The sequence below is a fragment of the Convolutriloba macropyga genome, chromosome 13 (genome assembly GCF_964194025.1).
Source record: "Convolutriloba macropyga chromosome 13, txConMacr16.3, whole genome shotgun sequence".
Classification (NCBI taxonomy): domain Eukaryota; kingdom Metazoa; phylum Xenacoelomorpha; order Acoela; family Convolutidae; genus Convolutriloba; species Convolutriloba macropyga.
Window position 1 is genome coordinate 21,417,519 of NC_134480.1, and position 72,089 is coordinate 21,489,607.

Consider the following 72,089-nt stretch of genomic DNA (forward strand, 5'->3'; position numbering starts at 1 on the left):
TTGTAATTTTTTTCTGTAAATCCTCGTAGGGTACTAGTGCAGCTGGCAGTATTCCCTTGGATAGCACTCCAATGCTTGTAATAAATATGTTTCTCTGTTCCGTCAAATATAGTGTTTGTACTTGTAACTTGCTGTGCATAGCATTGAGGGTCCATGATGCGTTGTTAATTGCACTTTGGGCGCAAAAGGCACACATAAAAACATCAGACCTTCGATGATCACAGGCTTGGGTTTGTTCTATTTCTTCCATTGTTTTTTGAAGCACCTCCAGGTTTGTTTGCAGAATCTCAAATTTATCCTCTGAGTAGTTTAGCACTTTTCGTGCGTCTTCATGAAACTTCAAACTACCTCTGGCCATCGCTTGAATAGATTCTCTTTCTTCGTTGTGCAGGTGAACCATTCTTGATTCCAAATAGTGCAATTGTCCTTCCAATTGTTCCATCTTTCGCTTAGAACTTTCGCACAGACAAAAAATTGAGAGTAGTCTACAGCCTGCTTTTTCCAGTAAGGGTTCTAAAGTTATGGCCATCGCAGCTGCCATTGCAGACAGCAGTGGTGATCGTCTCTGTCGCTGAAGAGTGATAGAGTGAGGTTTACAAAAGATGCTACTTCTTTGACAAGCTTTGTCATCTCTTTCTCTGCTCTTTCGTATTCTATCTGAATAGAGAAGATTATTCTGTCAAAGTGGTGCTGTAAAGGTGCGCTTATTTCTGGGTCGTTGCAAAACTGGGAGCTCTTCCATGTTTTCTGTTCCAATTGCTGAAGTATTGAAGAGAAATTATAAATTGGTCGGGATCCACGTTCAACAGCTTTGGAAGTGGGACTGCGATATCCACAGTCAGATATGAGTCGGTCAGTAAAACTGGAGTTTGAGGTTGAAAGAGAACTTGCGCAGTAGTTCGTGCACTCTCCGCTGTTTGCTGTCGCACCGCAAGTATTAATATAAATATCAGAAAGTTGTACCTCTAAACATTATTGTGGTTAATTACTGTGCTAAACCTAGATAGCTTTTTTTCTGTATTAGAAAGAGCGCTACATTCTCTAATAATTCCCCCCCAAATTTGCTCAAATTTATTTGAGCTAATTAACTTTTTTCAAAATACCGGTGATATATTAAATTGCAAGATAGTTTTTTTGGTGCTATTTAAATCTGTTTTACGATCGTCCCCATCTTTAATAAAAATTTCGGCTCATCTTTTGATCTTTACAATTTTTTTAGGCAAAGCTATATAGAGAAACTTAACCAAGTTTCTTTTTTATTTTTTTATTTCTTAAACACACACACACATATGTGTATATATATATATATATATATATATATATATATATATTTACACATATATACATATATACATAAATATATATATATATATATATATATATATATATATATATATATATATGTATATATATATACATATATCTACATTTATATACATATTCTTCTTTTTATTCGTCGTCGATTCCGAATCGTTTTGGGTACTTCAATGCGCGTATTTTTCGTGTTTTAGCGATGGAGTTTACTGTTTCGTCAGTTTTGGTTCCCAAAAGTTCTGCAAAGGTTTTTGGTTTGCACATTTCCCTCTTGGCGCTTGCAGGTGTTGACTGTGTTTCACTGAGGTCCGTCAAGACAATTTTTGGCTTGTGTGGTCGTTGGGGCAGTGGTGTATAGTCAGTCTCTTTGGCTGGGGTTACAAAAGGGGTCTGGTTCTCTTGTGTTTTGTCTTGCTCCGGAGTGATTGGTTCTGCTGGTATGTTAGTCTTAGTGGGCCTTTTAGTTGAATGTTCTCGCTCTGCAAAGAGATCGTAGAAAAATTCTTCATCCTCGTCCATCCATTTGAAGGGACTCTCTTGTTTGGGTCGTCTTGATGTAATTTCTGAGGTGAAAGTTTTATTGTTTTCTTCAATGTGAACTTCCTGGTCGTACATATTTTGGCGGCAGGGCCATTTCTCCTGATGAGATGATCTTGTTTCCATTCTGGGTAACCCGTCTTCCTCCTTCACAGGCTTCAATCGATTGTAGTGGACTCTCTGCCATTTCTTGGAGTTTGTGTCTTTTGAGATTTTATAGTTGAATTCTGAGGTCCTTTCGATGATGTTATATAGTCGATGATGTTATATAGTCCACGTTATATGTTATATAGTTCGATGATGTTATATAACATCATACCACTATATAACATCACATATAGTGGTATGATGTTATATACCAGGGAAGAAAAAACTTCATTGATTTTGCTTTTTGGGGTGCGAAAAGCCAAACTCTCTCCTGGCTTTAGTTCCTCTCCAAAGACGTTTTTCTGTAACAAATCTTTTTGTCTTCCTTGTCTGTAGCCAAGTGTCTCTCTGGCATTCATATGTGCTTCCCTGAACTGTTCATTGAGCCATCTGGTGAATTTGTAGTTGGCAATTTCGTGACCAGGTGCTTTCGGGAGTAGCAGGCCAATGGGGTATTTGCATTCTTGTCCAAAAAAAGTGAGAATGGAGTCTGTCATGTTGTTTTGTGTACAGTCGTATTATAGACGAAGTTGAGATAGGGAATCATTTGATCCCAGCTACTTGGATTGTTTGCACAGTGTTTGGAAATAACAGCCGCAACAACTCTGTTGTGACGTTCTACCATGCCATTTCCCTGCGGGTGATATGCAGATGTTCTTGTCTTCTCTATTCCAAAAATTTTGCACACTTCTAGTAGTAGTTCGCTGCAGAAGTTTGCTCCTTGATTGGTGTGAAGGCAATCAGGTGCTCCAAACGTCAAAACCCAGTTCTCCACAATTGCTCTAGCAACATCTTCGGCCGTAGTTCTTTCTAAGGGAACGCACACCACGTATTTCGTGAAATAGTCTGTCAATACGAGTATGTATTTTGCACCGCTTGCCTTAGCTCGGGTAACAGGTCCCAGGATATCTGCTGCCACTTTGCTGAATCAGATCCCAACGTTGATTGTCTGGAGAGGGGCTATTTTTTTCTTTCCAGCGGTACTTCGTGCTTGACACAGGGTACAGTTCTCACATTTTCGTTCAATGTCTTTTCTCATATTTGGCCACCAAAACCTCTGTCTTGCCCTGTCCAAGGTCTTTTGAAAAGCAAAATGGCCTCCACTGAGTTTTGAATCGTGAAGTTGTTCCAAAACTGTCTCTCTGAGTCCCTGCGGTACTACAAGTTGTTTTAGGGTTGTATTGCTTCCTTCCACATGCCACTTCCTGTACAGCACGCCATCAGTCAGTTCCATCTGGTCCCAGAGACCCCAAATCGCTACTGCGTCTTCTTGTGCTATTGCGTTCGCCTTCTTGATTTTTAAGTCTCTCAGCGGATTTTGATCTGGATGTTTCTCAGCGTTTGCCCATTGCAAGATGAGACGTAAGCAGGTATCGTTTCTTTGTGCCAGCCTAAGTGCATTTACGTCTTCTTGAAATTGGATACTCATTGGTTCGTTCGCGTCCTCGGCTGTAACAAAGTTAACTCTTCCGAGTGCGTCTTCCAAAGAGTTAGTTGATGGGCAACTTCCAAACATAACCAGTCTCTCAGCTTCAGTTAGCTCAGGTGTGATGCTACACTGTCTTGACAGTCCATCTGCATTCCCGTGCTTGTCTCCTGGTCTATGTACTACTTGAAAATCGAATTCTTGCAGTCTTTGAAGCATCCTGAATATCATTCCGGCATTATTTTGTCTATATAACCACTGTAGCGATGCATGATCTGTTCTGAGCATAAATTGAGTTCCCCAAACGTAAGGCTTAAACCATTTCATCGCTTGAATGACTGCTGATGCTTCTCTTTTTGTTGTTAAGTGACGACATTCTGCTGGCGTCAAAACTCTGCTAGCGAAAGCCACTGGGTATTCTACTCCATCAACAATATTTGAGAGTACTGCCCCTAGACTGTTGTCAATTGCATCAGTGTCCACGATAAGAGGAGAGTTGTAGTCCGGATGCTTGAAAATTGAGATATCAATCAAAGCCTCTTTCAGTTTATCGAACGCATTATGGCATTCAGGGTTCCATGTGAAACGGCTGTTCTTTTTTGTTATCTGGTGAAGAAGAGGTTTCGGTATCCCAGCAAAGTCTTTGATAAAACGTCTGTAGAAACTGCAAAATCCAATAAAAAATCTCACTTCGGTAACGTTTTCTGGTCGTTTCAGTCCCGTACTGCAATGAGCTCGTTTTCATCTGGTGCAATTCCTTCTGGGCTCAGTTTGTATCCTAGATAGGTTACGGGTTTTTGAAAGAGGCGACATTTCTTGGGTTTGAGTTTAAGATTGGCCTGGCGAAGAGCGTGAAAAACGAGACGCATGTGTTTTTCGTGCTCCTCCACATTCCTACTAAAAACCAGAACGTCGTCCAAGAAGATGAGGACAAACGAGAAGAGATATATATTGAAGATGCATGTCATAAGTCGCTGGAAGGTTCCCGGTGCAATGCAAAGTCCAAATGGGTCCACCATCGGGAATGACGAACGCAGTTTTTGGTATAGCACTCTCAGCTAATGGGACTTGCCAATATCCAGAAGCTGGGTCGAGACTTGAGAAAATTGTTGCTCCGTGAAGATGATCCAGTATTTGGTCAATTCGCGGAAGGGGAAAAGCGTCTTTATTTGTTACTACATTTAGTCGCCTGAAGTCTGTGCACATTCGGTTGCTCCCATCCTTCTTGGTAACGAGAACGATTGGTGCACTGTACGGGCTGTTTGATGGTCGGATAATGTTTCGTGCCACCATGTCCTCAATCTCCTTCTTAACCACAGTGATCTTTCCAGGTGCAAGTCTATGGGGTGCAAACTTGATGGGCAGCGTATCACCTATGTCAGTTTCATGCAGAACCAAGTGTGTCTGTCCAAGTTCGTTTTCGTTCATTGCAAACACATCTCTGAACTCTCGTAGCAGTGTTCTTCTGTCGTCTCGTTGTTGGTTAATGTCTGGAATTGCTAAAGATCAAATCTGTTCTAACTCTTCATCGCATGATAGGGTTAGGTTTGTTTCTGCAGTTACCCCGTGCTGTGTTTCTCCCGTTGTTTCGATTTGATCATGACCGGATTCTGCTTCCGTCTCACAAAGATGTACGTGCCCGGGGAAGTTTATAGGCAAATTGCAAATTTACAACATTGCTTTCTTTCTCCATCATCAGCTGCTTAGAATGGAAGTCGATTGATACTTTATTCTCCTCCATCACCTGGCTTCCAAGTATCTAAGGCACGTCTGTGTTTGGGGTCACCAAGAGATCGGCTTTCACTTTAAACCCGGTGTCGAACGTTATTTCGCCAGTGAAAACGCCAAGTATTTCGAAAGGATCATTGGTGGCCGAAAGAACTTGTTCTCGGAATGGTCTGAGTTCGGAATGCTGTTCGTACTGTGAGTAAGCTTTTTCTGATAGAATGTTCACATTGCTCCCTGTATCCTCTAGCGCTTTTTGTTTTCGTTCGTCAAGATCAACCATCACGTAGACTGTAGGTCCAAAGACTACTTCGGCTTGAACTTTGTTGATACTGCTCACTTGCTCTGAGTTCGTTCTCTGTAAAATGCTTTTTACGATCGGTTGTCTTTCGGTGTTCAAGTTTGCGGATATACCCGGTTGTATTATTCCTTTCTGTGGACACTGATTTGACAAGTGCCCAAACTCGCGGCAATTATAGCACTGCATCGCAGACGTTCTGGGTTGAAAGCTTTCCGGTCTTCCCTGACTTCTACTCTGAAATCTGGGTTGACTTGATTCGGATAGAAATCTTGTTCGGGTCTCAAGAATCTTCTCCATGATCTGTGTATGTCGCTCTTGCTGCTCTAGCATCTTATTGAATCTTCTGGTCTGAAACTCGATCATTTGATTGAAACCCGATGACAGACCGGTGTTAAGTTCTCTAAGGTCAGCTGTTACTGACTCATCATGATCTTGTTCACCCTTTGTCCATCTCATATGTCCGTTTCTTCGTCCTCGCAGTCGGCTGGATTCCGCTTCACTGATTTCGTCTAGAGCAATGGCCCGTTTTGTAGCTGCATTGAAGTTTCCCGGTTATTTCTTCAGGAGTGTATATCTGATTTCGCTGTCCAACAGTCCGTCCATAAAGGCATCTTTGTTAGCTTCCTGTCGTCCCGCAACATCAAGATGAGCCTTAGCTGCCTCTCCTAACTTACGAACTCGCCTTGAGAACTCTTGGATTGACTCTGATTCCAATTGCTGAAGATTTTTGAATTCGGTTCCGGCACTCCTTGCGTTCGGAAAGTCGCCGTTTCTGTTGTTAAGAGCGTTCAGAACTCTCGCTATGGTCGGGGAAGGTTGTCCTTGCACTTGTTGAAAGTAATGATTGGGGAGATTGTAATACTCATCTAACGCATAACTGTTCAAACACGTGGGTAGGACCTCGCGTTGTCTCTGGTCATCCCAATTATTGGCATTTGACATGGATTCGAAGTGTCGAATCCATCTTTCGAAACTCTCGAAGTCGCGGCTAGGGTATCGGAGGGGGGTGAAATGGTGTCGTGCTACGACTATTTGCTGCTGATTGTTCGCCTGCTTCTGTTGTTGCTATTGCTGGTTGTTTGGTGCGTTGTTCATTTTTGGTAATTGAAGTAATTTTCGATGTAAAACCAAATGAGACGGAAAAAAATATATAGATGACTTTTACCTTTGGAATGTATTCCAAAAATCTAATTCATCGGTTCTCTCAAATTCTAATTTTTCGTTTTTTTTTGTTAAATGCAAAACCGCCTTCTAATCAGAAGAATCCCTCTGTGGTCACCAATATAGAATCTGAATATTTAGGGTGCAGGCTTTACCCTATTCGCAATTCCACAACTGTTCCTAGAATCTATCTTTAGCGAAAACTACTGGACTGGATAGTAACTTCACAAACCTTCTACTCTTAACTAGACTAAAGGGTTATACCAGGCCCTCCGTTCAAGTCCTAAAGAAGGTATTTTCAGGCGCTATAGAACTGTAGTCAAATTCAATAATAATGATGATATTAGAATATGTTTGTAATGCCTCTCTATGTTATATGATATTTTAGCTTCTAAGAAGTGTCTTACCAATTGCAATAAATTGGTGACTCTAAGATTGAGAATTATACCAGGTCCTCAATTCACTTTCCAATTAATCGATCAACCAATATACTTAAAACAATTAGTAGATGAGCTCGTCGGTGTTCACTCCACAACCCAACCAGACGAGTATTAACCAACTTGATAGAACGTTAAGACATTGCCCATCAGGTACTTCAGGTTACTGCAGACCTTTTTAATTGTCTACTTGGTGCACCATGCCATACTACATGAGTTAACTTAACCAGCCAAGCCTTCTACGAGCAGGCAGGCCTACCCTCAGAGTGGCTTCTTTATGCGGTCTCCTACCAGGAGCTTGGCCGATTAATACTCTCAGAAATCAATCGTCTTGATGTTGTCCGGGATTCGATGCTGAACTCCAGTTCGTTAACCTAACTTAACCTAATTATTGATTGGTTGATCACTATTTTACTAGTCACCAAACTAATTTAAACCCAATAAATTGAAGCTAGATTGAGTATGAGTTCAGATCCTTAGAGATGTATTGTGAAATTACTAAAGTTGTACAGTTACGCTGTTGACTAACAGAAAACAGAAAGAAACGATTAAGTCTTACCCAGTCCTAATTATTACAGGCTATGGTTCCTTCAGAACAACTAGTTACAAATGCCTATGTGTGCCAAGTATCGAAGATTTTAGCAAATACCTACTAGATAACAGTTTAAGCTCTACTAAGTTATAAGAAAAGGTCTAAGAAAAGAAAGTAGTTGAAAATTTGCTAAATTAATTTAACGAAAAGTATAGTTACCACAGTATACTAGTTCAAACAATTATTACAATTTTCAGTACCACGACAGAGAATTGTTAACTCACTCGTCTAAAAAAATTTACCCCGCAATTTGGGTTATCACGACAATATAATTATTTTCAGACTGATTTTGGTTACAAAAATTGGCTAATATTGAGCCGTATATATACTACTTATCTATGTTTGTTTATGATAGCTTAGTCCTACTTTTACCAAATGTTCCGAATCTTTGTGTGAAATATAACTTTTTGGGAAAAGTTTTCAGAAGGTCATTCATGACTTTGATAACCTAGGCCCCTAATTTGGGTTTCTAATCCAAAATTACGTGGGTGAGAATTTTGGTGTTCATTCTATGATATAATCTTTATCAGAGTCAATATTTACTTATTCAACCGTTCTCATCAGTTTAAATTTCTTGACCATTATTATCTTTGTACAATTTCAAATTTAGAATTCGCTTTTGTGTTGGGAATAATTCAAGGTCAGTATTGATTTGGTTCTTTTCCGAAAAACGCTTAAGTTTAACTTTTCATTCATACATCCCACCCATCAGGACTAAACTATTCTCCTGAATAGTACAACTTAGTATAACGTAAAAATATATAAGAGCACCATCACCATATGTTGGTACGACAGTTTTTTTTAATCAGCGTTTGTCTCCTCATTTTGTATTCTCTCAACAAAGTTTAATCTCTCTTCAAACTGCATGTCAGTTCCGATATCTCGTTGATCATCGTTCAAAAAAATTGTGAATATGTTTTGTAGTGTTTTTGGACTTATAACACTTCTTTGCTGCCCAGACAGCCAAAAGGACAAATGCAAGGCACCATAGGGAGAAACCAAGCAGACCAGCCAGCTCTTTAAATGTATGCAGTGTTGACCCATGGCAAAAGGATTTGAAGTTGTTTTCCTCAGAAAGTTGTTGATGGATTGCGTCTACCATCTCACTGACTAATTCAGGCTTGACATTAAGCGTAGGAACATCCTTGAGTGCCGATCTGAGCTTATGCAACATCAAATTCCGACTCTCTTCGGTAGGAGTGACCGCTGGAATGCTCGGGATGTTGAAAGCGGTATCCAGTAGTTCGGGAGTTGTGATTGTTGTTATTAGTCCACTGTGTTGAAGACAATATGCTGGATCGGGCAACATGACCAGTCCATTCATCGGGTGAACCAGTTTTCAATCGCAGGGGGGATGTACTAGGCAACTTTTACAGGCTAGTACACGGTTTGAAAACTTTCTGCCCCCACTGTACGTTATGTTATAAAGAAATTGTTGATCGTCTGCCGCGTTGAGGAGGTACATAGAGTTCCCAAGGTAGATTGCTGTCGGTAAAATTGACAATTCGGTTACTTCACGTGTGCAAGTCTTCAAAGCAGCTACCTCGTGATTGTATAGGAGTTAAGTCAAAGAGAGTTGATCTTGCGCGCTCACCAACGCTACTGGCTTGGTGCAAAGTATCAGCAATTGTGTCCTCAAACCAGACAGATATTCCTCACTCTTCATTTCGGCATAGCTTTCTTCTCGCCTTGATACGATCAAAGAGTTCCTTTCTAACTTTAGAGTTGCGGCGTCGTTGTGTTCCTGATTGGTTTTGGCAGAGGGATTGCTTTATAGGCATCGTGAATTGTTTCACCACTATACTGGCACCTCCATTGTGACTAACAGTCCGTGTGGATTCGAAAATACATTTCTCACTGAGGGCAGGCTGTAAAGTAAACTTGAATGGTCGTATGGTATAGAATACTTTTTATCTCACAGCTTCAGAGTTGGTTATCTTAAAAGATTCTTGCTAGTAGTCTAATGGCTATCTTGCACGATTCTCTTATGAAAATGGTTGTATTGCGAGATTTTGCATGACCATGCATCATTTTGCAAAACATTGCAGGATCATTGCTAGATAGTGGAACATAGCCATACGACATCCACCGATGTAGTTGAAATTTTCAAATGCAACTAAAAAACTTCCCCCTGCAAAGTTTCCCTGTTTATTCATTAAAGTTACTCCCAATAAACTTCAATTCACATGAGATTTATACTGGACTAAATAGGACAACAATGAACTGGGGCTGCTCATTGTTCGTTTTATTAGAAAATATCTCTTATAGCAAAAATTACATGGCCTATAAGGGAACCTGTACCAAACTGCAATTGCAAACAATTTCTGGAAAATTATAAAATCGAGTCTTACCTGTAATATATGTATACTCGCCTTCTCGACTGGTGACGACTGTGTTAGAGGCGGAGGACACCGGTAAAGGCAAACGGGTGTTTAGCAGAATGCAATCAAAAACAGGCATTTTTCAAATAAATGCTTATCAGAGTTTTAAGAAAGGCTGTTTATCCGTGCAACCACTCCCTATCCCCCTCCCCCGTCACAGATAGGGTTGCAGCTACCCGATCCCATACCATACAGGATCAGGAAAAACAATTGATTTAGTTTGAATGATTGAAATTGCTCAACTTGATTTGAAGCAATCAGATTGCTTGAATAACCCTAATTTAAGCGTTCTGTTGTGATTATCAATTTTGCTTATTCGGAGTTCCGCCCGATCAGCTTATTATTGGCTAAAAATGCAAAGATTTAACTATTAATTGAGAAGCCCTAGTTATCGACGACTTCGAAATTTGCAAAAACCTTCGAAATATAGTAATCAACTATTGCAGATAGTTTAAAAAGAATTTTAACTGAGAATTTTTAAATTAACACACAAAATATTAGAAGCAAGCGTGAATAAAATCAATCGAAAGACTAAATCAGTCAGAAATTTTGCCTTAAAATAGACATGCGCACAATTACAATAATCGCTTAAAACTTCGTTCGAGAGCAATTTTTTAACCGGTATATATCAAGTTCCATCACAGTAGGAAAACACAGTTGATATAGTGCATCAGCATTTTCTCAGCGCCATAACAATACACCTGGCCAGGGTGGTGTTGTCCAAATACGATTCGACAATTATTGTTGCGAGGGTATCATCCCACACCTTAACTTCACGGTCTGGACCATACTTTCTGTAGCGCTATTTGGAATCATAAGTGCGTTATGATGAATCATGATAACACATAAATGAATCATACGTCTCAATACGTGTGACTAAAATGCGCAAATTCCAATCAAAAGCGCGTTATGTCAAACCATAAGTCCACAAAAACAAAATAAATCGATTCATAATCTGATTCAACCTGGCTCAAAGTCCCGTTGCATTAAAAGCTCACGGAGAAAGATACCACAGGTAACTTATCAAAATGAGATGGCAATTAACACACGCAACAATAAAAAAGTCATGCCTTCAAATTAAAAAACTCGACTTTGTCTATTAAGGCGAGAAAATTGGTATTTAGAAACTGCAATTATGTACGCAGCATTATTGGTATTTATTGAAATTTTGAAGACTTATACCGAACTAAAACAGATTAAAATAGCCGGCATATTGCCAGAAAATAGCCGCAATAGATTCGTAGATCGGCAGTCTAAAAAACAGTAAAAGAGACAGACCCAAAAAATTCGTCTTCTCATTGAAGGCTGATCTGTTATATTTTGATTAAAAATCTGTATAAGTTATTGCTGCCTCTATTAGCTGATCTCAAATAACCTTCATTTAGAGTGACACACGCCCATTTGACCTTATCTCTTTGAATTAAAGTAAATAAAAGTCAATTTCAAAGTCAGGAAGTCATTTCTGAGAGTGAGCTAAGTCAAGTGTAACCAAAAATTTAATCACGAGCATGAACAAAAAAACTCGCTCCACTAAGAGCGAAAAATGGCGTCATACATTCAATTCAGTTGAAATTGCATGAACGAATGAACAAAAAGTGGCTTTGACGTCATATGGTCGTAACAAAAATCATGACGACGAAATAAAAAAACATAGCAGGACAAGTCCTGGCGTACATTTCAAAGAATTTTCATTGACTAAACAGAAAACTAGAGAGAGAACGGACTATGAATGGATTGGGAAAACTATTTAGAAATAAATCCGATCCAATGAATCGAATAAACAGTAAAAATCGAAGTGAAATTGCCGCATGTGAACAAAAAACCACTAGCCAAAAAGCGAATTTTTGTTCAAACACTGTTTTCTCACTCTACTTTAAAATTACAGCGAAAAAGATTCAAACCACTGCACTTCCTGTTTCGGCGTGACCAAAATCACTACTCCAATTTGACTTCAAAAATCATGAAAATGTGTGAACAGATCTTAAAAAAAAGACAGCGCCCCAATACAATTCAAATTCTTTGAATTGTAAAAAGTCTTTGAATTGTAAAAAACCAAGAGAAGGCCAATAATAGCCCCAGCTAACGCTGTGCGGCTATTAAAAAACTTTTGTCTTTCTTGGTTTGACATTTAATCGGTTATCTTTAAGAAATTACATAGCAATTTCTCAGTTACCTCTTTCAGTAGCTCTAGTTGAAAATGTGACAAAAAGGTTAAATCATAATGAGACTGTCATACATCATCAATTAATTTAGTGCACTAAATTTATTATACGATGTACTTATTTTATTTTAGTGTACTTATTCCTGAAGGGCATGTATAGAAGTCGAGTGTAGTTCATTGTTATTTCATGCGCTAGTCTGTTACCTTAATTCCCGCATCGGGAAAATTGTTGTTCATGTTTGTTGTGACTTCTGAGATATCATTTTACTTTCCGTATCACTCTATTAGTTTTTGCACTTCGCGAACAGTTGCATAATTAACTTATTCTTCGCTAGTCGTCTTTAATAGTCAAGTAAACTAGACAAGTATTTATAAATTGTGCTAAGCGCACCCGCCGCGCAAGTTAGCAAAGTAGAAACATAATCGTAACTCACGACTGAATACCAAGTACATAGTTTCATTTTTGTACGACATGGCGCAGTCAGCAACCCAAAAACGGACCCCACTTGGCATTGAGACCTTTTGGGAAAAACCTAGTACTGATCCACCACTGAAGTGGGAGAAGTGGCAGATGCAGGCTAAATTGGCTCTCCTTGCGAAGGAAAATATTGCTCTAGACACTCTACTGGAACCGAAACCCGAAACAATACAATTACCACTTGAACCCATCTACGAGAAGACAATAACAGGATCGTCAGCACAATCGGAGAGGGAAAGACTAGCAAGGAACGCACAAGTGAAAATGTATGGGGAAAATCACTGTCAGAAACAAATGGAGATAGGAATGATGTGTAGGGACAAACCGTGGGCACAGGCAGACCAAAAGACTGTGTCAATGCTATATCTCAGTTTGGGCACCGAGGCAAGACGAATTGTTCGTAGCAGGAATCCGCACCTCAAGATGGACAGCTTAACAACAGCAGAACTTTGGAACATCATGGAAGCCACATTTATCTGCCAACGAAACATTACCTTTGATAGGCATATGCTTCTCACTACCAAACAGTCGAAAGGAGAGTCTATCGAGCACTTCTTCGGCAAACTGAAGGAATTATCCGAGAATTGTGAACTCGGAAGCCAACAGGACACTCTGATTAGAGACTTGTTTATTGCAAACATTCAAGACCCAGAAATTCAGAGGGAGTTACTACGAGAAACTTTTGAACCAGCTCAAGCTCTGCGTTTGGCCATAAATATGGGACTAGGACAAAGAAACCAATTGCAAATCGCAAATTCGCAACCCGCATCGCATGTTAACGCGGTAACTTCTCAACGATCTTTTCGACAACCAAATCAACGGCCAAACACTTCTAGTTTCACTCCACCATCAAATCAACTATGCAGAAATTGTGGTCTAACTTGGTCAGCAAACCACAAGGACAAGTGTATTGCAAGGGTCAAGACCTGTAATAACTGTGGTTTACAAAATCATTTTTCACGATTGTGCCGAAAACCGAAGTCCTCATCAAATAAGCCAACTCACTCAAATGTTAACTCTGTTGAAGACACCCCAACTGATTAGACGGTGAACGCAATCCAAAATATGCACTATAAACCCCAATGCGAATCTGACTACGATAGCTCAGATGATAACATGGTCGCCAGCATTGCAAGTAACTCTATACAAATCGAACCAAAGAAAACTACGTTACAAATTGGAAATACCCGAATAGGACTACTCATTGACTCAGGCAGTTTGTGTAGTATCTTGACCAAGTCTCTTGCTGCGGAAATAGTGGACAATTCTCCTCTTGCCCGATGGTTGATGACAACACCCCCTCAGGAACTCAAAACATTCGCAAATGAACCCATAAATGTTATGGGTATGATACAAGCACCAATAGCGAGCAAGGGGTGGCAAATCGAAGACGCTGAATTTGTGGTAGTTCGTGACGGACTAAAACCACTAATTGGTAGAGATTTGTTTGACGCTCTCGGAATCTCGGTTACTCAAACCCCAAACTCAAATGAAGGTAGTATGGTCAACGCAATCACACCTCAATGTCCATTCAAAACTCGCATTGCAAAGCAATTTCCACAACTCATTTCACGTATTGGTCGGTCAAAAATCCATATTGTTAAATCTAAGTTTCATAATAATTTTCAACCAAAACATCAAAAGGGTAGAAGAGTACCCATTAATCTACAAGAACGAGTCAATAGTGAAATTAAAAAACTTCTTGAAGAAGGACACATAGGAAACTGAATAACTGTTCTGATCAATATTTTTTGTTCCACCTATAGTAATTACAGTCAAACAAGATCAAACAATAAAGTTACCATTGGATTCCAAAGTTCTTAATAAATCTATACACAAAAATAAGTATCAGATGCCGAATATTGAAACACTAATTGATTCCATATCACAAATAATAACAGACTATAAAACAGAACAAGCAGATAAAATTTACTTCTCTAGTATAGACCTTAAGTACGCGTACATTCAACTGAATCTTCACCCCGAAACTGCTAAACACTGTAAGTGGTGATATGACAGGCACGAATCGTTTTAAAACGGGATTTTATGACCTCACTGACATGCCTGCCGAGTTCCAAAAGGCAATGGATTACACGTTAATCGGTCTCAAAAATACATTTTGTTTCTTGGATGACATATTAATTGTGAGTAAAAGTTCTGAAGAAGATCATTTTCAACTTGTAGTAGATTGTCTTAAGAAACTGGATGCAGATAACCTCCGAATTAATCTCCCTAAATGTCATTTTGCGAAGCAAGAAATCTCCTGGTTAGGCTATAATATTACTTAATCTGGGACATCACCACTCGAAACTAACACATCGTCTATTCTGTCACTACAGCCACCTAATACACTTAAAAAATTACGTTCGTTCTTAGGCTCAGTCCATTATATTATTAAATTTATTCCCAATTTAGCTCAACTCTGCCATACCTTAAGACCCCTCCTTCGTAAATCAACTATATACATTTGGACTGACGATCACACTACACATTTTAATGCAATAAAAGCACGCATAGCAAGTCATACAGAAAAAATTCACTATAACCCGCAACGCGAAACTCGAATTAAAAGTGATGCCTCTCGCTCCGGATTGGGAGCACCACTAGAACAACTAACAGTTGATGGTTGGAAGCCGATCTCTTTTGCATCCAGATTTTTAAATAGTAATGAAGAACGTTATAGTATTAACGAACTGGAACTTCTCGGAGTGGTATGGTCTATAGAATATTTTAAAAATTATCTTTATGGTAAAGATTTTTCTATTATCACCGATCACCGAGCACTTCTCTCAATTTTAAAGGAACATAGATCAAACAAAAGTTATAATAGTCGTTTATCACTATGGGTTGATCGTCTCTTACCTTACCAGTTTAAAATAGAACACCTGCCAGGCGCAAAGATGGGACTTGTTAATTATATATCACGTAACCGATATCAACCTGCAAAAAGTTTTTCTAAATACGACCAGGAGTTTTTAGTCGCAACATTATCAAGCATACACTCTGATGCAAAATTGATTCAACAAAAACACAACATTTCAGCTATAAACTTACTACACTATATCACGATAATGAATGTGCAATACAAAATTCCACCAAACATACTGAACAAGTATTGAATATAGAAAATGCTAAACCTAAGTCCCAAACAAAAGTTAATAAGCCACTCGCTATGCAAAATCATAGCTTGAAACCAATCTTAAATCAAAACTTAAATTTTGATAGCGATCCCGCTAAGCGCGTACGCTTAACAAATAATAATTCAGCACTCGCTACGCGAAAATACAATAATACTTTGTCCTCTTTTAAAATCAATAATCAGCATAGTGAACAAGCCTCGCGCGTACGGTTAACTCAAAATATTAAATCACTCACTGATCCAAATTATAATCCAGATTTCAGTCATACTAATTGTATGAATTTTACTAGTGCACATGCTAAGCGAGTGCATTTAACTCAAAATCAATTAGTATCTGCACAATCATGTCATACTCCAAAAGTAACCACTCCCAAAAACACTAATTTCAATCCTGATTTCTCAGCGCGAGTACGCTTTTCTCATAAAAAATTAATACCCGCAGAGCATAATACCCTATTAAGTAATCAACAGAATATATCACATAATTCAATTGCCTCTTTTGCAATGCATGTTTACAATTACCAAAACAGATCACAATTCGCGTCGCATAGTCTACCTATTGTAATTACACCAATACAAATTGAGTCTCAATTAAACTCAAACACAGGAAAGGCGTCACTCGCTTACCAAAAAAGCCCCAATTTACTCAAATAAGTCACTCTAACTTGCCAATCACGAATAAGCCTCACATTCCTACCTTATTTAGTACTTCAAACTCACATATTTCAAATAATTCACGTGCTCAATTGACAAACAAAAAAAAGTCGCTTTTTGCCCAAATTCAAACTGAAATTCAGTTGTCTTCCTCTTTGTCAATTAACTTAATTGAAAAAACTAAAACCTCATCCAAAATGAGTCAGCAAGCATCATCTATGAAAGGAAAATCAGCCTCAACTCGAGCAAATAGAGCTTCGCTTCGCGTATCTTTCACCGACAACCCAACAAGCAACACGCCGCGCCAATCCGCCTCGCATTCCAACCTCAGCACCCCACTCACGGATAGTCCCCAAGTGATTTCACTGGAGAAAGTGGTGAGCAGAGTATTTAACAAAGGGTTGATTGCCTCCCTGACAAGCAAGGACGCCGTTTTAAAAGAGGTTCGGGATTGCATCATCAGGTCAGATGAGGAAAGACTCAAAGCCCTCAACCCGTATCTCCACAGCTATTGGCGTGATCTTCATGTCAATAGCGGGTGCGTATGTATGGATGAGAAGGTGGCCATCCCGAACACCCTCAAAGATGCGTTAATCGAGGATCTGCACGCGAGTCACCCGGGCAGCTGGGGAATGGTATGTGTGGCCCTGCATTGCTGATGGCCATACATAAATCGCGACCTGCTGGTCAAAGCCATACAGTGCAAATCTTGCACTGCCATCGGTAAGAATTTAAAACCTGTTATTCCTGCCAAGCAATTCAAAGCACATACACAATGTATAGTCCCAAATCAAGAAATACAAATAGATTTTGCAGGACCTATAAACAAAGAAAAAGAACATGAAATTTTTATTTTAACATGTATTGATAGATTTTCGAAATACCTTCTGCAGAAATCTTTGAAAACGCAGATGCATCGAATGTAATAAAATTTTTGGATAATTATATACATACTCATGGAGTCCCCCGTTCTTTAAGAATAGATCAGGCTCGTTACCTTTTTGGTAATCAATTAAAAAACTTCTGTACGAAAAACAATATTACTTTAACACCAGCCCCGGCAAATGACCATCGCGCAATAGGCTTAGTGGAAAGACTTATTATTAGTACAATAAAACAACGCTTAGCATGTATAAAAGAGGCAAACAAAGAATTAAATTGGTTCACCATTAAAGCCGCATTAAAATCAATTATATAACAGCTCAGCTGCCCTACAACAAGTTCAGCCACGAGCTCCCAAAAGGACCAGGAAAAGTCCAAAATATTATGGTTACGATAAGGATGATCATCTGGCGAGTCAACAAACTCTTGTCCCCCAAATTTGGTTCAACCTCGAAGAAAGCGACGGGCAGGCGATGTTGAGTCAGTACAACCTTCGATAGTGCTAACAATTGTGGACACTGCATCGCGAGTTGAACCAATAGAAAATGAGATCCCCTCGCCTATCATAGGACAGGTATCCCCGACAGATCCTCGCATCCGACCAGCGGATCACAATTCGTCAAATGAACTCATAATTGATTAAGAAGATTTGTAAAAACTTTGAAAAACTAAAACTCGATATATTATTACATATGACTAGCTATGATAACCAGCACATATATTGTTGATTTAACCGGTGAAGAAGTACTAATTTTATCCATATTGTTATTAAAATGTTATTCTACGCAATTTTAATGCTCATTAAAGATGGAGAAATGTCATACATCATCAACTAATTTAGTGCAGTAAATTTATTTTACGATGTATTTATTTTTTTTAGTGTACTTATTCCTGAAGGGCATGTATAGAAGTCGAGTGTAGTTCATTTTTATTTCATGCGCTAGTCTGTTACCTTAATTCCAGCATCGGGAAAATTGTTGTTCATGTTTGTTGTGACTTCTGAGATATCATTTTACTTTCCGTATCACTCTCTTAGTTTTTGCACTTCGCGAACAGTTGCATAATTAACTTATTCTTCGCTAGTCGTCTTTACTAGTCAAGTAAACTAGACAAGTATTTGTCAAGGGATTCGCTAAGCGAATTCATTTATAAACTGTGCTAAGCGCACCCGCCGCGGAAGTTAGCAAAGTAGAAACATAATCGTAACTCACGACTCAAGATCAAGTACATAATTTCATTTGTATACGACAGAGACAAAGGAGTTTCATCGTGTACTTAAATTGTGTCTGATAATATCCGCGCAGCTTTGCAATGTCTGAAATGTCGAATCGCGGTCGTGCATTCTTCCACTAATTGTTCCGCTTGTTTTTCCGCATCAGCTTGTTTTTCATTGCACAATTCCCAACATTGTTGCACTATTTTCGGCAAACGCGCTGAATCTCAATCATGTCAAGTTCTTGTATGAGCATCTGATCATGGCGATTTTTCGTCTGGATTACACTGTCAGATCATAGTCGCAGAACTTGGAATGGTCACCTTTTCGTGTCTTAGTCAGAATTTTTGGATAATCCCATAGGGTAAAAACGTGTTTTTGTTTTGTCGGCATTTTTTGTGGTAGTTCGCGCTAATACACGCTAACTCGAGTAGGGACCAGTTTTTCGCCAGGACCGTCTAATCAAAGATAACGAAGTGTAACAGGAAAACTCAATCTTTTTAGTTTAATTTGAATACAATTTTCAAAGACACACTTCAAGGACAAAAGTGTTCTTCTGGGTGTTTTTTTTTTGCGTTTCTTTTTAACTTTTATTCGTTTTTTGCTAAATCAAGCACTTCAATCAAGTTTCTCCTTTTTTCTAGTTCCAATTAAACTGTTGGCCAAAAATTTGCATTGAAAAAAAGAGTAGTAAAATCTCCCTATTTAGTCAAAGTAATTGTGTACAAACATCTAAGAAATTGTGAAAAAATCATGAAAAAACGCACACCGTTTGTTTATTGGGGACAGCCAAGAGAGGTGGAGCAACTCTCTTAGTCTTAACTTGGCGTTTTTAGTCTCCTAAGGTTTTCCAATGCTGACAATTTCAGTGCAATTAGGAACACACTTTTTGTCGTTGTTATTGGGCAAAAGATTTAAAAACCAATATTGGTCATTCAACCCTAATTTTCCCGCATTTTCTCAAAATTTCACAAAAATGAAACAGCAAAACTGCAGAGCCCTGTGTTTCCCATCTTTTCGCAATTTGCCGCGTAATCTCAGATCGTTTAAAAGTTGGTTTTTTCAAGATATCCGAGAACGCATTGGCTGAGAACTAAATTGTCATTTCTCAGTTGAGTGATGCCTTTTTTTAAAAAAACTCCACGTTTCATATTGCACGTCATATTGCACGCGGAAAATTTCAGAAATCTGACAACTTTTGTAACTTCTGGCGTCTCAAAGAATCCAATAACTTAAATATTTTCACTTTTCGTTTTAAAAAATATTAGATTTAACTTTTGCAGAATGATTTTCGCTAATTAAATTGTACAGCCACTGTGAATGGAAACTGATGATAGCCACCGTCTCCAAACTTCTGCAAAATTGATCAATTTACCGACAAACAATTTGTTGTTCGGTTATTTACACATCTCAAAAACAACGATCGGGGAGCAATGTTTTTCTCATTTAAAAGGACTATCAACAACACACGCTTAAAGCAAGAAGTTCACGGGTGACGGTATTAGTATACGAAAAACGAAAAGCGGAAATCTTTTGTGTACTTTTACAACAATGCTGAGTATTCTTTCAGAACCTTGGGCTAAATAATTTTACTACGATCACGGTCGTGGCATTTTGAAACCAGAAAAAAGTTAAGAATTTTCATAGTTCGTCTGAAAATCAAAAAACTTTGTACGAAATAATTAATCACTACACGGCTCAGTGTTGAAAAATTGTTTACTTAAGGTTCCGAGATCAAAATTTGAAATTTTGATCGAATTACTTCATTTTAGCTATTTGTTAAATGTCCATTGACAATTATAATAAGATTACGCTCTCTTAAGTATTTTTCCTGTTTTTTACACTTAAAACTAAACAAAATACAAGAAACTACCACTATTGGGCAATTTGCAAATTGATCTGGCGACCTTTAAATGTTATCACTGATCTAATTAATTTGAAACCCCATGTCTCTTACGTTATTAACAATCTTAAGCAATTACTGAATAAAATACCTTTCTAACACCAGATATGAAAAATTTGACATGTTTTGCAATTTTATTTTGCTAATCTTTCTTGTTTCCTACACTGAATTTTGAAAAGCAATGAAAAAGCAACCTGTAATTTATTCAACACTGCAAAAAAATTTTTCCTTTTATTCCTCCTTTCACGTACATGGTGTAAATAGAGCTCTTGAGTTATAACAGATTTAGACCTCTCTTTTGAAAACTAAAGCAGTCTTATGGACAATTTTGCCTACCCTCTTTTAATCAGTCTCCATTCAAAACCCACTTTCCAGCAAAGTAGATTGAAAATTCTTGTTTCAAAAAGGCTTTTGTACTACAATTAATAGAATTTAGCAGTAAGGTTTAAAAAAACGAAACTAATTTTTCTGGAGAGGAAATTAGAAAAACCTTTAAAATTTACAGTAAACTTAGGATTGTATCTTTGACTTCCTATTCTGTTGATTTTTGTTGTTTCTAATTAATTTGTGAACGATTATGTCGAATACGATTGCTATTCAAAGATTTGACTAGTTTGGGATATTGAAAAAAACTGATCTCTCAGAGGAAGAAGTAAAAAGCAATTATAACTCTCAATTTTTCTGAATGCTTAAATATACAAAAAATATCTGCTAGTGGTTTTAAAATTCTATGCAGAAAAAATTAACAAGCAACACCAACAAACCTCGAGCGAGAGGTTGACGAGCGACCAACGAGAGGTTGACCTCCGTAGTAGCCAGTTAGGGCTAGGGGATACTGCTAATTCAAGGCATCACGGCGTACATTAAATGGGGGGAGGTTGAACGTAGAGCTATTCAACCACTGAATGCTCTCCGGGCTTTACATCTTTTTGAGGACGAAAAGTTAAAGGAGTCAGGCGAAAACTTTTAGCGGTAAGCGGCAAATCGCAAAGATCACAGGACTAATATAATTGCTACGAACTTTGTCTGAGAGCAATTAAAAATCTACTTAGTTTTTTCTGGACAATGCTCAGTTTTTTCTGTTCAACCCGATTGTGTGGGTTGATGACGAAGAAATTTTGAAGACCCAATTGAGGGTTTCTGAAAACAAACAAAAGTCAAAGATTCAATTGCGTGGGTGCTATGGTGATTTGTGGGCACAAGCATTATCGTAAAAAAAACTGAGAATCGACTAAACTTAGAACTGATTTCAACCAAACATACCTTAACTAATTAGTATAAACCGATTTAATTAAACCTTTTCGACAAATTTGGGACGTGCATTGTAACATTGAGTTTTAACATACTTGCGCCAGCTGTCATGTTATTGATAAGCATAGGTTTTTATAAGTCGTAGAATTGAGGATGGGGAACGTTCAAGCCTTGCAAGCGTTTTGATGGCGTTTTTGCAAAAAGCGTTTTTGATAGCGTTTTTTGATAGGCCCTTGAAACTGTTTCTGAGTCTCGAGATATCACAGAACTGTCCTGTGCTAGTACAAGAGAAAATTGTGATATCTTTTCAGGCCTGTTAAAAATGCTTACAAAGAGTAAAAAGTTCCCGGTCCTTATTAACTGAATTAATATTTCTGGAGAAAACGTGTTTTTTAAACACTTGAATTTAATCTATAGAGGCAAAAAATCTGACAACATACCATAAAGAAATTTTAATGCTACGAAGTTTGAGAACCTCGACAAACTATAACCTTGAGAATACATCAATTGAAACTGCTTCCCACGCAACGCCGTTCCTTTCCCGCTTAATTCAATTCATGCTTTTTATTTTTTTTTTGAAAATCACAAGATTGAATTCATAATTATTTTTGCTCATAGTCGCCTTCAGTTTAGTTGGGCATAATGATGAGTTTCATCATGTCTATAGAAAAAAAAAGATTATTTAAAAAAGAAAATATTTTTAAAAGATTAGAAAATTACCAGGCACTGGAAAAAGGATAGGGGCGTTCCGTGGCTTGAGATGATAGCAGACACACAATGATGAGAGTGAAATATTTGTAAACTATGGTGATAATGTGAATAAACAATCAAGACAATTTGTAAACAGAAACTAATCTAATTTGTAAACAACTAAATAGCAAAATTTGGTGCACATTTACTGCAGAAGAAAGAGCACAAACAACCCAATATACAGTTTGAATGTTAGACGCGAAACAATATCAAAACCAACACAAATGATAACGACTAATTTAACACCTTGAATACGTGTACACAAATATCTGGTCAGCACTGATAACATTACAAAGTTGACACAAAACAGAATCAGAGGGCACAGAAAAATAACCCATTTGTCCACTTATTTTTGAGCACCGTTATTTTTACCTTCACAAATGTAACAATGAAATTTCATGTGGTTGTGAAGAATGCAACTTGATTATCGAAACAGTTCAAAAAAATGAGTCCATAACCTTATACATTCAGTATCAGGATACTCTGACGTCGGTAGTTCTAATCAAATCCGGTTTTCTCAATCATTGTAAACAGAATTCACATTGCCTGGCAATGATAGAATTACATGCATGCAATGATGACAAGGCGCTTGGCTATCTCACTCGCTTAGCTCTGAAATCAAATACTATCAACTTCGTATCCTCGCTCAAATTCCGACTGCCAACCGCACACACCAACATCTCTTCATTGCACTTAATCCGCCATACAACTCCACCTTGTCCACTTGTCTCCAACTTCAGTAGATCCCGAACAAACTCTCCCGAAATGACATTCCAAAGTTTGACAGTTCCGTCATCGCTAGCACTTACAATGTACTTTCCACGTCTGCAAAATTGCAGGCCAGTTACCGCGCTTGAATGCTTATTACCGCATTGTAGCGTGTGGATACATTGACCAGACTTGATATCCCAGACCTTGACTGTGGAATCGGCGTTTCCAGATATCAACATGTTGTTCTTCACAATCATACTACTTGTTAGTGATCTATGTCCACGTAAAATATGGACAAGGCGCCCTTCCTGAGCATTCCAGACAATGATCGAGGCGTCCAGAGATCCACTAACAATGTGTACCCCGTCAAATTGTAAAGAGTATACTCTTTGTGAGTGACCTTCTAAGGTATGCAAGCAAGTAAGTGTGCTAAAATCCCACACTTTAACGAAACAGTCATAAGCTCCTGAGATGATCAGTGAGCCGTCAAAAGCGACGCATCGAACCGCAGCGAGATGGCCACTTAGGACTCCTAGTTCCTGACCGTTGTCAAGGTTCCAAACACGCAAAGTTGCATCCCGAGCGCCACTTATTGCAATGTTGTCGTGAAGAGCAATGCATCTGACAGTTGAGGTATGCCCTTGCAGTGTATGAAATAGCTCTCCAGTTTTGATTCCCCAAACCTGCAAACACAGGTTCAAGATGAAACCCAATTTTGGTTATACAATTTGAAATGAGAGGGGAGTCGAAACCGCCAGGTAGAGGAGGGAGATCTGGTGGTGAGTGTGATGAGAGGGGGGGGGGGGGGGGCAAACGTTCAAGATTTAGAGCCGCCCTTTGTACCATAAAATTGTCTTCTCAAAACACTTTTGGTTGATTTCATTCCTAGAGACTGGTTAGGCGTAAGGCTCTGAGAGAACTTCACTTTTCTCAAGAACTTCACTTTTCTCGCCTTCCAGGTACATGCAATTTGCAATCCAGAAGACGACGTGCAAGCAATGTCAAATTTTTAAGGATATGATTTTCAGAATTTTTAACATAAAAAATTATCACTATCTCAGAAGGATTTTTTACTGAAAAGATCTGAAAATTTTTAGCTAAACTGATTCGAGTTTACTGTTCCTAGTAAATTTTCCTAGAAACCTAAATATACCTCCTGGGAATGGAATCGATGCAAATCATTGATTTTTGAGGCAAAACATCGGATCTTTTCAACAATTGCCCCCCCCCTTGCAAAAGGGGTGGCTATTCTTGGATAGAATTTAAGCGAGCCATTTATTAACCAATCAGAGACGACTAATGACTTTCCACGCATGCACATACTATGTTAAATTGAATAGAATAAAATACACCATGGTACGGCAACTAGCCGAACCGAAATACAAAGCGAAAAGAATTTCAGACTGGCGGGTCGGTGGGCGCGCTTCGCACGCGTCGCGGCTTCGCCGCGATAACCGACCCGTGATTTCCGGATTACATTCCACAGCGCATGAGAGGCATGGCCATGAACAGCGGTCCGCAATTGCGCTTAAATTATTATTCGGCTATCTAAACTGTACGCCAACTAATATTGTGGTAAAGTATAGCTTAAAAGGGGTGGCGATTCTCTACTAGGTATCAAGGGGGGGGGGGGCAATTGTTGAAAAGATCCAAAACATCATTTTCATTTGGTCAATATTTTATTTTCTGAGAAAAAATTAATTTCTACTTTTTATAAGCTACAGTTTTCCATATCATCAGAAAAATATCAGAACTTTTTTGTTTTATTTGGTTACATTCCGCATTGTCAAGTTTCAACAAACTGTACCAACTGTCAGTACTACACACATTTGAGACCTTTATTCTGTGCCAGACGAACCAATGTAGGTTAGTTATTCAAGTTGGTTTTCAACGTTTTTGATAATAAACTTTGATGCTAAGTACAGGAAAAAACTAAATCGATATGATGTCACTTTTAGTTTTGCTTTTCTTAATTTTCTGTTATAAACTAAGTTTTAACGACGGAACCAACAACTTTTCTCATACTGTAAGGTTTCTAAAATTTCGAAAATTGGGTAGAACTAGTTAATAGTTTATCATTTTCCCCATCAAACATCGTATTCACCTTCGGCCAAACTTCATTTGCCTATGTAAAAGAGTTAAGTTCCACTTTTTTACGCACCCTGCCAAATGATTTTATCCTCCTCTCGTTTGAACTCAGAGCCATCCGCCCGACACTAGCCGTTTATGCCCGCTCTTAATATTCTGGTTTTCATTTCGCAAATTAACTTAAATGCTTACATGCACAAATAGAATAATAAAATTATTTTTCATCAAAACGTTCATTTTAAGCAGTCTTCAAATTTTAGCTTAAAGTATTAATTTTAAATGTTACAAAACTTTCGAAATGGCCCAAAAATTATTTTGGAGCTTGCAACGATAGCATCCAATCAGCAGACTCATGTAACAGGAGGAAGACTGTGTTCAAATAAACGTTACACTTATATTACAGCTTGAGTTTTGATAAATTACTGGTATAATACGGGATGGAACAATGTGCAAATGCATATTACTGATCCTTCGTTTATTATTTCACATCAGCTACCTAGTTTTCACATTTTTTATATTTCAGAGGTTTCATATCAACGTATAGAAATTACAGAAATTACAACCCACGACGTAAGTTCGATAAAGGGCTTCAAATGATGTTATTAGAGCATGTTATAGGTTACTCTAAAACATTAGAGTGAAAAAAAAATGAAACTAATAATTTCGTCACTTTTGATTCAAAGTACTGAACTGCCGTCAATTGAGCTAAGCTGTTTATAATGGTGAATGAGCTAGCATTATTTTTAAATCTATAAAATGTAAATTCAAATTTTTTATAACCATAACAAAAGTTTGCCTAAAAATTTACATTTTAAGAATCACTTTATAAACATATGAATAGATTGGTCCTTAAATTACCAGTTGAAATAACTTCTAAAGCCCGGCACCTGTTTATCTATTGGAACGCGTTCATGTAATTTGATAATTTCTCTAATTTCTTAAATTTGTTTTTTCTTTCCGGATCTCTATTGGTAGGTTGTTACACTTTCGAGAAATTTCTAATTACTGATCGGTCACTCCATTTAGATTGACACATATTTAGTACAAAAAACTAATGTCGGTAAAAATGTGTATGTGTACAGCTCCAGCTCAAATTGCTCAAGCGAGCAAAAAAATCACAATTTTTTAGCTAAAAAGTCATAGCGGTTAAGCACAGATTTTGCATAAAAAAGTCACGTCTATAATAATTGCTTACGTTTACAGTAACTGCTTCAAACTTTGTTCGATTAGTCAAGCTGAACTCAAAAAAGTCAAAGACGTAACAGCCATGCAAAAAATGTTGCATAAAAGACACAACACATGACTACAATAATTGCTCGAAACTCCGTTCTAGAACAATTAAACAGTACAAGATATCAAATGGAATATGCAACAATAGGAAGTGTGCGCCCGGGTGGGAACGCATGCGTGCGTGTATGGGTTTTGTGGTACCTTGAGAGTTCTGTCCGTGGATCCAGATACCACTTTGTCTCCAGACACCTCACATGACCACACACCACCTTGATGTCCAATCAGCACCACTGGCCACTCCTCGCCACCACTATAGTTTAAATCATCTCCATTGTTGCTTTTGGATCCCTCCATCGGCTGTAAAAAAAGAACTGTAAAGAAAAACAAACACGGAGCATGTGCGTGAGAACATCAATCTCCTAATCCTACATTTTATTTGATGTCATTTGACGGAGGGCAGAAGAAATAGCTTTCTAAAGATGTTTGAATGTAAGGAAATTCAAAGCACAAAAAAAAGTTTGAAGCAAAAAATCGTTTGAATTTAAATCAAACTCAGAAAATGCATACTTTGCAGGATCAAGGTCCTCCTGCAACTGTGATAACAGCAAATTGTATCCAAACAAAAGTAGAGCTATGCCAATGTGAACACAATTAACTTGGATTCTTTAAAAATGTCAGCATCATACCTCATCATTATTTTGCTCTTTTGACCTCTCGCTGCCACTGACGTCCCAGATTGACACGCTACAGTCATCCGAGCCACACACAATTTTATCCTTGTGTAACTGCAAACACGTTATCACGTGGTTGTCATGAACAGACCAAGACTTTGAAGAATTCATTGTCCTCCAATTGAACTCAACTTCAGCGTCTTTTAAACAAACTGACTTCCAATCGGGAGAACATCCTTCAATTGCGGTTACCGAACCGGACCCTGATGGTAAACTTGAAGACACCATCGCAGCGTTGTGTTGGATTCCAAGCCCTGATTCGCGACATTTTTCCCTCCAGAGCAAGTCATCGTCAGCGACGATTCTCCAACGTTGGCAAACTAACGCACACGAGCAAAGATCTCGAGGACTGAGATATCGAAACACTCTCAGGGCAACTTCGTGAGGCAACTTTGCAATAAGATCGAACTGAAATTGAGGCTCGATTACTGCATACATATACCTAAGTTGGTCGAAGTTGCACGTTCCTAAGAGACGGTCCAGCGCTGTATGCTTATCCGAAAGAGGGAATTGGCTAAACTGCGTTAACCAATCCGCAATATGAGGAGGCGGGGGAGAGGGCGGCGGTGAGTATCCCGAATCATCACATACTAGAGGACTTGCAGGGTTGTTCGGTGAACAATTTTTAGCTGCCCGCGACATCAAGCATGCGTAGGCGGACGTTAATGGCAAGGATCCCGGTGACTGAGGTGACAAAACGGAGGCCTCTGAGGTGCTGGCGACAGACAGTGGGCTCCCGTTTGAATATTCTAGAAGGTTCACTGTAGTATGATGATGGCCATGTGGGTGAAGGTGATGACTTGGATGTTGGTTCTGAGGTTGATGGGGTGTACTGCCGTCTATTAAACTGGATATTGTTGGACTGCTAAATGATACAAATTGATTCATAATTTGAGAGCTCGTCGAGGGTTGAGAACTGCTTAGAGGTCTATTACTACCGGGTGCGCGATCATCTTTTGAAATGGTAACTCTATTGGCATTACTATTGCTACTACTGTTACTACTAAGGCTATTAGCTTGACTAGTTTGAGTAAAGGGAGAGTTTGAATCTTTATCGTCTCGTTTTTGCAACTTAGAGTTTGACACGTCGGTTGCTTCATCACTCGCTGTCGGATTTTCAGCACTGTTTTCTTCAATTCTATGGGTTAACGGTGTGCTGTTGGAAGGTCCAGAAGTAATATCAACCTGAGTTTGGTTTAGATCTTCACTGGAAGAACTAGCGCGTTTCATGACTTAATTTACAAGCAGCTTTTAGCCTTGTCCATTTACTAAACCTGAAAATAAAATTGGTTATATCAAACTCCATATTAACTCTGTTGTTACCGCAATTGATTCAACTAATTGAACGCATTTAAGGAAAAAAGGAGCCTGGATTGATTCTGTGGGTGGTGTAATTTTACCACATTCGTCTTAACATTAAATCACTGCAATGGGATGTATAATTTAGCAATGTTTTTTGTACAAAATTATTGTTTTGAGTCTTGAAAAAAAGCATGAACTTCCTCTTGAAAGAAATGACGAATGGAAAAAAAATGTTCGAATTTGATGTCTATGCCCAGCTTTCCAAAACAGGGGACTGCAAAAAGAACATCTAAGAACTGCTTTAGAATGCAATCAAAATGAATCAAGACAAAACAAAAACTTAAAATGAAATTGTAAGTTTTTTGCAGTAGCTGCTTCTTCCTAGAAAAATATTATCACTTTAATTTAAAAAACAGTTGAAAAAGTAAAGACTGCGTTCAGATGAACTTCAGGTGCCAATCGGGACATACAATTTGAATCATTTTTTACATAAAATCATCTTGTTGTTTCGACCCACTTCAGTGGGGGAGGGGAGGAACTACGAGCTGTGAAGGGTATCATTAGAAAGCACAACCAGCGTAGAACATGGAATGAAAGATTTCGAATTTTGTTTTTTACAGGCAGATACCGAGAATTTTTGTGAACGTTCGGCCGAATTACGATGCTTTTGAAATTTTCAATAAGATTTGACCCATTTTCGTCAATTTTGCTAAAATATGTTAGAACTGTTAACGATAGTCTTATTGGTTTAATCCTTAAAGAGAGAGTAGGGCTGCTGAATTTTTCGATCAGAGTTTTTTCGGCTAGAATTTAAATTTGCTGGAAGTAAACACAAAAACTGCTGATACATTCTTCGTAAGCTCAAAAAGCGAGATAGTTGTACACCCGTTGGCTTTAAGAGATTCTGGACTTACAATTTTGCTTTTTTGCGAATATGAATTCTACAATACATAACAAACCAGCAAATAGCAAATAAAAACTACAATACAATAGATAACATTTAATAAAAACAGTATTTTATTTGATATACACAAAAATTCTGTTAAAAATTGATGTATTTCGCAGCCATTTGAATAATTAAGTGTTTTCTTAGACCGCTGATCTTGATCTCAGCATGGACCGTCACAAAATTTTTAAGATTTTGTTTGGGCGCGCCATTTTAAAATATCTCCGCATTTAAAGCTCAATCATTGACCCAATGATTACAAAAATGAAGCCCAAAAACATCACTGTCGAATTCTCAGCATTGTTATTGTCAATTTTAGAAGTTAACGGTGGGTGTGCTGTTGGAGGGTCCAGAAGTAATATCAACTGCAGTCTGTTTTAGATATTCACTGAAGAACTAGCGCGTTTCATGACTTAACTTACAAGCAGCTTTTAGCCTTGTCCATTTCCTAAACCTGAAAATAAAATTGGTTATATCAAACTCCGCATTAACTCTGTTGTTACTGCAATTGATTCAACTAATTGAATGCATTTAAGGAAAAAGGAGGCTGGATTAACTTTGTGCGTGGTACAATTTTACCACGCACAGAATCAAAGCAAGTTAATTCATCCCTCTTCAACCATTTGTTTTCAGACTTTGCTACAAAGAGATTTTATAAGACGTTTTTGATTTTCATATTTGTACATTTTATAGGATCGTTGCTTTCTTTTTAAATGATAACATTAAGGTCCCATTGGCTCGGAAAACCTGCGCAATTGAATATTTTGAATTTTCTTAGTGACAAACTTATGTTTTTAGCGGCTTCTTTTTGTAGTCGTATGACGTAAACTTGACAATGACAGGTCTCAATTGCTTCCTATGGGGATATAAATGACCAATTTAGTGATTTCAGTTAGTATATAGTGGCTTTAATAACTGAAATTAATTGTTTTCAAATAACAGAACCGTATTTTTGAACTTCGCACCTTTTTTTCTCTTTTTTGTCGACCTGTTACCCAGTCGCATTGAAGACAGGTCCCGCATTTTTTCTAAGAAGTGGAGGATGATTTGTTTTGTTTAGATTTTATCTGATGCAAGTTTGATTTCGTTATTATTTAAATATAGACATCGAGTTTTAGTCCTAACTAATGTTTGTTATTTGATTTTCTTGATTGCCTTTTCTAGTAGTCCTATTAACAACAAAATTCATCGTCACTCTCAAGTAGCTTTATTTTATTCCATTAGTGGTTTGTCGAAGGATATGTATGTTTTGTGAAAGTTTTCTATCACTTCCTCATTTGGTAGCCAATTAAGTCAAGAATGTGGATGAACTCGGTCGGATCATTATGTGCGAACACTCATTACCGAGCCTTCTTGTTGTTTTAAGGAATCAAAATTATATATCAACTTCGTTATTCAACTTAGTTGAATCTTATTCAATAAATTGAAACTTATTCAACTTCGAATCCTCAACTTTAGTTATTCACCTAACCCATACGTTAAGCAAATGATTAATACCTTTAAAAATTATACGAAAAAAACGAAAAAAGGGGGAAAACAGTGAAAGTTGTGATCACTTGTATAATTACAATCTAAGTCAGATTTTAGGCTCATCAGTTAACAACAGAAATTTGAGGTATTTTGGCCGACAAATTGAAAAGGTAATGTTTTAATCACTAGTTTATTTTTCTATGCCGTTTCTCTCGATTTTATAACTAACTCAGCTCAAAGTATAATCACAATCAAAACTAATTCAAAGTATTTATAAGACAAATTAATTTTATTTGTCAAAAGAATTGATTGTTTATTTAAAGGCCTTAATAATCCGCCCATATTATGATTTAATAAACCAGGCACTGGGACCAGCAAACACTACTTTGATGATTAAACTGACAAAAAATTATCCAAAGGATAAAAAAACAGATAGGTTACAGAGTTCACAAAAGGCATCAGCAGAAGTTTCAGATAAATGAAATTTAACGTTCAAACTATCACATGTCAGTTAAATTCTGCTGCCAGTTAAATTACAGAAAGACGAAAATTGAAAGCAAGGAAAACTTTTCACTCCAGCAAAAACACAAGACCATAATTTCATTTTGAAGTATATAATTATTCAGAATAATTTTTCAAGAAGCTCTTGTCGCTCATTGCACAACCATCCCTTCGCACAAATAAATGGTCTGCTTGAATTTTCTAATTACAAGAGGTACCACGTTTCTCCACGTCAATTATATTTTGCTAAGCTTTCCCATGAGCATCCGAGCATCCAGAAATAATCAAATACAGACACAGCTCAAATCAAACCAGATCTTCATAATCTGGATATTGGACAAGAGCAAATAATCCAAAATTGTCAAACTGCCATTATTTCAGCCAAACTGCCAAAAACTGACAAAAATGTTTTTGAATCAATACTTTTTTCTCAAAAATTATTTTAAACTGTTTTCATGAATTACATTTCAAGATACAGACAGCTTGATACTACTAAAAAGAGTAGTAAGAACCCGCAAATTCTCAAAATAGCAAAACTGAGAAAATTAACAAAAATACTATTAAAATGGTATCACAAAAATTGGGGGCAAAAAATGCTGCCCTTCAAACTCGGTTTTTTAGTTGCCATAGATTTCTAAGCACAGAGAGCCTCAGTGGTACAACACACTCTGGTTTGGGTAGCCCTAAAATGGAAAATTGTCTGAACAAAAAAGGGGCCCTGCACAAACTTCTGACATTTTCAAAAATACGGGAACAATAAACCTATTAAAATTACCAAATGGAACTACGCTTTTCTCTCAGAGGAACTGCAAAAAGCGCAAGTGGTCCCAAAATAGGCAAATGTCCAAAAGGTAAAAAATATGCTGAAAATGGGCAAAAAAGACACAACATAAGTTAGTCTGAGATATCCTAAAAAAGTTTCTGAACAAAAGTGGGGCTAGCATAAAGTTATCCATTTTTTTCAAAAATGAGGGAATATTAAAAGGGGATATATTACTGGTCAGAGTGAACTACTGGTGGTCTACCATCGAAATCTATTTAGGGGATCTAAAATTTTAAATTCCAGGTCTGAGCTTTTCACTCTGTAGTAACTCTCCTAGTTTGTCAAAATTTTCCTCCAAAGCAGACAAAAGTAACCATTTTACCTTCTTAGATATTAAAAAAAAGAAATATAAGGACCAAATTGTGAGCTAAAACCATTTTAACCGCACACAAATAACGTACACCAAAAATCAAATTAGTAAATAAATCAATTTAGCAAATAAGTAATTACAAACAAACATATAAATACATTTCTAAATTCGATTCAAATAGGAATAGTTTGGAAAACATCTATGCTCAAGATGTGTTATCATGTTGCAATGGGAACCAAGTGGTAACTGGACGGCTCGCATGTGCATTAAGTAACTCTTGATTAGTTTGATCACGTGATCTTAACCGCCGTGCACTCCTATTATAGTTCGGGCTTTCATCTTCATCAACAGAAAAGTCACTTTCAGTTTCATCTTCGTCTTCGTTTTCACTGTCGTGGTCTCCATAATGATCACCATTTCCTGATAAAAGAAATAGATGTCTTGGAAAAATCTAATGATCTCGATAGAGCAAAAATAGCGGAAAACAATACTTAGGTTGACCTGAAATTTCGAAATAAAAAAATCAAAACAGTCAATTTAAGTAAGAATTTTGTCCAACAACAGACCAGAGGTTCGCTCGACAGTGACCTGCAGAGGCAGCTCTGTTATGCTACTCTGTTAGTGCTAGCAAATAGTTTTATTTATTACCACTTCATTCTAAATTTTGCCAAGTTTTACCGAGCGGAGGGTTGGAGGTAGCGTGGGGTTGCCAATGATTGGAAGGTTGCGATGTCAAATTTAAGCTAATTCGCATTGTTGTGCAGAGCCAACTGAATAGTAGAGCGGTAGTAGTAGTAGTAGTAACAATTGAAACCATAAAAAATTTACTGCATGTAATATTTTTTCTTTTCTGCTTTTTTTCTTGTTTTTTTCTCCTTTAAACAAAGCAAAAGCTGAAAACTTGATAACTGCAGATCGTTACTCACCATTTAAATTTGAGGAAAATCCATTGGTCATTTGATTCTGGGCCACAAAGAACCCCTGATCCAAATTAGCACCACTTTGAGCTGAACCGCTGGTACCAAAACCAGCATTGAAATCATTCTGGCCAATAGAACCCGCACACCCAGGCCAGCCGTTATCAGCTGATTCAGGTTGAGTGGCCAAATTCTGAATGGCTAGTGACATTACACCTTCATTGGTTGTTGAAAAGGACGACTTAAATGATACGGTTATAAATTTTCCGATCGGGTATTCAAACCCATTTAACTTCTCTCTAGCGTACATGGCGTTTAGGGGAGTTTTAAATCGTGGATAGCAACATTTTGTATCTGAATTCTGAGAATTGTTCGGATCTAATTTAATATCTTCTAAACCTGGAACGATGTCTAAGAGTTTAAATATTTGAACGTCTGTTAAGCTTTTGTCATAACGAACAGCCATATCTCGCTGTGGTAAACCCCATATTGCAGCCGCCATCATCTTTTCTTCTCTATTTAATTGTAAAGCTTCATCGGATAAAGCAGTGCCATTACAGCTAAGCTCAGAATTTTGGTTGCTCTGAGAAACTGCAGACGGTACAGCCGATTCCGAAAGGTTGCACCCGGAGGCTATGACAGGGTGAAATCTTTTATGTTTGTTATTTTCAATCGCGTTGGCTGCAAAGGACGCTCGTTCAAACTTAACAATCGCGACTCCTTTTGATTTCTGGCTTTCCCTAGTTCTCAAAATATTCACAAACTCAATTTTGCCGAAAGTTGAAAAGTAAGACGATATCGATTCTTCAGTATCACTATTTTGAACTGATATTCTTAGTTTTGATAATTTTTCTAAATATTTTTGCTCGTCAGCTTCGTTGGTTATACTAGCAGTTTGGCTGCCTTTATTTTTGGCATCGTCTTTTTCTGGATCTTGTGCTAATCTAGCTTTCAACAGCTTATTTCCTAATTGCGGCTTGAAATCGTTCACAGCTTCTAAAGCCCGCAAAGCCGAATAAGAGCTACTAAAAGTAACAAAAGCACAACCTCGACTTTGCTTTGACTGCTTGTCTTTAATTAGGAAAACTTGCTTAACGTCGCCGTATGATATGAAAAAGTTTTTGATTTGTTGTTTTTGTAAGGATTTGGCACAAATGACAAAAAGTCGAGAATTCGGCGGAGCATCCGGTCGGCTAGATGACATCAGAATCAAAGTACCATCATCATCATCTTCGTCATCTATATCGTTGACATTTGCGCTATCGCCACTAAACGTGGCATTGCTGGAAACTACGAAATTAGAGGTATTACTTGATGTATTGTTATAACGACCCCGATTGTTTGACCTTCTGTTATTCCTGTTTCGGTTGACACTTGCGGAAGAGTTCCTTGTAAACGTTTGTGACCCCGTTGAGGCTTCGAATCCAAAACCAGCCGATGAGTTGAACCCATTGGAATTAAATGTGTTTGTTGCGACTGAACTCCCGAATCCACTCGAGGTTCCGAAGCCAGAAAACCCACCTCCCGAATCGTTATTAGGCGCTGCATTACTACTTTCAGTATTACTGCTGCTGCTGAAAGTACCGAACCCAAACCCGCTGTTGTTAGAAAATGACCCAAATCCTGTGTTAGCAGAAGAAGCATCGTTAGTACTGGAAGTTCCCGAGAAAGAATTACTATTAGGCTGTTGTTGATCTCGACTAGTTGCAGGAATTTCCCCAAAACCGGAAATTACAGGTCTAGGAATCATCGATGCTGTCGATGATGAAACTGAGCAATTAGTCGTGGATGTATTGTGACTTAATCCTGATAAAGTGGTTGCCATGGTAGCGGTGAAAGCAACACTAGTGCTTGTTTCTGCATTCGATATTGATGTTTCAGAAGTTAAAATTGTCTCAACGGCTGCACTATCGGGTTCTTCACTTTCTGTAACATTTGAATTTTCAGCCATGTTTGCATCTGAAAGGACAACATTCATAATATTTCTCAATATCAAATTGTCATTAATAATTCGAGCTCATTGAATAGAATACAGTTCATATTTTGTCCTCATCTGGAAGTTCCGTAATACTGAAATATTTCATTTTTTAAATCACATTAACCCGATAAAATTTTAGGCCATAGCATATATAAGACAACCAACACATATAGCCATGAAATCTTCCAAAAAAACAAAGTTCTGGCAAGCTAATAAAAAAATACAAAGGAGGCAATGAACGACCCTTTGCAGTGGAATAGTGAACAAAGGTTATGAGAAAACTTTTATGGGTTGTGCAGGAAGTGGATTAAGCACGTACAATTTGGGTTCAATGTTCATGTCCAGTCAACGATTTACAGAAAGGGATGACAGTGACTTAGCAGCTCGAACTCCGAACGATATAAGCCCCTCAGATCTCATAATCTAAATCATGTAAAAATCTGTTGCCTGAGGAGGGAAAAAACAAAACTATTAGCGAAAAAGTATCAACTCTAGAGCTGCTTCTGTCCTAGTGGAGCAGTTGCAGTAAAACATGGCCCATAAAAGGGCATCTTCTCTTAAGATAAATTTCAAAACAGGCAACAGGTTTTTATAGTCAGCAAAGGTTGTCATCATTGAGGCAATATCATTCTAAAAGAACAGCAACTAGAAAACAGTTCCAAAAATATAAAATTTATTCAATTTCAAACAAAGAGGACTACTTTCCAAATTCTAATTGTGAGGAAGAAAATTCTTTAGGCCAGCGACTCATTTTAAGCAATATTTTAATATAGAGAAGACTTGAATTATAAATGTCGTAATGGCTAATAATTTTCAAAATAGCATGAAAGAAACAAAAAGAGCAAATTGAATGACAATGAATGCAAGACGGCTGAAGCGACGAGCGAAAGCAAATGGACAGAACTAATATTTGCGCGCAGCAGCACCAGCTATGAAAAGAATGAGTTATCTATGATATGGTGTTCGAAAATGCAGCTTGGCTTCAGTTTTGGAGGTCAACATGAGGTCATTTAGAGGTCTTTTTCGCATTGAATGCGAAGACTGTGTCTGTCATTGGAGGTCATATTATTGCAATTAATTGAAAATGTGAATAATTAGGATCTGACTTCTGTGTTGAAAATTCCTCTACTGATGTCATCTGCCGTTTTAGACTCTTGACCTCTACATCTACAAATGCATAAAACAGTGCTCTTTCGAAGACTAAAGCTGACACGGGTACGAATAAAATAAATGACTTCTGGGTATCGTTCGTTTGATTTGTGGACTATGAGGGAAGCAATGCGTCTGATGAGGTTGTGTGTGATGGGGCTGGCTCCACCTGTGGTGGCCAAAAACAACGGTGAAAAGGATCCATGTTCAATGTCCACAATTCTGTCTTGATATTTAAGGCGTTTTTAAATTTTTGTGTAGTAAATATGCATCTTTGGTGTCTTTAATTCTGTCAGCGCTCAAAACGACTGCACCAGATTCCTTTAGCAGAGATGTCGAGTCTTGCCTCACCTTCGGTGCAGGTAGAGTTTGTAAAAATCTAGCAAATTTTTAGTAGAAATGGCGACCAGAAAAACTTCGTCGAAAATCAGCCTGAACCTCTTCATAAGATAACCTGATTGAAAAAAGCAGTATGAATGTATAAACATTTCCCAGGTACATTGTATAATATTGGAATTGATTCTTTAGGCAGAAAGGGAAGCTTTTTTATCGTACCCAGAGCACAAAATCTGGTTCAGATAGCACGCCATAACCACATACATTAAAAAATAATCAAGAACTATCATATGGCGACAGAGATGGGGAACGCTTTTAAGGGAAACTCATGATCGCTCATGTCCCTCATTCCAGCATTTCCTTAACCGCGACATCGAGGGATAGTGACACCATTGGCTTTCGGACAAATTTTCAATAACCATTGGAGGCGTCAAGATAAGTTTGGGGCTGTTTCAATAGACTGATAATGCTACACATTAACTATCCAATTCTCTGATTTACTTCAATAATGATTTGATCGACGTTGAGCCCTTATAAATGCATAATGTTAAAGTTAGGATGTTGACGTACCTTTGTAAAGAAAAGATCTAAAAGTGCTTTGTAGATCCTAACAATGCCAAACTAAACAGCTGTCAGATTGCCGGAAAAATCTTATTTCGTCAAGTAAACAAAAGTATCTTTGAGAGAGGAAACCATTTTTGAGAGTAAGTCACTCACCAAACACTTAATCACGCCAATAAACAAAAAAATAACGGGACAAGTCCTGACCTACAATTCAAAGAATTTTCATTGACTAAATTAAAAAAAACTAGACCTAGATTGTACTAAGAGTGGATAGTAAAACCATTTAGGAAAAATTCGATCTAAAAATTCGAAAAACACTTCACGTGCAGCAATTTCAAATGCTTCCGGAACCAACTCGAAATACTTACATCAAAACATATCGGGCAACCAAAGTTGTGCAGGAACACACAAGGAAAAGTAAGTTTCACAGCCAAAAAAAAAAAAACGCTGCTGAAACCAACACCTAATTTTTGTAGCAAAAAAACCTTCTCTGGCTCGCCTTAAATAACAAGAAAAATTTATACAAACATTGACAGAGGTAAAAAGAAAACTTCAGCATAAACATTATTAAAGTAAGCAAACAAATGCATACTCCGTGTGCATTTATCCCAAGACTTTGAAGGAAACTCAGTGATATTGCCAACAAAATTATATTTTTGGACACATTATCTGGCAACGAAATCAAAAACGCGAACCAGAATATTAATTGTCGCCGTAAAATGGTCGCAAAAAATTAAATGATCACAACCCACAATGCATCATCCCCAAAAAGTCAGAAAGCAAGCATTCGGCACAAAACATTCTTAGATGTCTAAAACTTGACATCAAAAATTTTTGGCTACCAAATTTTATAAATTCCAAAGACTGTATAACAGAGTCCAAAAAAGCTGAGATGATTGATATCACAGCATATGCAAAGTCAGCTAGAAAACTTGGATTAAATTAACTCAGATTAAATTAAAGTTGTCCCAAATAAAATTCAACGGGAAATTAAAGGAGACAGATTCAAAATCAAAACCCAAAATATAAACAAAAACAAAGCTCCAAGAAACTTTTTGGACATCAAACGTCAATAATTTTGCAACCAAATTTCTAACAGAACTGAAATGTATAAAAAAAAATCAACAAATGGAAAAATTTAAAAAAGCATATATCTGAAAAATTTATAAAAGCAGAGCAGAAAAAGCTTTTTAAAAATAGACATCTTTATCATAGATTTTACATATTTCAAAAACCATGCCAAAAAACAAGAAAGCTGAGGCTATGATTACAATGTAAAACTAAAGAAAAAGGCACCTCCAGAATTTCAAACATACTGAATAAAGTTAAATTGTTAAATAGAAGAAGAACAGCTAAAATTCATTGTTTAGCTTTGACGGATCACCAAGAAACTAACACAAATGAGCCATCTCTCAGTCAAAACAAAGTGCAGAAACCAACATTAAGTGTTCAAAATCTTTTGCCAAAAATGTCGAAAAACAGAAACTGAACTTTTAATTAAACTTCAGACCTTTAACGTAAAAAAATGAATGAAGAACAAATAGGCTAAATTTGAAATCCCTGACGTCGCGTAAAAGGTCTATTCCAGGATATCGAACCAAAATCGAAAGAAAACATTGATTACAAGAATTTCCGTTCACAAACACAAAAATCCCAGATGAATTGAAAAAACAGCCAAAATATTGACCACGAAATTGCGAAAAACAAGCCCATTTTGACCTTGAAACGCATTATTGTCCCCCTTTCAGCTACGATTGAAAAAAGTTTTTAACTACAAGTAAAATTTAACTACAAGTAAAATTTAACTGGAAGCAAAATTTAACAACCAGTGAAATTTAACTACAAGTAAAATTTAACTACAAGTAAAATTTAACAACTGCAAGTAAAACAAATGAGCTAAATGGACTAAAACACCGCCTAAAAACAGTTACCTAGATGCATCATTTTGTCTAAAAAGCTTTTGAAGTCAAAAACTCAACTCGAAGCTTGAACAAAAAAACTTCTCTCGCTCAGCAAAAATTAAGTCAAACAGCAATTATACTAACTACTGTAAATGAGAGAGATTACCATGAGTGTTGGACAAATCACATCTATATAGACCGTCATGCATATAGATTATATACATAAACATTCTCATGAGAAGCATAGGGTGAATTTGTTGCTTTCGAAATGATCACCAGCCCCTCAGATCTCATTGTTTAAATCACAAAAAATCTGATGCCCGAAATTGGAAAATATCACAACATTGAAAAAATACCCGCACAAACCACGTCCTCTCGGAGCGGTCATTAAAAAATGGCCCATAAAAGGGCATCTTCTCTTAAAGTGTGTTTAACAGGCAACAGATTTTTACGATGAATAGGTTTGTCATCATAGGGGTAACACATAAATCAAAATAACAATTGCAATATAAATAAGAACGCGAAGCTCACTTCCACCAGGCAATCGCTTCACTTCATACCAGAGAAATGAAGACTCCGCGTTTTAACCAATCACTTTAATCGAAAACTCAATCAAGTGAAGGGTAATTTTTTTCATGCGATTGGATTTTTCCTCAACGTGGTGGAAAGGAGAGATAGATAAAAAACATAGCCGTAAGAATGGCGTGACAATAGGCACAAAATAGACTGCGCGACGACCCTTAGTTAAGATCAAAATGCGACGCATAAAATTCTGACTTAAAATTATTTCTTTATTTTTTATTTAAACACCAATGTCTCTCAACTAAAAGAGCTTTATAATAATCTAGTTCCGGTCATCTCCATTCAATTGCAATAGTGTCCATTCTCAATTTAGATTTAAAAAAGAGAGCAGAAGTGAATCTTTTACTGAGGCAAAATATTTGCTTAAAAATTTATCACATGATTGACCTAAAAACTCATATCAACAGAGTAACAAATGAAGTCACGCCCACAATTTCGGAGAAAGTAGCTCATATACTTCCCCACACGTGATCAAATAATAGCAATAACAAAAGAACGGCTTACTAACAAAATTTTGCTTACTGGGGTATGAATGACGCATTGCTTATTGCACGGCTACCGTTGCCACCTGAAATATTTGAGGCCACATGTTTCACTTGTCAGCTTTTTGCTCTAACTTAGAAATTTTGTAGTACTGGCCTTCTTCACACAAATTAATATTTATCATATCCCTTTACACCAGGACCTCGGGCCCTCCTAGCCATGTTGAACGCCTTACCTTGCATTTAAGAGGCTAAAAAATTTCAAGTACTTTAGAAATTAAGTACTTTACTTCGATTTAATGCACCCGTGCTTTAACGTTTTATCCGTTTTTTCGACAAAACTTCAAATGGGTTAGTGGGAAACACAAACGAATTGGGTTAGTGTCAAACTTGAACTGTTGTTCCACATCTGAACAGATAATTGGCACTCATCAAAATTGGACAAATTAGAAGATAATAAAGATGTAGCAGTACAGATGTCTTAAGAGCAACTAAGACAGCTCAAGAGACAAGGCCCCTCAGATCTCAATCTTAATCAGGTAAAAGTTTTTGCCTGAGAGTGAAAAACAATAACAAAAAACGTCTGATAGCTCAAGTGCCAGCACACTTGAGAACCTGTCTAAGTGCATTATCCAGCTTCGTTTTGCCTGAGTTTCCCTCACAGGTTTTTTTAATCAGACAGCCATAGAAGGTAAAACTTCGAACATGTAACTTTTAAACAGGCAAAAACTTGATCCAGTATGAAACTATTTGTCATCATTGGGGCAGATATACGAGAAACAGTATTGCTTTCCGGGGAAATAGCCCACAACAATTTTCATTCTAAGAAAAGAGAACTAGCAAATAACAGTCTTAGAAAGCACGGGCGAACTGCTCTCAAACGACCGGCGAGCGGTTGGCTTCGTCAGTAGCTAGCCACGGTTTAGTGAGGCTAGCTTTAGCTTAATTGAAGGGGCGCGAGGTGAGCGCAGCGGGGGGGGGGGTGGGTGTGCACCGCGGGCTGATAGGGGGTAGGGGGCAACGGTGAGAGGGCAGTTATTGGCACGGCCCCTCACGGTCTGAGCGATGAGTAGGGGGTGGGGATTGGGGGGTGGTCAATCCCCTTCACAATATAAGTCTGCAAAACAGTTTCTGTGAATCGCATACTTGGAGACTAGTGAGCTGAAAGGCTCTAAGAGCACTTAATGCCCGCTGGGCGCTATCTGTTTATCCCGTTTTTGAGGACGAAAAGCCAAATAGGTTAGACGAAAAATCGGTCAAGGAAAAAATCGCATTCAAAAAAGACCGACAGGACTATAATTGCTACACACTATGTTTGAGAGCAATTAAAAAAATTTAAATCTTATCTTCAGTCCATTTTTGGTGTGTCTTTTGACTTTCACTGATATTATAGGTTATAATTTACTTTTTTAGGATGGAGAGGAAGGTAAAAAGAACATTTACTTTTTCTATTTGATTTTTCTTCCACCATGAGTACTCGTTATCGAGTAGATAACAGGTGGGCCCCGTTCTATAACTTTTGATAAATGTGTAACATAATTTCTTTTCGAACTGCCTTCAGTTACGTGCCACTTGTATCGAGATCTATTTGACTAGATTTCAACATGAGTGGGGTATTGCGTCAAAATACATCAAATTGAAAAACGAAATCACTCTGACAATAACGAAAACTCAGATTTGAGAACTTGTCTGTTATTTTTCCGTTGCTGTCAACACTTACTGCCACTAACAAAATACTTTTTCAAACAATAAATCTTCCTAACTACAAATTCCAATTCTAAAATTCAATTCAATGCCGAGATCCCCTTTTGGTGTTTCTCGACTGTCGCATATTGTCTATTTTATCCTTCATTTTCCCGTGCAACCTTGCAGAATTTTCCTGCCTGCTTGTCATAACAGGTGGGGGAGGATCTCTCATATTCTGCCTCGCTTTCCTTTTCACGTCTTCCCGATTGCATCCGTGATTTTCGGGACATCTATGCATTGAACAGAACGCCGAGTCGCAATAATTACACTTAAAGAACAAAGTTACAATACTTGTTTTGCATTTTGGTTCGTTACACACGCTGTTAAGTTGCTGAAAAGCGTCACATAATTCTTCAAAATCATCGTCACCAAGGTTGTCAATTTTGGATTTCGTTTTCTCTTTGAAAGTTTTCTTTGGTGCTGATTTACCAGACTGTTTTGTTTTCTCCAATTTTGCTTTTTGAAGCTTAGCACAGTGAAGAACATGCGTTTCCAAGTTTGCCTCTGGAATGTTTTTGAAACAAATTGAACAAAGAACAGATTTTTGATCAATAGTTTGCATTGAACTAAATTCCGCATTGTTGTCATTCAAATTAAGCATAGCATCTTTTTCTTCCGGTTCGTCCATAAATTCATCAGTAAACAGGAATTTACCTTTAAGATTGGATTCTAAATTTCTTTGAGTTAATATATTGCTATCACTACTCGAAACTTGCGCAATTTCTGGATTTGAATCAACAACTTGGTTAAGTTCACATGCACGTGACGAACAATGGGAATCAGTATCTCGCAATTCCTTTCTTTCTTCAATTGCTGTTTCCTCAAGTTCTTCTTCTTCTGCTATTGCTTCATTGTCATGATCATCATTCTGATCGATAATGACCTCGGCATTTCCCCCGTTGGTCGAAAAAGCGACTTTGGTCAAAACTATTCTTCGATTGGATCCGGTTCCAACACTTGCATGTTTAAGACCTCGTTTCTCCGCTTCATCGTGAACAAAAGCTCTCGCAGCAGCTGGTAAACTTTTTGGAAATTTCATTTCTTTTCGTTGGTTCTTGGCCAAAAACTGATCAATTTCAATAAGCAATGCTTTCTTGTCAAAATACGTATCACCATTTTTGTCTGTTCTCATTATGGGTCCACCAGTTTTTAGTGGTTCTTTCTTCGAAGCAAATTTGTTCCTCGATTTTGAAGGATTTTCTGAACTTTCTTTGTTTGTGAACGACCATTCCATATCCGGTTTTTCCAAATAGTCCGCAGCTGTAAACGCAACACCATTTTGTGATATGTACTCAACCATGCTGCTCAATGTTTTATCAACTTTTATAGTTTGTGAGTCACAAATCACACAAACATGCCGTTTTGCGCGTGTTATGGCAACGTTCAAGCGCCTCGATTCCGAAAGGAACCCAATTTCAAAGTTAGGATTACTCCTCACTAATGACAACACAATCGCTTCTTTCTCGCGACCTTGAAAACCATCAACACTGCGAACCTCTATATTCGGGTGCTGCTGTGATATTCGTGATTTAATCAGTTCTAGTTGAAGGTTATAAGGTGATATAACAGCTATTTCACGTTGAGGAATTCCTATTTTGAGCAAAGTTTTCACATGGTAGGCAACTAGATCAGCTTCCGCTTCATTTCCTTTGCTTTCTTCATTAGCTGATTCCAGTTCATACATGTCACATCCATCAGTATCAATCAACATCATGCCACAATTAAGGAGGAATTCATTTTCACCTAACGATTCTGGATTCGAAAAGTTCAGCAGATTTTCCAAGCTTCGATTCTCAACTTCGGCAGTTCCGAACTTCAACTTTCCCTGATAAAATTGTTCAGAGGCCCAGTTCATAATGATATTATTCATCCGATATTGAATGTCCAGAAGCTTGACTAAATCTGGATGGGTGGCTACCATTCGTTCGAGCAATGAGATCGACAATCCTTGTTTTTCGGCATCCTTAAATTAATAAACATCCACAATACATGACACTAAACAGACTGTATAAATCTGCAACATCCGAAAATGCCAGAACTAACCTCGCGATAAGAGACTACTAGGTCTGGATTTTGATCAACAGAGCTGATCAGCAAACTTGTCTGCATTTTGATCAATTTAAAGTTCCATTTTCACTGACGATAAAACACTTGCCGAGAAAATTGCAACTTTGGACCTCCCCTTTTAACACGTCATTTATAGTCATCATGGACGAGCTAACGCGTTACACTAAAACCATTTTGAAATGTGTGGCTCATCCATTAAATTGAATCAAATCAATCTTTTCAGCTAGGGTACTATGTTTTGGGCATATTTTGGAGAAAATATTCAGCCACAAAAAATTGTCAATACAAAAAACGAAAACTGAGCTTAAAATTTGATCACGTGCGCTACGAGGGAGGGTGGGTAATTTCCTTCCTTTACCTGTGACATCACAGTAGGCGGCAATTGCTGATGATCTCCGGCAATGACCAGTTTTTTCGCATTCAACAGAGGAATCCAACTTTCGACCTCAATTGCTTGACCACATTCGTCAATAACACAAACATCGAAAAACAACTCCAAATCCTTGCTATCGAGCAGCCGAAATGTTCCGTCTTCGTGTGCTGAAGAGCAAGTTGATAAAACCACATTCGAATTTTCGATCAACTCTTTTATGCATTTCTCTTCAAGTTGTCTTAGATCTTTCTTGAGACCCGGTAACTTTCTAGATGCTTCTTTGAAATCCGAATCGTGCGTTGATGTAGCTGCCTGAACGCTTAATGTTTGCTTTGCTTTCAGAATTTCATGTCTCAAATCTCTAATAACGTCACTGAAATCACTTTCCAAGATCTTTGAATCAATTGTGAAAAGTTTACTGGTTTCTGAGGCTCTAGCCGGATGACCCAGTCTGGTCATTTTGAGACCTGGTGCTTCTTTTTTGAACTTGAAAAGCTGAGTGACAAGATTGTCCACGGCAACATTAGACGGCGCACAAGCTAGCACTTTATTGCCTCGACTTATCTCGTGAAGGATATATTCTACAATTGTTGTTGTCTTCCCAGTTCCTAAATGCATTATTATATCCAGTCCAAAAAAGAACTGATGTCAGAACCTAAAAAGCAAGAAAATGGCAAAAATGACACCAAATACACCAAAATCTCGCTAAATATCAGCAAAGAAAACAATGCAAGCTAGAATTTTATTAGATAGCTAGAAAGTTATTCCGAGACTACGTTGAGAGTAGCGTACACTTGGAGCATTTTCTGAGCCAGAACTTTCAAACTGCTCACAACAGACACACTCCCGTCGTTGTCGAGCTCAAAGGAAGCGCCTCATTCAATAATCGAAAAAAAAACAAATTCCTACGTTTAGAAAAGTGAATTCATTTCTCAAAGACACAAAGAAATAAGAGATTTGTTGCTGGATGACTTGGCCTGTCTTGCTTGATTCTTCACTCTCAAAAAGAACAGCCTATTCTTAAGTGACCATTACCTGGTGGTCCATGTACAATAGCCAAATGTTTCTGAGCCAGACAAAAGCCAACACATTCCTTCTGCGTCTCATTCAAATCCATGTTGAACAAACTCAATTCAGGCGAACGATTTAACGTTTCAGCTTTCGCTCCACCATGACTGATTTCAGTGTGATTACAATCTTCAGAAATGTCTTTGAAAAGTAAAGTCAAAACGGAAGAAATAGCCAGTTTGACACCATTTTTTCCAAACCCATTTGAAACTCGTTTCGCTACTTTGTTTAATCTTTTATAGGTCACATCCGAGGGCATTTTTGTCACACACAAATCTTTGATAGACTGAAAATTTGAGGAGTAGCTTTGAAAGACTGCGCTTGGCAACGAATCACAAGTTATCGTCAGAGTGTTGGCCGAGAGTTTCGTAACTGTTGCATTAACACCACAACTACTGTTGATATGTATAGTTCCTCCAGATTGTTCATCGTTTGAAGGTTGTTTATTTTTGGACTCAGAAAGTGAAGTAAAATTGACAACGTCTCCAGTTTTCAAAGCAGGGTTCCCAAGCGATCCGTGATGGATTTTCGCCAACGTTATAATATGCCGTCCAAACATTCCGATACAGTGCTCTGTAATGACTAAATTGTACAGACCAAACCCCATTCGTTCCAGAGTTTTGGAACTGTTCTTTTCAAAAATTTCACTGTAAGACTGGAGCTCAGCATTCCGTTCAAGTTCCAATAACTTCAATTGCTTGTTGGCAAATGTCTCCATTGATTTATCCATTTCTACCCTTAAAATAACAAACCAATTTTAATCGGTTGAAGTAAACGCGTATTCATAAAGGACGCTCTTTGTGGCTGCATTATCGTACCATGCCGTTTAGTATGTGACATATGAAGGGGGAACGATGGAAGGAATCTCTATGGGTTTTTCATCTCTACGTCACGGCTAAAAATCCAAATCTTGCATTTAAAGGGGTCCAGGAAATAAACCCCCTCCCCCTCACAGAAAAACCCACCTAATTTTAGATAAGCAATAAACCCCCCAGGAAATAAACTCCCATGGAAATGAATTCCCACGGGAAAAAAACATTTTAAATTTCAATTTTGGTCGTGATCATTTGTTCGGTTGTGATAGTTTCATATCAAGTCCCACGTGCCTCCAAGGCATGCCCCTGCCCCGAGAGGAATAGCCAAACACGCTAAATGCACAGCTCTTTTATAGTCAAGTGTAAGTGTGTGTGTGTGTGTGTGTGTGTGTGTGTGTGGGGGGGGGGGGGGGGGGGTGAATTATTAAGTGTGGGTGAATTAATTAAATGTGGGTTTTTCGTTAATTATTTCCCAATTCGCTTCAGAGCTGTTTTTACACAATAGTGTTGTCTATAACAAAAACTAAGTTGCACGCTAGTGAGGCTTAATTTCCAAAGGTTCGCGATGACTGAAAAGGGTCTAAATGTTTGAAATTTAAATTTTATCGATTGTAAGGGAAGTTTAAATTGTAGCACGTCAAACTCAGGTGATTTCGATTAAGAAAGCGCGTAGAATGAAAGAACATCAAACATGAGAACAATAAGACAAAATTATCAAAAATAAGTAGATATGCGTCATTAATTGTACATTGATGAAACTATTATAATCCAAAACTATCTAAACTATTTCACATTTTAAAATTGACAGAACAGCCATAATATATCACAGAATTTTGGCACCATTTAATAGAACCGCCATTTAATAAATAATTTAAGTACATAATTGAAGTTTTGTTTATTTCTAAGAAAATCTTAGCAGGTTAAAAGTCTGCAAAGTTTCGAAAAAAATTGGTGCTAAACCTAAACCCTATATTCATTTAATCCATTTTACACTAAATCCATTTTTAGTGCATGCGTAATATGATTGGTATAATCAGCAATCTCATCATTTTCAAATCAGTACACAACCATCGAACATCCGCAAATTGCACTTCTAGTGCAAGACTTCAGAATGCAGAAAGCTGACATCCAAATCGCCAACACAAAGCATTGTATTCATCGAAATCACACAGCTGTGGTTTTTACAAGCTGTATCCCCTCACACTCAACAATACAGTAACATTCAAACAAACAAAAAGAAAATCTTCAACATGGCTGAGCTTGAAAACTCGAACAAAAAATTAGTACAAAAGAACAATAAAAGTTACTTTTTATAATGAAAGTTGAAACCCATCGCCTCCATTTTCTCTAAAGAGCCGTAATATGACAATGCTAAAAAACTTGTTGGTTTAGAAATGTTGTGTACAAATATTTACAGCATGTCTCCGAGATATACTATTAACTATTCATCCCTGCTCGCTGCAGTTAGATTGTTTCATTAGACTTGATAAAAAAACTCGTTGAGCAGAAAACAACGTTTTAACCGGACTCACGTTCGGAATAGCACTTAGTAAAAACTTCATGAAAATACCTTTATTAGAAAGGTAAATGCACTGACGACTCAGTCGACTAATAGCTTAGAACTTGGCCACAGCACCGTCATAGCGTCTTATAAAAGAAAGAAATATCAAAAAAAGAGGAGAGTCATGATAATCAATTAACTGCGTGACGATATGCTGTAGCGGCGGAATACTAGAGAAAAAGATAGCTGGCAGGAAAGCCAAAACTTGATGAATTCTGTGCAGTAGACTTTTGGGGCGCATTTAGTAAATACGGCATGAACTTTTCTGTTGTTGAGAGCTAACAATAAAAAACAATGAGGTTTCTCCGCATTCAAACATAATGTTTAATTTATTAGCGAAGTTCAGTTTCGGTTTAATACACGACTTTAATACGCATTCTACTAAAAAATACAAGGCTAAACTAAAAAAAAGTGGAACGACCACTTTATCATAATGCATACAAGACATATGGGGGCACGAGATACGTTTTAAGGTAGAGATCAAGGTGTCATTCATGTACCAGGTTTGTTATTGTATTGACGTAACAAGAATTTGCTCTGCTTTCATAAAGCTAATAATTTCAAAACAACGATGTGTGCTTTCTTTTGTTGATTTTAAACAAAAGCGTCTTTTGTTTTAACCAAGAAAGATTGCTAGCTTCGTTTATTGTGTGCATGAACTAATTTTAAGTTAAGTTTTAGGAGTTTCAACGCAGCGAGGATGACAGAGCAGCGCTATGGTTTTTGTCTCCGGGATGCGGAGTCGACATCCTTTTGAGTAAGTATTGTTCTACTAATAAAATTTAAATCAAAACTTGAAAGCAAAAGAGTTGTTTCAGAATTTGTTAAATTACGGAAAAAAAAGAAAAGAATGAAAAGAACCTTTAATCAATAGCTCGTCAAACTGTTTTTTAGATTGTTATAACTTGTCTCTAATATAAAACTTGATGGGGCTTGCTGATATTTACTTTAGAAAGTTCTAAATAAACGTTAAGTTGACAACATTAGTTTGTATTTTGTTAAATCGAAATTTTACTCAGGAAGTCACTCTCCCGTCGTTGGAGAAACTTCCGGACTAATAATTTGTTGTCCATCATCTGTTGACGTCCATGAGAAAATTTCCAGAGAATATGCCACAAAATTCCAGTCCAAAGTTGAACCAATAAATAAAATAAAAACATGAATAAATAAAATTCTGAACAAAATAGAATACAGAAAATTGCTCCAAATTGTTGAAACAGACCGCCTCTGAATTGGTTTGTCCTGGAAAAGATATAGGCTAAAAATAAACTTCTCCTTTGATGCTTTCAACAAGTGGCATTAAAACATCATATTTTACAATTAAACTGCATCAAGGTTTGATGAACTTTGTACGCGAGCAGAATGAGATTCAGAAATGACTAAAAGTTCAGATTCTGCCTTGATCGAGTGCTTGCGCGTCTTGAACATGTGGAGTTATATTCCGTTTGCATCAATGGTTAAAATTTGAAACTGATTCCATTTTTCATGGATTTCGTAAATCTCATCAGCGTCATCAGATCGTACTACCAAGCATGGCCGCAGCTGAGTGGTTTCCTGATTCAGAAACCATGGCAGATACTTTCTAATAACTTTAAATCAATATGCCCACATGAATAGAAAATTAACAGCCAAATTCAAAATGAACACAATGACAGTCAAGGTAAGACAGAGTTTGCTTGGGGCATATTCATTCAGTTGAGATTTGAGTGTTGGCTTGAGCAGAATGCTATCCATTGTAACGGGTTTAGCTATAGCAACAAGATCTTCGCCAGTCTTGACTTTGGGGCTTCTGATTAGTTCAGCTCGAATATTACGCAACAAATTTACACCTGCGACTGTTCGCGATTCGAAATATGGCAGCTCTTTAAATTTGGGATTTTCAGGTATCAGATGAGATTAGGGATCTGGTAGATTCACCTCAATGAACTTAGCAGGAATCTTATCAACTTCCCTAGTCTAATCTGATTTTATTGTTATCCGCGACAATAACTTGGCAGTCACACTCCACTGTCAAAATACAGATTTCGCATTCGATACCGCCAGATACCGCAGCCTAAATTTTCTGCTTGAACTTCTGCTTCAAGCGCAGCTAAGCATGATTGTTGATTAGCTTGGGACACGGAGGTTCAAGGAAAATTTGGTATTTAGAAAAGCCGATGCAGCTTTCGAATGTAGTCTGAGACAACGTGATCGACTCCATCTGGTCCTCAGATATTGCTAAGTATGGGCTTTCAATAACCCATATAATAGCCATCCGAGGTTCGTCCTGTAGCATTGGGATAACTCTGGCATTGTACGTTGAAAAACTGTTTGTCAAGATGCCAATGGTATGGAGAGGGTTAAAATTAAGCCTTCTGGTACCGTAACGACATCTCTCAGTAGTTTGGCATCATAAAAAGAGAGTAAGTCTGAGTTTGCTAAAATTTCTAGTGACAACCTTCTTCCGGAAAACACCAGCTCATCTCCAACAGATTTAAGAATAGGGAAAGTGATTCTTTGGGAACCAAAGACATTGGGAGACGATGTTCGAGTAAGATTGGTATGAAGTTGAGTACATTCATCCTGTAAGTATAGATAGCTGATCTGTAGCTTTTGACATCCGCATACAAGAGCGTTAGCAGTGACGCCGTTGCATCAAAAATGAAGTTCAACTGTTGATTTGAAAAGAGCAGCTGTGTGCAATTGCGCATGATATGGAAGTTCTCATTGATTGTTTCGAACTTCTTCAATAATCTGCCAATTTTTGTTTTGTGTGTCGGTCATTTGCTGCTGAGCTTTCTCGATGTCTTGGAGTTTGTTTCCAACTAAGAATTATTTATTGCCTGTGTCGGTCTTAATCTTTGAAACATATTCCGTTAAAACTGTTAGAATAAGCTCAGATGTTCGATATTAGCAGCATTTGTTTTGACTTGATCTTGACATCAGCAAAAAAAACTCCTGTAAGATCCTCTCATCAGAAATCCTGAGCCAAAAAGTCCGAAGCCAGCTACCACTAATGCAACTACATGTGCCCCTCTTCTGACTCTTTTGCTTCGTGCTTGTTCATCGTCAGTATAAAGGAAGGTTTAGGTTGCATGTCTAATCTAGTCGACGCGGATTTGGACAGGTTTACTTCATGAACTATTTTGTTGAACATCCAGTCAACATTGAACAAAGATAAGTTCGATGAAAAACGACTGGAGAAATCAAGCGTGAACAATAAGCTGATGACTGCTTCCACAGATTAATAAGTTCTTTCAGTAGTGTTTTGATCTCAGATTTCAATGTAAAGTTGAAGGATGGGAAGGGTACGAGAAACTGAAATGGAGTGAACTTTTCTGCTAGCAAAATCTTATATTCCTCGTTAAACAATATTCACTTCTGCAAAATATCGTCAAAGTCAGGCTCATAATCAGTAGTACTTGTGAATAGTGGTGCTTGATTGAGAAGCAGGATGGTTAGGGGGTAAAAGAGGTTAGGGCGTCGGCAAGCCTCATCTAAACATAAGGTTCTTTTAATGAAAATAACTGTTTCTTTTGTTTCAGACTGCAAATTTTCACACCTCTTTGCTTTGAGTTGAGTGAGAACAAGTAAAATTAAAAGTGCGTTCTCTCGGTAAGTGATCTTGCTGTTTTTAGTTGCTTGTTATGTTGAAAGTTGCTTTATTCTTTTGTCTGACACTTGATACCATGAGTTGTCATGATGTTCAATAGCGTGGCCATAAAATCAATTGTTGCAAGTACGGTTTAACATGTACTATTGCTCGGAAAGTCTGGAGTAAGGAGCAACCCACGGTGTGTGAAAGTGAGAATACAAGTGTCAACTGGCTGGTTCTGGTCTGCCTGATAATTACAGGTCTCTGTACTGGTCAATGTACTGTGCTATGCTTCTGGTATACAGTGTACAAGTTGATCGACTTCTTTTGAAGAGAAAGAAATGAGGAAAATGAGGGGATTCAGCTTAATTAGCTTCCTGGCTTTTGATTTAATGTACTTTTGAAACTTGGGTTAGATTATAAATGTTATTTTAGACTCAACTTGTGGGTAGTATTGATTGACTACAATTAACTTTTCTTGTTTATTCACTTTTCCTGTAAGATTTTGATGAACGCTCTATCACACTAAAACGTCTCTTGCTTTTCAGTTAAAGATGGACATAATATTATTCAAAACCATCGTTGATTTCAAAACGAAGGGAGAATTCAAAGGAAATACTGTTTTTCGGGATAACAACGAGAGGCAAAAATACCCAAAGCGATTCCGAAAAATGACCCTACTAAAAAAACGAAACGTTAAGACATTCTAAAGGGATTGCTCCGAGAGGGGCTAAGGTTGATAAAACATTCAAAACAGTTCATTAAAAAAGAAGCTATACTCCGTAGAACAGAAGTACTTAGTAACAGTGCTTGTAGCAGCAGGCTTCTACATGGAAAATTCGTAGGCGGCCTGGAACGTGTCGTTGGGGAGTAAGTGATATTATTGGCTATTATTAGATCAATTGTTGTCATCTAACTTTCTAAGAGCAATTCGTTCTTTTTCACTTACATTTCTGCGATCATGCCCACACTGCTTCAAAACTAAGCATAAGAATGATGGGTTTATTGGGGCGGGAGATAGTCCACGAAAAGAGGTTTGTGCCGAGAACTTGACCTTAATTTTGCTGCGTACCAAGTTGAGCCTATTCTGATCCCTGTTACTCTCGGCACTCCGGATAGCTCAAAGTCAAAGGCTGAAGGCTTTGGGTAAGGCTTGTTCTCAAGCATATATTTTCTGCTAACGGGTCAGAAATCTGATAAATCTTTCACTTATTTCACCAGTAAATATTTTCACTTGCGAAATCCATTGTCGTATTCCAATTTTTTAGATGGAAAACTAACACAATCTCCGAGTCAAAAAATACGCATCACCACTGGTAAGAAAATGTTGGCGCCAGCTTTTGCGGATTTGTGTAGAAAACGATTTAACTATATCTGCACTCCATTTGAAATTATCAAAAGCCGTGATTTCTCCTCTCCAGTAGGGGACCACTGGGTAGTTATCAATATTGTGGATACATACAAAATTTTTCATCTGTTGGCTCATCGGCGAAAGCTTGTATGCATTGCTTCAGCTTCTGGGAGTGGCTTATTTGCTTGGAATAGACATCTGTATTTATTATAAGTATAAACACTAAAATGATACATGGGTTCGATATCATCATTTTGCCAAGTCAAAAAATCAAGGAGCTGCTTTGTTGCTTATGCTTGAGCATATACGAGTGGGGAAGCAGCAAGGATACCATTGTGAACCAATTTTATATGTTCCTTCTGAAGAGATTGTTTCAATATTGAGTTTTGCCTTCATGCAGTTTTCGCGTTATATACTTTCTTATTTAGCAATGTTAAAAGCTTTGATTCTAACTGAGCGAATGGTACAATTCCCCCACGCGCCCATTAGCAGCTGCGCTCTGATAACTGAGAAATGTTATAATCTGACTCAAACATTTTATTCATTTTTTGCCTTCAATTTTACTATTTATCTAAAATAAAACGTAATTCTGATTACTGGTGCTTTTGTGATCAGTGTTTGTAACCGCGATTTATTCTAGTTCTCTAAAAAAAGGAATTGAACTTTTTCAAATTCAACTTTGGTTCTATATTTTTAAAATGTGCGTTCGAGGTAAATTCGAAAGGTGAAAAACAATAGTGTGAGTTCTAATACGCATAAATGAATTCAATATGGATCAGAATGCATCCCAACCCCGCTTTTTAGGGTTCTAGAATAACTTTTTCAACTTGAATTTTTTAAATTGTCTTCGATTTTTTGGTTTTTTTTCACTTTTCCTTTGACTTTTGTTTAATTTCTTTAGTGACTGTGCTTTAGCTGGTTGTACTCATCCTGAGAACTAGCATCTGAAAAATCCAACGTGTTTAAGGTCTGGTTTGTCTGTTTTTATTGGATATCTTAGTAATAATTATCCACAAAATTCTCGCTTTTTTCATCAAAATCACGTTTTATGCGTTTTTCCGAAGACTAGGGTCAAGAAAGTGGCCTGCCTAAATTCATTTTGTTACATGCACTGTGGATTGTAGAATTCCTCGCACATTTACCTATACGACATGGAAATAAAGCTCATAAATTGACTTTTTAAATGTCTCAGTTATGCTTTTGAACACTTGTGGCTATTCTAAGCCTTCGTTTGAAGATTCCAATTGCGGCAAAGCTAGTTTGTCCATGTTGTGGTCATCAACGCGCTTATTAAAGTTATACAAGCATTTTTGAAGATTGGAGTAAGACGCCTTAGCGTTTTCTGCAATTTTCGTCAGTTAATTGTAAATAACTCTTTGGTTTTCGTCAAGCATAATATTAAGGATCGTTCTACTAAATCAATGGTTTTTGCAAGTGAATTACAGGGCACCATTTGATCTATCAGCTCAAATGGGTTTTCAACTGAAACAGACTGTACAATTGAACACTTAGCTTCTGAAAAATTACTTCCACCAGCCCTTCTAAAATTCAAGAAAAAAGTTACACAAGAGGTTATAAAAGTTTAAGTTTAAGCGCATTAAAAGAATGTCGAAGTAGAAAGCTCGACAGAACACAGCTGCCAATACCAACGGACTCGTCAGTGTTCGGCACCTGTATTCTCGTGTTGAGCTGAGTCGAGCAATCGAAGGATTCTTAATCTTCCAGGTCAAAAAGAACTCATTTTACTTAAGCACCTACCCCTGCAGCAAATTTTAAGATGAACGTGCAAAATTTTCACCTGTCTTCCGTTTTGTACTGAAATTGAGCCTCATATTTGCTCTTTTATTAGTACTTGGGCGGGGGTGAATAACTCAGGATCAATTATTGTGCAAGAAAATAAATAGCCGGTTGCGCATCCGCTCTCATGGGTCTAACTTTCAAAGAAATTGTCTATTAGGCAGCAGCGGCTTGAACTGTTCGACTATTTTAGCAAAAATTCAATTTTAGAGTTTTTATTATCTAGTTTATGCTATTGAGACCACTTCGAAAAAGCAGATGCTATGTTACAAACGGACAGCAGCGAAGAGCAATCAAACGGGCAAGAAAGATTGCAGCTGCAATCCCAAACAGGTCAGAAACAGTTTAAAAGAGCGTTCAGGTAAGTTATCATGGGAGGGCTTATGTTAATATGGGCTCAACACTGATTACAATCGTCTTGCAAACAACCGGTGGTATGTAACTGTGAATTTCTTTTACAACTCCGGGTCGGAAAACTTAAGCAAGCAATCGATTTCATTGACAATTTCTTAGGCTAGGACTACGTTTTGACAATATGTGGGGTAAATTTAAAGAAACTTGCAACTACAATAGCAACCAAACTTTTAAATGGATTTGGAAAGAGCCATCTTGTTTTCTCGCGACCAATTTTTAGCCAATCAGAATCGAGCAAAATTTAGCTGTGCGAAAACAGAACTGCTAAAACACATCACAACCGCGCATGATTTCGTTTACAGAGGTTTGTAATTTCAATTCAACAAGTTTTGGCTTTACAAAACGTTCCATATTCAAATTGAGATTTGTTTCCACATTTCTTTCCAGATTTAATTCCAGATTACTTTCCAGATTCAAATTGATATAATTAACACCAATTCGCAGTCCAAATCAAGACCAAAAAGCAGCCCAAAAATCAGTTCGATTTGGATTTTTTAAGTTTCAATTAAACTAATTCTGATATCCCTGATTTCAGCCAGATCTTCAAAAAGAACCTGGACAACAGTTAGTCAACACCCTCAAAAATATACAAAAATTAGTTGAAAATAGGTCCTAAAAACGACTATATAAGCAGAAAAATATACCTAAATTAGTCGAAAATAGGTCCGAAAAACGACTATATTAGCCACAAAAATAGTCAAAAACAGGTCCGCAAAACAAATATATTAGCCGGAAAATAGTCGACAATTGGTCCAAAAAAAGAATATATTGTCCAAAAAAGGGTCCAAACATACAAAAAAAAGTCAAAAATAACATAGTTATAATCCAAGTCAGAAAGATTTATAGAGAGATTGATTTTGCGACATGGTATGGGTTATGTTATAAAGACTGTTTTTTGCCTTTTCTGTTTTTTAACCTAATGACATTGCTGAGCAATTGCAAGCAATGATGAGTGATATATGACACTTCATTTATTCGAGCTTTCGAGTTTATATAGTTCTTCTGCAGTTCGGTGAGTTCTTGTTCAATTCAAATTTTTTTGGTTTCCCAACTTTTAATTTGAAACCTTGTTTAGAGTCAAAGTTCAATTTTGAAGAATGAGCACATTCAATCTGCCTTTGACATCTATGCATGTATAGTCGTTTATTTTATTCAAAAACTTTGCCAATTTTACCCTATTTAAAGTTTTTTCAAGATTTTGCAGCAATTTCTTCTCTATTTTAGATGGAGATCTTCGTTTTCTTCGTATGGGCACCTGTTGAGCCGATAGATTTGCCGTTGCAAAGGTACTGCATGGAGCGGATGGACTGAATCAGATTAAAAACTGATAGACTTGAAATGTTCAATTAAAACTTTCAAATTACATGAAACGTTAATTTCAACTCAAAACTATACAATGGTTTTCATTGAGCGGAGAAACAATAGTAAAAATAGATAACGATCTATTTAAGGGAGTTTTCGTAGCTCAATTTAAATCCATTTCAGAGGTTTTTTAAACGACTATAATCCATTTTTGTCAACATAATTAGATAGATTTAAAAGGATTTAAATAGTTAAAATGGTCCCAGATTGATTCCGATGAATGGATTTTGTTGATAACATTTTATTTATGAAAACCGCTATAAATTCGATTTTTAATTCAATTATTCCAATGCGAGATCGATTAGCTGTTTTCTAAAAATCGGAGTATGTTTAGAAACAAAAAGACCCTGCTTGCTTGCTTTAATAACAGAGCGAGATACTAATACTGACCGCTTTATTACAATCAAACAAAGTCATATATGGAGTTCTTAGAGAACATAATGTGCTATGCAATGTTATTTTGCAAACTGTCCTCACACTGCGTTAATGTTTGACCGAAAACTACTAGAAGATATTTAATAGTTTCTATGCTTTGATCTCCTTGCGTGTTGGAATCTGTTGAAATTACGTTCGTTTTTTTCAACAATGGCATCTCTGCAAACCTGAGTTTTTTATTACTGTTATGCTCTAAAACAGAGTGTGACAACGATTAAGAGTGAATTACGTTATTTTCTTGAATTCACCGTTATGTTAAGTCTTATTTTAAAAAAAAAACAGTTACTGCTTATGAGTTATAAAGATAGCTGGATTAGGTGATACACACCTGGAAGCAGAAGATCCTATCACATAAACAATTGCATTATCTTGTCTGGATCAGGATAAACGCTTGCTGTTATGCACCAACACAAAGCTTGACAGTGTTTCAGATTGAATTCAACTACTTTCTTCAACTCGCTGTTCTTTTTTTTTTAAAAAAAACAGCTTTTCCATATAAATTACAGATAGCTGGATTCCGTGACACACACCCGATAGCAGATGAGCTTATCATATAAGCAATTTTCTTAACTTGTCCGGATCTAGATTGTCACTTGCTTTATGCACTAAGAAAGTGCCTATTAGGTACTGCAGATTATACGTTAAACCACTCTGTGTTGACATTTAAATACCAATTCCGATGCGCTTTGCTACAAGCTTAGAGGTTATGCTATATTGAGTACAGTCAATAGATTGCTCTGAGCGACGTAGTAACAGTACCTAGTGCCCACAATGTCATTTCCTTTCGCTCCTCTCGACCTAGCGTAATTTCTGGGGGCTCAAGCACATTGAGTTTGAAATTGAAGATAGTCAAAAATTGACCCTAATTTTCAAAAATTTTTCCAAAGAACTTTAATTTTAGTTTTAGAAATCAACAAATTTTTTCGCCCAAAATTGAAAGTAGAGAGGGCAGCTTTAAGGTAATCCTGTAGGCGCTATTTTAGCTCCTACATGCTTCTGAGTGACGACAAGCAAAGATTTCTTTTGAGAAACTTAATTTTAACAATCTCAAGCGCATCAATGAATAAGCATATTTTTTAAAAAAACGGCAAGTTCACTAGGAGAAGTAAGAGCAATTTTCCGTTGTTTTATAAACAGCATTTTCTTTTTTCAATTCTTTTTATAAGTTTTTGTTCTGCTATCTCCTTTAGCAGTTTCTGAATTTTTGGTTCTTTCTCTTCCTTGCTGAGTTTTTCCAGTCAGTTGCTTTTATTTTTCCAGATTGCAGGTTTGTATTAACCAATTTTAAAAATTGTAAGGTAACAGAATAACGGAGGAGCATATACGTGAACTTTGTACTGTTGACTTAAAATTGTTCATTTCAGTGTGCAGTTTCAGTTAGATTCTAAATTTACACTTGCTTCAGCTTCTTAAGTGAAGAGTATTAAGCAGAATACTAATATCAGCTAGCAATCGCTCTAATGAACTTTGATAACCTAATGCACTATGACTTAATGACCGGGCTTTATCGGTTTATCCCGTTTCGTTTGATTTTGCTTTTTTGATATTGACCGTATTCACTACATTACGTAATTCAATGCGCGAAAGAATTTAGAATCTATTCAGTAGAAACAGTGAGTGATGTACGTCAGAAGTCAAACGTTAGAATCGTGACTTATGTAAAACGAAAAACGTGATCAAAAGGTAAAGCGAATTAAAAAAACATAGCAGGACAAGTCCTGAAATACAATTCAAAGAAATCCCGGATCCTGGGGTCCTTGTTTTCTGGAACAGGGGTGCCAAGTGCGGTAGGGGGCTCCTCCTGTGGGAGGGGGGTGCTTCCCGCGGTACCGCATCCCCTATTCCGTATAAAAATGGGTATGTATCCCCACCCCTCAACGTGCGCATACGAGGCTCACTGGGCTCTTTTTAAAACATATAATTCAATCTTTATTTTTTAAATCTTTTTTCCTGCTGGCCCGGGGCTTGATTTTGGGTTCAAGCCGCGGGCTGATGTATCGAGTTTCAGTTTAACGATTTTCGCGTTCATTTTACTTCATGGTCAGCGTATTTTCAGATAGATCTTGCCATTAATATCTCTCATATGGATAACCCCGTCGGCGGTGAGAACGGTGCGTCGGCCAAACTTAAGGAGCCGGACGAGCAAAGAGGAGGATTGACGTATCAACGTACGGCCATATCAGGACTAAACATCCCAGAAGGTTACGAATTCCCTGTTATTAGAGGGGGGGGGGCAGAAGAACGCCCTATGCCAAAACATATATCAGGGGTCCCGGACGAGGGGTGGGTTTACTCTGGCAGCACGTGATGCGTCATTCAATTGGACTCTAACCTCCCCGGTTGTGCGAAATGGGGATATAATCGGTGTACCAGCACACGCTTCAACGTCAATGCTCACAGTACGCGGTTTGTGATCGTGCCCGACGAGCCGCTGCCCGTGGGTATCCTGGCTAACGATCCTCTAACTACGATCTGGAACGGAAAGGCTCCCAGTATCCATCGCCTGCGTGATGCCCTAGCCGGCTTCACTGCTATTCCGTGGACTGAGGCGAAGATGCAAATGATGGTGAATGTTGCCAATACGATCCGAAGATTATATGACAAAAGCTATCACTAAATTCGCATCTTCATACTTGCCTTCCATCTTAACGACACCGTCAATCTTCCAGTAGCCCAGCGGCCACAAGCCCCACCGGCTTGGGGTGTGAATGTAGCCTTTGTTGCAGTCGACGTTGCGGCCCAAGATTCTGAGTTTGGTGCGTGCTTGTCGCAGTGATGAAATACTTTTGTACCGACACCACTACACGGACGCTCAGATCGTTGCGCTGCTCACCGCTACACTGGCGGGCTTCACTTTGGTTAGGCCTGCTGCAGCTCCAAACCACATATACGAACAAATTGAATCTGCTTCTATATACGTGGCTGTACTGGCTGCCGCGCCCAGCGGAGCCCCTCCTGTGGGTGCCTACAGTCAACGACTGCTATCAGCTGGCTGTCTTTGGCAGCCCGTCAGAACGAATTGATCACTTCATGGTCGGGTTGTGGAAGGCAAGCTTGGTTATCAACGGTACGGATTATGGCCCAGTTGCTTCAAGGTATTGGTACATGGCCTTTGAAAGATCTGTTACTAGACTCAGCCTGACTCGTGAAAGCTATGCAGTGGCCCTGCTCGCTGGTGCTAGACTTCCTAAGCCACCTAATTATACCAATGTCTATACGGGAGACAACTATGCCTTGGTGGATGAAGGGGTCGACTCCCTCGAATCTCATTGCGTCACTGGCACGGCGCTCACCTCCACCATCCCGGCTGCCCCGTTACAGCAAAGCAGATCAACCTGGGAGGGTGTTATCCAGCGAATCCAACGTGATCGAGGGACAGCGCAATATTCCTATTTGCCGACTGGCGTTGCGAGCCTCCTGGTTGGAAATTCAAAGGTAGTCATCCACGCTTGAAATTTTCGAGGGTGGACGTGGCTCAATGGGTTGATCCTGCCTCCTGGTGTGGCGCTGCTAGCAGGCAACACATGGTGTGCGGCAGTATGGGGACTAGCGATACCACGGTATGGTTCTTTGTTAATGACCCTATGGTGGTATACGAATTCCCCTGCGAACTGTGCCGTCCCATCTTACGGTATGTTTGTGGATATCCACCAGTGGGCGTTAGAGGCCTTGCAGATAGCTCCGGCAGTGGCCGATCCAGACGTGCCAGTTCAAGCGTCGCTCCAGAGACACGGTAATCGACAACTCTGAGCTTGATTGCTCAACACATGCGGCGGCTCTTGCTGCAGCGGGGCCAACCATTGCTACGATGCCCTACACCAGGTTAATAACATCACAGCCGGGACAAGCTCAACGTGGTGCGGTTGCAGTTGCGGCTGCATTGGGAGGATGGAACGCTGCATTGACAATTTGGGAGCCAGGGTCTTGGTCGACCTATAATTGCGCGACGTTAGCGACAAGCACCCCTGTCCTTACGGTTGCAGCGCCTGCCCCTGCTTGGTTGAATACAATGCGAATATGGGACTCACTGCGAGCAGGCTTTGTCTGGGCATCGCGCCTTTTGCTTCTTTGCGTGTTCCCCAGTCCTCTGTAGGGCTATTGCCAGATGCTGACGAGTATGATGATTACTACAACGAGGCCTTGGTAGACCTAACGCCAGCAGCTCCCAGCGATGTGCTCCCAGCCACCTCAAACTAGGTGTTGGCTATCAAACGCTTGCTGATCCTTCGTGTTTTCTTGTTTTAATCTAGAACATTCTTACTGTTTTAACTTTAGACTCTCTCCATCAGGTGCTATTTCATCTTGCCAGTGTTGTGTGCAATCTGCAATTTTTCAATAGAATATAACCAAGCTCACAAGATAACCATCTTTTTAGCAGAGACAACTGCTTCAGGGAGGGGTGTTTGTCTTCATCATTACTATAGGCTATACTAAACGGGTTTGTTGTTTCTAGATTTCTTGAAACCATGTCCAGAAGAGAACAGCCATCCAGGCAGGCCAAGGCGAAGCGTAAGCGTGCGAGGATGCCTATTCCGCCTGAGCACAAAAGCAATAAACCCGTGTGTAGGCTGTGTGATGGCAAGAGCGCAGGCCTTCGTCCCCTCAAGCAGCAGGCAGTGGGTCCACCGATGCCCAAGTCTTACAGCCAATGCAATCGAGGGCTAGCACCCCTAGGCAAGACGAGCCCCACCAGCTCACTCCTTCCAAGCGGCCAGTCATCCTAGCGGTTTACGATCGCGCAGAAACCAGCTCTCCGGGGAGGGTGGGAGTGGATGTGCCGTGGGACGACCAGCCCGCTGAGCCACCCACCTCGCCTTCTAAGAACCCCTTGACAAGCCAGCCACCACTGGAACATTTGGGGGTGCGTGCACGCGCGTCCACGTGATGATTGGAAGAAGCACAACCGGTCGGTCACGAGGGCCCCTGACCTTGAGGAATGGATGTACTTTCCAGGGGGTTCCTCTTTGGACGAAGCCAAAAAGGTGGAGGCGGCTTAAAAGGAGGCCAGGATGTGCCCGGCCTTGTATGATGCATGGATGGAACTCTAGGCTGATGACTATATACCATTAACTCTATCTAGGTCGGCAGACCATGCGTACGGACTGGGAGCAAGAGCGCCGGAGCCGGTTGGGAACCCATTGCCTCTCAAGACGCCCCGGGAGCCACATTCTCGGTTGACGATATGCTTAAACGGGCGGTGGACAGTTTAGCTGATGTGCTCACAAGGAAGACAAAGAATCCCGACTCCTGTATGAAGCATGTCATGTGTCGTCAAGACTGGGTGGCCGGAGGCAGCGCAGGCGCTCAGTATGTGGTTATAGACGAACAGAGGATACGCATTAACAAGCAACTAATGTACCTGACCAGCAGATCAAATGACAATCGCAGCCTAAAAGACAATATCAAAAGTTGAGAAACTAAAACAATCAAACTAACTAAACAAAAAATAATCATGGCTAAAACTCTTGAAGCTTTTACCCTGAACACCAAATATGATACAATTCAATATACTCATTAACTCACGTACAAGACGTGAAAGAGATTTATCCGCTAGAGGTAGATAAACGAGAAATGTGACAAATGCTTAAAAAAAACTGACACGTGCAAAATGTCAAGTTTCCAAATTTCGCGGAATAAATGTCCAAAACCATTTTTCTTGTCAGTGGAGTTCTGTCATATAACCCATCTGCAAGTTCTAAAAAAAATTGTCGGCCAGTAAAGACCGTTTCACTAAAATGGCAAAAAAATTCAAAAATTTGCAAATTTTAACAAAATCTTGCTAAATTTTGTAATATTAATATCTACAGAACCAATTCATTGTCTCCAGAGACTATCCAGTATTCCTATTTCAAGCCTTAAATAGTTCCACTGGCTCAAAACGATCGATAAATTTGGAACATAATAAATTTCAGAAAACTTGAAAAATCAAGTTTTATCAAAATAATGCAAAACTTCGTGATATCGAAAAGTTGAAAACCATTCCCTTGCCCCAAGCAACCATGAAGTAGCATACTATCAAACTCTAAAAGAAATTGCCTGGCGGCTTAGACAAATATTTTGGAAAAACTTGAAAATTTTTTAAAAAATTGCTAAACTCGTGACGTAAAAATGTTAAAATCCATTTTATTGCTACACCTTTTATCAAAAAAGTGCTATAATTTGGGATATTAAAATGGTGAAAACCACTCCATGGCCAATGAAAATTTTCAGCAACCTATTATCAAACCCTAGAGGAGGTTTCCTGGCTCCTGGTGCGCAAAAACTTAAATAATGATAAAAACTTAAATAATAATAAACTTGAAAAATTTGTTAAAAAATGCAAGTTTTATCAAAAAATTGGTAATATTCGTCATGCTAAAATATTGAAAACCATTCCATTACCACTAGAAACTATGCAGTAACCTATTGTCAAACACTAGAGCATGTTCCTTGATACCTGTCTGAAAAAAACTCAATGACAAAAATGAAATAACAAAAAATGAAGACAAAAAACTTGAAGAAAATTGTAAACATACCCGGCAGATTGCCGGAAAATAGCCGCCGTTGATTCCAATAAGCATGATTGGGACTGAAATAACAGAAGATATTGAAAAAAATAGAATTTTGTACAAAAACATTTTTTTTAAGTCCGATTTATTTTGATGGCATTTCGTAGTTGAACATACTTCTGTTTCTTAGAGAGAGGCTACAGGGGCTACTATCAATAACAATAAGCATTAGAGATGGTAAATAAGACTTATAGGAACGACGTTCAAATAGCGGGCATCTAAAATTGGGCTTTATGGGTTTATCCCGTTTCTATTTCTGACTTCAATTTTTATACTGACTCTGTTGATTTTGAATTGCTTTGCTGAGCAGCTGATGTTCAAATTCACTTTTAGCAGAATGAGAGAAGAGAGAAACTAGCCTAGAGAAGTCAAAAAGATTTCACGCAAAATGTTGAAAAGGCGGCAAAATGAGGTAAAGCGAAACATTTTTTTATTCGACGAAGTAAAAAACATAGCAGGACAAGTCCTGACGTACAATTCAAAGAATTTTCATTGACTAAACAGAAAACTAGACCTAGAACGGACTATGAACGGTTTGGAAAAACCATTTAGAAAAAAATCCGATCCAAAAAATCGAAAAAAACAGTAAAAATCAAAGTGAAATTGCCGCATGTGAACAAAAAAACCACTACCGATAAAGCGAATTTTTGTTCAAACACCGTATTCTCACTCTACTTTAAAATTAGAGCGAAAAAATTTCACGCCGCAAAACCACTCGCTTTTTCGCTCCATTTCCTGTTTCGGCGTGACCAAAATCACTACTCCAATTTGACTTCAAAAATCATGAAAATGTGTGAACAGACCTTAAAAAAAAAAAAAGACAGCGCCCCAATACAATTCAAATTCTTTGAATTGTAAAAAAATAGGAGCGCTATAATAGCCGGCTGAGAAGATGAGGGCGGCTATTAAAAATTAGTATAAAATTGCGTGTTTCTGTTTGGAGTACCCAAGCATATAGCTCTTAAATGGCCATAAAAAGAAACAACATCTTGCAAAATACCTTTGTCAAAGTTTACAAACTCCTAAAAATGATCGTTTAACCTTGAATTACGACCTTCCCGGTAGCTTAACCACTCTAAGCACTCGAAGGACAACTAAACGCGGCTAAGGGCCTCTAATGAAACTGGATGCCCGCTGATCTTTACCTGTTTATCCCGTTTTGAAAACTCAAAGTCATGAAAAATGGTGTGAAAACATCTTACAAAAAATAAGAAGACAAAGCACCATTACAATCCAATTCTTAGATTTAAAAAAAAGAGCGCCTAAATAATAGCCGTTTGAGAGGATGACGGTGGCTATTAATTAAAGAGAACTAAGTCAAAGGCAAAACGTCGTTTGACTAATAGACTACGAGCAAAATTCAGCCGAAGAAAAGTACGTTGCGTCAATAGCAAGCGAAAAAAAGAAGAACTCATACAAAAAGAGGCCGGCATTTTTAAAACAACTGTTGACCATGTAGCGAGGATCTAATGGCCCAAACGTGTACTTGCTGACCCTCCGGTTTCTGCCACGAGTTCAACATTGGTAGACCTTTCCTTCAACAAACACATTTGAGACGATTTCGCTCGAGCGTACGATAAAATTTAACCCCCCACATACCCTGACGGTACTGTATTAGAATTTGAGTTTCAAAAGCCCAAACTAAAATAACTAAAATTGTTGGTGCTGATCTGAATAATGTTTTTTCTGCAGATGGAACCTATACTAGTTTAAAATGGTACAGGTGAAGCTTCTAGCCAGAAAAACGACGGAACTCTAGGGTGACCCACTTCCAATATTTCTCAATAACATCTAAGTAGTATTTGGCAGAATGTTGAAGTTTATTTGAATGGGACGCTTGTTTCCTGGTCTCCTAGCCAACCGCCTTCCGGGTCTAAAAAAGACATCATTCAAATTTTCACCTGCTGAGCGGTAAAATATTAGTTCACGCTAAATAATGCAAAATGAGAAAAAAAAGCGTACGACGGTTAAACAACGCAAAACAAAAGCGGTCGGAATATAGCTACGCTCAGCATACAGCCATGAAAAACCGTGCAAGGAAATATCAAACTCAAACTGCTAAATTATACAGACTTAACCAGCCAGCCAACGAAAAGTGCAAGAGTGGATATAGTGACAGATTTCAAACACTCCTTCCCGAATGGTGGTCTATCTCTCAGGGGCAAAAACTTATATCAAAACCTAGTTAGGAAAAAAATCACTATCTTTCAAAAAATAAAAATTTAACTCTGCAGTGAATAAGATTCTTGAATAATTTGTAATCTGGTATAGAGAAATCAGAAAGTGAGAATCCAGCTGAACCGATCTGTGCTTTGAAACTGTTTGCTAACGTGGTTAAGATGATATCCATGTACAGCAAAGAGCGGCTTCAGGCGATTGAGGCAAAGTTATGGTATACACAACGACGCTTTCCAAAACCGAGAGCAATTAATTACTTTCATTTTAACCTGCTAAAAGTTAATGAAAACTTCACCATCAATTTTGTTAATATGCTCACTTCACGCATAATATTTTTTAAAACTCTTATGAGTTACTTTACCTTTAAAATTAAATGGAGTATTTATCATCATACTGTTTGAAACGCATTAAAGTTACTGACTTCAGACAGCTGCAGCACAGATACAATCATGTAACCACATCACAATTTAATCGGTGGCAAATCAGTATCGAATTCATCGTCTTCATCATCATCGTCGTCCAATCCAATATCTTCATTCATGACTTGAGAGTACCTCACAGTATCAGTCTTTCCATAGAGTAGTGAGCGAAAGAAGTTGCCAGTAAGGATCGAACAGTTGTCTACTGAAGTAATCTTTGATTTGAGAAAGTAGAGCAGGAATACAATGGCAGCCACTGTTAAAAGTAACATTCCGAAAGCTCCTTCGAACGTCCAGCCCGACACGGCTTCTCTCTCCTAGAAAAATGCTAAGTTTCATTTCGTAATAAACCCTTAAATGATGTAATAATCCAACTTCGGTTTTTTAAACTTTTTTACCTGCATTTCAGATGATTTCAGTTAGACCAGTTTGTCGCACTACGCTTTTAACCGTTTCCGAACTGTCTTTATTGAGTTTTTCCCAAATGCGTTGCTAAATGTATGTTTTCCGTTACAAATATTAGGAAAAACTTTCTACTCTATAATATTGGGGTTTGTAGTTAGTAAAATGTTTCTTTGTGTGAGTAGTATTGGAAATCAATTGCTTTTAACTGTGATTTTCAATAAGGAAAATTCATCAAGCTTGGTCTTTGTTAAATCCCATTGGTAAGCACGAAGAAGAAGGGCATTAAAAACACAAGGAACTAAAGGTAACTAAGTTGTCTTATACAAAACGGATGGTCATCTATTAGGGTAATGGGCTCGTACGGAATGTTGCGTCTCAGCTACGTATTTGTAAAATCTAAGAGACAATGGAGTTCTCTATAGTTGGCATGAAATCGAACTTGAGCGCTCGATTATGATTCCTCAAAGAGTTTTGTTATTCAAAAAGGCGAAAGCGAGCTCCGACAGACAGGGTAATAGCTCTTCATAATCAGAGGCCTCATTAAGGCGCAAAAGAACATTTTCATTCGACCAGTTCAAATGGCGAATTTCTTGAAGTGAACAAGATTACATGTTGTTTTGGTTGAAGAAATGGACTAGCATGGAAAAATGTCTTTTCAATTAATCTTTTGATGTAATATATTTTCTTTTTAATCTATGTTCCTTTTGTGTTAATTGTACGTGCAGGGGGAAGTATCTTGTATATTTGTTTTTGGTCTTCTTATCGAGTATACAATGTCTGTCTATCTGCGTCCGTCTCTGTCCGTTTTAGTCTCTGTCTTAGTAACATGTTCTGTTTTCTTATAAATACAAATTATAAAATTCTTTTCCCTGTAGCCTTCTCTATTTCACGTTGCCTAATTATCGAGCCTTCGCGGTACTGGAGTTTGATACGGAAATTTGTACTTTCGAGTTTAATCGAAGTTAGAAACAGCAGGTTAAAGATCCTAAACTTCACAGGGCTTGCCCCTGGAGTCACCATCGAATAAATTTGAATCAGTATTGTACGCAGACAACTAGAGACGACTCCCCGGGAGGGACATTAGAAGGTTTCATAGTAGAGATGTGAACCAAGGTATCGCTGAAGTTGATGCTAACTTAAAAAATCTTGGTTTCCAGCTCGTTACAGTGCAGTTTGGTAGTGTTTTACAACAAAGAGGCCCATAAAAAACATAGCAGGCAGATTGCCGAAAAATAGCCGCCTTTGACGCGCTTGATACACATCGGGATTTAAACAGAAAAAGAAGAGACAAATCGACTGAATTTTTTTCAGTGTAAAAAAGTGTCCTAATTTGGCGTGCAGTTTCAGTTAGATTCTAAAACTATACTTAATTCGGGCTCCTAAACAGAAAACTAGTAAGCTTAATACCATTTCAGCTAGCAAATACTAATGAACTTCGATAACCTAATGCACAATTACTTAATGACCGGGCTTTATCGGTTTATCCCGTCTCTTTTGATTTTGCTCTTTTCACAACGACCATATTCACTCCATTTTGTGATTCAATGTGTGAATAAAAATTGTTTTTACCTGTTTATCCCGTTTTTGAGGACGAAAAGTCAAATGGGTCAGACGAAAAGTCGGTCAAGCAAAAAATCGCTAAAAAAGACCGACAGGACTAATATAGTAATTGCTACAAACTTTGCTTGAGAGCAATTAAAAAGACCCCTCCCCACCAATTGGCGGCTCTCTTTGCCAATCCATATTTTCAAATCCATCCGGAAATAAATGAAGAACAGACAACGAATACAGAGGCGAAAAGAACTCACAGCAAAAATATTATTGAAGTACAGGAAGGTTAAATTAATAACCTACGCTCTTTGACCCCAGCAGCTATTTAAGTATCAAATTTCGCGCCTTCTTAGCGTCTTAGAGTTTCCGATGCAGAGATTGGATCTCGTTAGTACAGTGGAACTGACTTTTCTCCGGTAGCCTATAATTTCAGCCTATACCATCTTCCTGTACTTTTCCTTCAACAGCTTCGAATCTAGTTGTTTCAATAGTAGAAACTGATGGACTAGCTCCGCATGTTATAGCAACGACAAGCGGACAGAAAGTTCCTTCCTCGCAATCGATTATTCTTTGTTCGCGTTTGTTTTTCTTTACATATTATCGATACATCAGGCTTCCCTACTGAACTCAGGACAACCTTTTGCCAATGGGCTGACAATTTTTTTAATCCCGAAGCTAAAATGCAAAGCTAAAATCCCAAGCTTCCAAATGCAAACTCGCATCTTCAGTGGTCACTGATTTAAGACCAAAGGTTTTATTTGGCAGCCGCTGAACACGAGGCTTAATCTCGACATCATGCAACGAATCTCGACATCATTCAACGCACCGTTCATAAGGTCCGGGAAAAATATCGGAGTTTGTTACGTCTCAAACGTGAGTTGCCTCCTTTTGAACCACGATGCGCATGTGACACCGCGAAATTTTGAATGAAACGCATAATTATGGCATTTAGAAATGCAACGTAATGAAAATTTGCTTTTCGTTAAATCGATGGGATATATATCGCATCGAAAGAACCGCGTTAAGCCAACTTTATGCGCCCTTCTAAATATCTAAATCCAGTGAGCGATTCTCACTCTTACTTAACACGGACTTAAACATAGCCCACTAACGTCGGAAGAACTGCCCTCAAACGACTTCTTCAAACTTCCAAGATCAGGAGCCGCCCTTCACACCATCAAATTTTTTCCAGAAAACTGTTTTGATAGAATGGCATTCTTAAGAGACTGTTTAGGTGTAAGGCTCTAACAGCACTGAATGCCCTCCGAGCGTTACCTGTATCTTAGCGAAACTGATTTTTGTTCGAATAACGGAAATGACGTCAGTTTAGGGTTCCTTACACTTTTCTCTGATCTTAGCGTTGATCTGTTTGAGAGCTCTTGTAGCTGTAGGTGCCGCGGTGCCTGTGCAGGCAAGAACTAGCGGGTTAAATGTGATAGGCTCTACGTCAATCACGTGTTGTTCGTATTTCGCTTTTTTATTTTTGTAAGGATCTGGTAAGTTTTCGTGACAAGAGTTTCCCAGCGGGTTGAAGATCTTGATATCTCAGAATGTTCGGACAAAGGAGTATTACCATAGACATGTGGCTTTGATGTCAAGTCTTGCATGATCAACAGTGATTGCATTACTCGAGAAGGTCCCGCTTTCGAAAGGCATAGATGAGGCTCGATTTGAAAATCGTGGCATATTTCGTCTAGGAGACGGGCAACAGTCCCTCTGATATGATTGTGACGCAAAAGTTTATACCCAACTTTCCTGGAATGCAGTGCATGTGTCACTGAAAAACTTTTACCGTTAGGCACATTTGTAGAGTACATTTTTTATGTTCCATCCATATCTCAGACAAATAGCATCTCTAAACTCTCGTTTTCGTAGATCGAAATGATACCTAGAAAGCCGAAGACCGTTTAGCCAATTCGATGAACCTTTTTCAGAAGCTGGTGTCAGAAGTTGTTTCTGAGATTCAGATGCTTTTTCTAGAAAATTCGTTTCGGGTTTTCAGACAGCCAATTTTTTCCTGATATGGCTCTCTTTGACTTCTTGCTACCCTACCTTAATTGCACTAGGTCTTCATGGTTCAGGCCTTCTGACATTTGAAGAGGCGAGGTTTTTGGTCAGGTTCTATATAGAAACGATACTTTGTTTTGAACTCCTTTGGTTAAACAGGAATATGCATTCTGTTTTTGCAAAATTTGTCAGCTTTTGTGTAATTTTCAAATATTTTGTTTCGCATAGGCCAATATAGTCTGAGCATGCTTCCTCTGAGCCAAGAACCGAGCCTAGAACACGTGGGCCATCTGTGATTTCAACCTTGGTGTCCTGAAACAGTTCATTCGCTTTTTCCTTCAGATGTTGTTTTGTAATCAGCTGGCATTTCGGAGCGTTTACAAAGTAAAAAAATGAGGGGCCATGTTTATTTAGATTATCAAACAGTGTAATGCCGGACTTCGTTTAAGAGCAATCAATTACTTTTTTTTCAGTTTTGGATTACCTTTTTTGTCTTTTTAATTTCAGATGTAAATAATTTTTGCTTTCACTCAGCCTCAAGCGGCGGTAAAGATAAGAGACTCGATAAGAGATAAGCTGAGCCCGATAAAATCTGCTTCTCTGCCTCTTTAACAACATCAACACTAAGGACGATTACAAATTAATGAAGCAAATGAATGGAAGTCCGATTATCGGTAGCTTTGAAATACTTGAAGAATTAATGCTAGAATGACAATAATTGAGCTGAAATTTCTTACCCCATTTTTCTCTGCGTTGTTAAGGTCCTCCTTATTTCTTTGTTGAGCAACTTGGCACCCCTTGGCATTTGTTTTTCCGTCAACTTTGCAATGTTCGAACAAGGGACCGAGGTTTAGGCTTTTCTCTGATTCCTCCGATTTAACAATGAAGCAACTTGAAGAATTTCCGGTTTGGCAGCACATGTTTGCAACAGATGTTTCAATATTCTAAATAAAACATGTGATAAATTTGCAACTTCGCCCAAAAGTTTGCGAAAACCAAGTTGACACCAACCTTAGCACACGCTTGGCAGTCATCGTCTAGCAGCGCTTTGTTCCACTTCTCAAGATCTTTAAGGTTTTTAGGTTCCAGGACCATTGAGGTGTTAAGATTTTTCAAAGTCTCCGCGACTTTGGAGCACTTTTTCAATATGCCTGCATCTTTCGTTCCTGATATGCATTGCAAAATACTGAGAAATATCACCGGCCAACTCAAGGAATTGTGTGATTTCATCTCACAGCAGATATGCCTGAGGATTGCAAACGAAGAACAACGGTCATGGGGAGGCAGCTAATATTGTAATCACAGTCCCCAACGGTACCTGAAGAGGTATGAACGAGTTGCCTAATTTTCGTTCTTACTGAGTACATACAATATGCGCGCAGTAAAGTGCAATGATTACACCGGGCTAGGGTAAAATATATCTATAAGCGCTAACCGTTCATAGTTTTTTTAACCATACCCCCTTTTGTAAGCATATAATTTTTACACCGCGATTACTTTCAAGTTTCTCTACCTAGCACACAAAACTATTGCTGGCATATTGTTAAGCACTGAGGAAAATTAATAGGCACTGATAACAAATGAGAATAAGATGAAATTAATCCCAAATTCGTAACGATTGCATGCGGCGTACCAGATTCGAATGAAAGGAGTGCCAATCATGCATCAACTGGTTTGACGAGAGGTCAATTAAAAGAAAGACCGTCCCTTAAAAGGGTAGCCGGTCAACTCCGGAGGAGCAAGTCAACTATGTATATTTATAAATCCTGACAGTAGTAGAAAGTTGAAGCATCAGATGCGAAAGATAGAGAAATTAAAGCATCAGAATTATAATCAAAATACATATGATAAATAGCAATCAAAATATAAAGTGCAGTGATTTGAATCAGGATTGGAAAAAATATATAGACCATTTAGGGCAACAGCCTCCCTTGCTCTACAATGT

The 72,089-nt window shown here is 38.1% G+C and overlaps 3 protein-coding genes across 4 annotated transcripts; all 3 read right to left on the reverse strand.

The window, feature by feature from the left end:
- Nucleotides 1-23,045: 23,045 nt before the first annotated feature.
- On the reverse strand, nt 23,046-35,467 carry LOC142351656 (uncharacterized). Its single transcript, XM_075403797.1, has 5 exons — nt 33,491-35,467; nt 32,775-32,984; nt 27,168-28,444; nt 26,683-26,838; nt 23,046-23,846 (listed from the first exon to the last, which is right to left on the reverse strand). The coding sequence occupies exons 1-5, from the start codon at nt 35,457-35,459 to the stop codon at nt 23,046-23,048; spliced, it is 4,413 nt and encodes a 1,470-aa protein (XP_075259912.1). The 5' UTR covers nt 35,460-35,467.
- Nucleotides 35,468-42,207: 6,740 nt separating this feature from the next.
- On the reverse strand, nt 42,208-46,460 carry LOC142351412 (DNA-binding protein SMUBP-2-like). Its single transcript, XM_075403417.1, has 3 exons — nt 45,695-46,460; nt 44,645-45,267; nt 42,208-44,182 (listed from the first exon to the last, which is right to left on the reverse strand). Exons 1-3 carry the CDS (start codon nt 46,455-46,457, stop codon nt 42,263-42,265), a joined length of 3,306 nt encoding a protein of 1,101 aa, XP_075259532.1. The 5' UTR covers nt 46,458-46,460; the 3' UTR covers nt 42,208-42,262.
- Nucleotides 46,461-66,143: 19,683 nt separating this feature from the next.
- LOC142351458 (uncharacterized) lies at nt 66,144-71,483 on the reverse strand. 2 transcript variants are annotated; one of them, XM_075403479.1, is made up of 3 exons: nt 71,156-71,482; nt 70,882-71,088; nt 66,144-66,498 (listed from the first exon to the last, which is right to left on the reverse strand). In XM_075403479.1, exons 1-3 carry the CDS (start codon nt 71,372-71,374, stop codon nt 66,223-66,225), a joined length of 702 nt encoding a protein of 233 aa, XP_075259594.1. In that variant the 5' UTR covers nt 71,375-71,482; the 3' UTR covers nt 66,144-66,222. The 2 variants fall into 2 exon arrangements, with proteins under 2 accessions (XP_075259594.1, XP_075259595.1); XM_075403480.1 differs by lacking the exon at nt 66,144-66,498 and adding an exon at nt 70,240-70,456 and having other exon boundaries at nt 71,156-71,483.
- Nucleotides 71,484-72,089: the final 606 nt, after the last annotated feature.

Coding starts and splice junctions, on each gene's coding strand:
- LOC142351458 (XM_075403479.1), bottom strand. CDS start 71,374: ATGAAATCACACAATTCCTTGAGTTGGCCGGTGATATTTCTCAGTATT. Junction 71,089..71,155: donor ACTGCCAAGCGTGTGCTAAG/GTTGGTGTCAAC, acceptor TGTTTTATTTAG/AATATTGAAACATCTGTTGC. Junction 66,499..70,881: donor ACAACGCAGAGAAAAATGGG/GTAAGAAATTTC, acceptor GCATTTTTCTAG/GAGAGAGAAGCCGTGTCGGG.
- LOC142351656 (XM_075403797.1), bottom strand. CDS start 35,459: ATGAATGTTGTCCTTTCAGATGCAAACATGGCTGAAAATTCAAATGTT. Junction 28,445..32,774: donor ATTGCAACATGATAACACAT/CTTGAGCATAGA, acceptor TTGTAAATTAAG/TCATGAAACGCGCTAGTTCT. Junction 23,847..26,682: donor CCACGGACAGAACTCTCAAG/GTACCACAAAAC, acceptor CTGTGTTTGCAG/GTTTGGGGAATCAAAACTGG.
- LOC142351412 (XM_075403417.1), bottom strand. CDS start 46,457: ATGGATAAATCAATGGAGACATTTGCCAACAAGCAATTGAAGTTATTG. Junction 45,268..45,694: donor TATTGTACATGGACCACCAG/GTAATGGTCACT, acceptor TAATGCATTTAG/GAACTGGGAAGACAACAACA. Junction 44,183..44,644: donor CGCCTACTGTGATGTCACAG/GTAAAGGAAGGA, acceptor TATTAATTTAAG/GATGCCGAAAAACAAGGATT.